Source organism: Mesoplodon densirostris, chromosome 3 (assembly GCF_025265405.1).
Source record: "Mesoplodon densirostris isolate mMesDen1 chromosome 3, mMesDen1 primary haplotype, whole genome shotgun sequence".
Taxonomy (NCBI): Eukaryota; Metazoa; Chordata; class Mammalia; order Artiodactyla; family Ziphiidae; genus Mesoplodon; species Mesoplodon densirostris.
This window is the reverse complement of record NC_082663.1, coordinates 151974283-152039490: the sequence shown is the minus strand read 5'-3', so window position 1 is coordinate 152039490 and position 65208 is coordinate 151974283. Positions and strand designations below refer to the sequence as shown.

The following is a 65208-nucleotide window of genomic DNA, read 5'->3' as shown; positions in this document are numbered from 1 at the left end:
GGCATCTCCGTCGTGAGGTTCAGAGAACCCTGTTCGTGAGGTAGAAAACATAACGCCAGTTCCAGAATATCCTCCCACATTCCAGAAGCTCCCCGTCCCCCGTGCTGGAGTTGGAGGCCGAGGTGCGTGCACTGGATGGGGTGCTGAGAGCGTGCGGGTGCCTGTGGCGAGGGTGGGGGCCGAGTTCTTCTGAGCTGAAAGGCAAGATGGGGCCACCGGCCTGGCACCAGCCCCGCCCCCGAGAGGGGCAGTCCGAAGGGCTCGCACCCCAAGAGGCGACACTACCAGAATTTCAAAAAGTTGTGGCCGTTTATTCAAACATGGAGGAGCTGGAGCACAGGCGATGGAAGGGCCGGGCGCAGGGCTCGGCGCTCACCGCGGGCCCCCAAGGCCGCGGCGGGGTCCAGTCCAAACCCCTGGGGGCCCTGCTGGGCAAAGGCGCCCCTCCACCAGGAGCCAGGGCCCCTCCCTCTCCCGGCCCGGACCCGAAGGGAAGCAGCAGCAGGGTAAGCACCAAACTGGGCGTGTCCACGGCCACCGGCGGAGGTGACAGCTCCGCCCTCCCCGGGGCACCACCGCCGCAGGAAGCGGGGCTCGCGCGGGGTTGGCCTCAGCCGGCCGGGGGCTTGACGGCCACGCGAGCTCGGGGCAGGGCTGGGGTCCGGGGTGTGGCCGGGCTGGAGCAGGACGTGCGCATCGGCCAGACCAGAGCACCAAGTTGAGGGCCGCGTGGGTCCAGTCCCGGGGTGCGGGGGCCGAGTCTGCGCCCTCCCCTAGGCCGAGGGGCCGGAGGCGAGGCCGGCCGGACTCTCGGGCTCCTGGGGGGGCGCGCCGGCCTCGCTCTCCTCGGGCACGGACGGCTCCAGGGGCTGCTCCGCGGGCGGAGGGGACGGGGCCGCTTCTTGGCCGGGAGGCTGCCGGGAGGGGGCGGCGTCGGAGTCCGCCGGGGGCTGCGGGCCGTCGGCGGAGTCCGCCTTGGGCTGCGGGCCGTCGGCGGAGGCGGGCGCCCACGGCGACTGAGGTAGGTCCTTCTTGGGGAGGGAGGAAAGAGGCCCGGGTTGGCGGAGCCGCGTGGGGGCTCCGGGCCCAGGAAGGAGCCGGGCTCGCCAGCCGGCACCAGCACCGCATCAGGGCCCCAGCAGGGCCCTGCCCTGCCTTCTCTGGCTTGCTCTCCCTCCGGAACCTTCCAGAACCAATCCACCCACTCTGCAGCAAAGCCAACGCCTGCCAGGAGGGAGACCTTTGGGGACGGTGGGCACTGAGCCCAAGAAGCCTTCCCGACTCACCAGGTCACAATAGTCACACCACGTGCACAGCGTGTTCACATCTATGCGAACAAGTTACACACACGCCGGAAGTGCTCAGAGCCCCCATCAGGGCAGGACGGGTTTCCTAACAGGGCCCACTAGAGACCCCGCAGGCCCGGAACGCCCTTGAGTTGCGGGGATACAGCGGTCACCCTGCGCTGCACGGGGAGTGGCCTCTTCAGTTTCAGACAAGAACAAGGCCCGGCCCGCCCCCTGCCCGTGACAGAAGTAGCTGGAACCCCAAGTCCAACCAATCCAACCAAATGGGTTAGCAGCGGGGCAGCAGCGTCACCCTGAGCCACGCCACTAGCACGTGTACCCCTCCCCCCCTTGCAGCCACAGGAGCACCACACCCAAAGCAAAACCTTCCACAGACGGGACGCGGGCTGCGGGGTTTAGTTGTAACGCTAGGAGGTCTTACTCAACTTTAACTCTAGTTAGGGCTTATTAGGCTATTATTTCTCGCAGACATTCATAGCAAACTGGTATTCACCGTAAAGCCGCTGCCCGTCCAGAACATGCCCAGCTCCCTGCGCCAGAGCGCCAGGGCGCAGCTGGTGACGAGCGTGCAGGGCACCAGGTAGAGGAGGGCAGGCTGGCCGCGCTGCATGAGGGCCAGCGCCATGAACGTCACCAGGAGACCGATGCCGTAGGCTGCGGAAGGAGACAGGCAGCATGTTACCCTGGCCAGTCCCAGGCTCACCACCCACTGCTCACGGGCAGGAGACGCAGAGCTCGTGCCAGGGCCGTGGCCGTGACCCACGGGCCAGGCCAGCGGGTCCTCCCCACCCACATCTTCCCGGATGCTGGCAGGCGAGAGTGCACGCCGGGGTCAGCAGGGAAAGAGGAGGGAGCGAGGTCCCAGCCGCCAGACTGGGGAGAGGAAGCGGGCAGCCGCTATGGGAAGGCCTGGAGTCCTGGGAGTGGCTGGAGGAGCTGCAGACGTGCCCCAGTGTCTCATTTTTGTAAGCCTCTAGTTAGAAAAGTAATTTGAACTGAAGTAACGTAGGTACAGAATTAGGAAATCACACCTTTCATAACTGAGTTGTGACCGCATGAAAGCACTGAGCGGTGAGAAGCGTCCACACTTCCTGCTCACCATTCAGCATAAAATAGCATGTGTTATTTAGGGATGTGTGAGTCCAACGTATAAAGACCCCCGCGCACGTAGAGCACAGGGACGGACATACAACACAGCACACACGAGGAGGAGTTAGAGGGGTTGGCCTGAGCGCAGCGGCGCGGGGCTCACTGTATTAACCTTGCAGCCGAACACGTGCAATTACTCCCAGGTGAAGAGTTACAAAGAAAGACACCGTTTACTGGCACATCCCCTCCGAGGCAAAGAGCCCCGTCTCCAGCACGTGCGTCTGCTCGGGCTGCCTGCCCTGCTCCTTACCTCCAGGTTTCCAAGCGATAGGCTTGTGCAGGGAGAGTTCCCGCTTATTGGCTGTGGACTAGCCACCGGTCCTAAAGAAGTGATTCAACCGAGCCAACTACAGGGTTTCAGTGACGGGAACTAGAGGACAATTTGACAAACTGTGGTTCACACGGAGAAAAGCTCTGCAGGCGCATCTGGACGAGCTAATCATGGAGTGTGAACCCAGGGGGCAGGGGCAGGGAGCACGTGGCTGGACCTTCAGGAACCCGGTGGGAAGGGGCGAACGGCAACGGCCCAAAGTACGCCGGGAAGGCTGGCCTGCGTCCGCCTGGCACTGCTGGGGGCCATGGCGGGGCCTCCCCTCACCTGTGTCAGCTGGCGGGGCCTGTGCGCTCTGCACCCCTGCTCGTCCTGAAGAGCTGACCCAGCAGGACAAGAGAACTGGTTTGGACATTTTTAGAAATGATTGGACTCAACAGAAAATGAGAAAACATCCCTTTGGTGTAAATGGCTTTAGTAACAAAGGAAACAAACAGAACTCAAAGGAAAAAAGATGAAGACAAAGAAGACCAAAGAAAAGAGAAACAACGACCACCATGGAAAGTGACAAGGAGGCCTGTGACGCGGGCGCAGGCCTGTCCCCTACCACCCCGCGGCGGAGGACGGGGCATGGCCGAGCCCCTGGGGCAGCGGGCTTACCGATGGTGCAGGCCACGAAGTAGACCCTGGAGGACTGCACCTGGATGTCGAAGCGGTGGCAGTAGGCCACGAGCAGCCCTGCGGGGGAGAGGCCGTGGGCAGAGGCCGGGCCGCAGCCCCAGCCAGGCACCGGGGGTTTCTCCCGGCTCAGGAGGGAGCTGGCCCGGCACCACCCTCGACTCCTGGCAGGTAACCAGACCTCCGGCGAGCGCAAACCCCAGCTCAGAGGCTGCCTGGTGTGGGGAGGGGCCCAGAGGGGGACCCTGGGGGCAATGTGGCTGGGACAGCACCTCCGGGGGACCGCCTCCCTACCCCCCAGGCCCCACTGGCTCAGCTCTGCCTCTGCCCACCAGCCCCTGTGGCCTGACACCCCCAAGGGCACCCGGGCCACCCAAGCCCGGCCCCAGTACCTGGGACCAGGATGTCCCCGAAGCCCAGGAGGGAGAAGGGCCGGTCACACAGGGCCAGCGGCGAGGCGTTGAGTCTGGGCACCTTGAGCACCATGGGCAGCTGGGGGGAAAGGACAGCGTGTCCAGGACCCGCCAGCGCGTGCTCGCTCTGCCCGCTCAGCACCTCGGCCGCGGGCACCACGTACCTTCTCGTGTGTGGCCGAGTCCGACGGCCCGGTTGCCACCTCCACCATGATGCTGTTCCCACTCTAAGAGAAGGCGGACTGCGTCAGACAGGGGAACGTGGGGGCCAGGGCGGGGGGGTGGGCGGGGCCCAGAGCCCACCTTGGTCAGGAAGGGTGTGATGAACACGAAGAAGACGTCGTAGATGAACAGCACCAGCAGCAGCAGCGTGCAGGCCTGGGAACGGGGCGTCCTGAGGGCTGTGCTCGGGGACCTCCACCAGCTCTGCCCTCCACCCCGCCCCGCCCAGGGTCCCAGATGCACAGACCCTCCAGGACGTGTCCCTGCCTCTCCCAAGGCTCAGAGTTTCCCTGTGGGGACAGAGCCTTTAGGAGAAAGTCTCAGCACAGCACGGGCAGCCTGACCTTCAGTGCCCTGGAGGTAATGTCAGGCCGGAGGCTCAGGGAGGGCGACTTTCTGATGGGACGCTGAAGAGAGACACAGCTGCGACCGGCCAGCTGCAGGTCTGGGCAGGTGACGCCCGGCTTCACGTTTGCCTGTGTGTTTCTAGGTTCCTCCTGCTAGGGTCGGGCCTTGGCCCAGGGTCCCGAGCACCGTGCTTCTGCCCCCTTGGTTTCATCTGGTTTTCCCTCCTCTGTTCACCTCACCAGCAAGGAGGCAGCCCTGCTGCGCGCGCCCGCCCGGGTGTCCCCTCGGCCAGCGGTCACAGATGCTGCCGCCACGCCGGGAGACAACTCTGCACTGATCCTTAAGCCCTGTCCCCAAGAGGGTGGCCAGAGGGACGGATGAGCCAAGACCACACAGCCCACACAGGGCCAGGCTCAGAGTGGAGGGCCCTGGGCAGGGCTGCGTGGCTGGCGGACACGGGGCTGACCCCAAGAGACCCCGTCCCCTCGTCCGCAGAGCGCCCCCGCCACCACGAGGGGCCCTCACCTTGAACGTGGGGAGGCGGATGGTTTTCAAGGTGTAGAGGCAGAAGGCAATGCCCAGCGCATCCTGAAGGATCCAAGCCCACCTGGAAGGCAACGCAGCCACCCTCAGGCGGGGTGTCCACCAAGAACCTCCGCCTGCCGGGCCCCTCCCCAGCCCTGGAAGCCTCAGCCGCCAAGTTCAAGCTGCCCAGCGCCCAGACGAGCCGCAGAGACCCTTATGCAGACAAAGGCAGCGGCCGACGTCCTGAGGCCCATGGGGGTACAGGAGGGGCAGCAACGGCCAGTAGGAGCAGGAGGTAAACCGACCCCCCAACCCTGACGCCACGGCCAGAGAAAGGCGGGCACGTGCCAGGGTCTCTGTCCCTCTGCAGCAGCGGCTCTCCCACCCAGATCACAGCCCGGGGCAGGGGGTGCAGGGCGAGGGGGGGCCATGCATCCAGCGGATTCAAATTTCTTAAAAAAAAAAAAAAAAAATTTTTTTTTTCTGGCCGTGCCGCAGGGCTTGTGGAATCCGAGCTCCCCTACTAGAAATGGAACCCGGGCCCTCAGCAGTGAGAGCGTGGAGTCCTAACCACTGGACCGCCAGGGAAGTCCCTCAAAAATATCTTTTAAGGGCTTCCCTGGTGGCACAGTGGTTGAGAGTCTGCCTGCCGATGCAGGGGACACGGGTTCATGCCCTGGTCCGGGAAGATCCCACAGGCCGCGGAGCGGCTGGGCCCGTGAGCCATGGCCGCTGAGCCTGCGTGTCTGGAGCCTGTGCTCTGCAATGGGAGAGGCCACAACAGTGAGAGGCCCGCGTACCGCAAAAAATAAAAAAAAATCTTTTAAGCAATTCAGAAAAGCAAAACTTGTACCCACCCAGCCAAATGCCACACAGTCTCTGGGGAAATAGGGGCTTGGGGCCCTGAGGACATCATCTGGAGTCCTGGGAAGCAGGGCGCCACCCTTGCTGGGGCCACTTCCGAATTGGGAAGTCAAAGCTGTGTGATGAAGCCGCATGTGATGAGGCTCCCAGCTGGGAAATGGCCCCACAGCCGGCCCCATCCTCCCTGCCCCTCAAGACTCATCAGAGCTTCATCTGAGCGCAGGATGAGAACCCCTCTGGGCCAGGGTGCTGGTGAGAGCAGGGAAGGTTCACTGAGGCCACGTGGGCACCCAGACATGGCAGAAACCGTGGCCTGTTCTACTTTTATGCAAAGGAGCGAGCCTTCTGGCTTGGATTTAACCGTGAGCGTCCTTATTCTCTTTGTGTACAAAGGACTCAAAATATTTTCACGCTTTCCTTCTGCCAGTTAAATCTGTTGTAGCTCCAAACAGCAGCACGGCCAAGAGCGTTTAACTGCCCCGGGAGAAGCTCAGAGAAAATGCCAGATGGTGTCAGTGACGGCAGGCGGTGGCGCGCTGCCTTGCGGGGGAGGCCCCCCGGGGGGGTGGATGTTGGGAGAAGCAGAGCTAGCTAAGCAGGCAGGCGGGCACCACAACGGAGCGGCGGCCGAGCGGCGCCAGGCCACGTCCAGGCTGCCCCAGAGCACACGGCTCGGCGCCCGGGCAGCAGTGCCGGCGGCATCTCACGCCCAGATTGCAATCGCAGATCCCGGGGCACCGGACAAGCCACAGGGCAGCCAGGGCCAGGCCTGGACGGTGTGCAGCCACTGCGTCCAGAGCACTGACAGGAGAGCCTTTCATAACCGGGAGCTGGCCCGGCTCCAGGCGCCCCGAGCTGAGGGCTCGGGGAGTCGCGGGGAGGTCAGAGCACCCGAGGACAGCCGCACCCACCCCCAGCAGGGCCTCCAAGGCTGCACTCACTGGTCCTCGTTCCGGAAGACGCCCCACACCACACTGACGGCCACGCACAGCAGCGCCAGGAGCAGCGTGCGGACCTGAGGGCGCTTGTGGAAGTAGGGCAGGCTGTTGTCGGGGACCCTGAGGGCGGGGAGGCGGGTGGGGAGGTCAGCGGCCTCTGACCCTCACAGCCCCGCCTCTGCCCAGCACCCGGAGGGTCAGCTCAACTCCTGCCCAAAAGCCCGCGGCCTCCCCGTCTGTCCTCCTGCTGTCCACCGGGCTCTGCTCCCAAGGGCCACCCCTGGCCCTGCCCCTTCCTCTCCTTTACCTTATCTGTTAAACTCACCATCCCTCACCTTTTATTTCTAGAAGGGAGGCTCCCAAGGGCAGGGCAGGGCAGAGCGGGCAGGGGCAGTGCCGTGGGGGAAGCAGACCTCAGCCAGTCGCTAAGCCGACCCCACCGGCAGGAGCCCTCCGTCGGGTGCTGTGACCCCTCTCGCACAGCCCGCCCTGCTCCAGGCCCTCCCCCAACCCCCCTGAACCAAGCTTCCTGACCCCCGTCGGACCTCATCTAAACCCTTCTGTTTCCCACCTGCCCCACAAGAACCAGACCAGACCCCTGACCGCAAGGAATCTTCGGAGCCTGGATCAGCAGCACTGCCCCCTGCTGCCCCCAGCGGTGTACCCCGAGGGGTCCCATGGGCCCTGACCCAGGACGGGAGGCCGGGGGAGGGAGGCCCACCCAGGGGCTGGAGGTGGGGCCGTGAGCCCCCAGCCAGCACGGAGTGGGCGCCTGCTGTAACGCCTGCACCGTGCCAGACTGACCGAGGGTTCTGGAGGGCGAGGGTCCTCGGCCTCAGCAAAGCTGTGGAGCCTCCGGGGGCCGGGTAACGGGAGGTGGGGGCGGACAGGCCACATGGCAGCAGAGGGAGACCCCCGCGAGCAGGTAGGGGTCGCCCGGGGGCTCACCTGCATCTGCAGAACGGCAGCCTCTGGAGGAGCGGTGACAGGCAGCTGTACAGGCCCGTGGAGGAGGCCAGGCAGAAGATGCCAATGATGACGTAGACTGCAGGGCAGGGCGGGCGGTAAGGGGAGCCTGAAGGAGGGCTCTGTGCCTCACTCCCTGGCAGGGTGACCGCCCCATGGGAAGGAAGGGGTAGCCCCAGGCCCCTCCTGGTGAGCCAGCAACAAGGGCCTCCAGCCACCGCCCACCACACGGCCCCTGGACTCCCCTCTCACCCGACGCCCTGAGAGCCGGCGACGGGGACCCACCGAGCTGGTCGTAGAAGTGGTAAAGCAGCACCAGCGTGGAGCAGCACATGACCACAAACACGCAGATCATGACGGGCGTCACGTCCACGGCCTCGTCCTCGTGCTTCTCAGGCCCGTCATCCCGCTTGTGTTTCATGTACCTCCTTAAAAGACGAGAACGGTCTGGGGGACGCCCTACCGGCCGGCACCGCTCCCGGGAGCCAAGGACCACAGAGATGGGGAAGGACAGGCTGAGGGAAGCTTGCCCGGAGGTGACCACCATCACCTGCCCCGTCGGCCAGTCCCCCGTCCCTGCCCACCATGTGTACTTGGGGTCCCCCCCGACGGAGCCAGTCCTGCTGAGGTGGGGCTCCGGTCCCCAGGGCCAAGCTGTGGTGGCCGCATGGGGGCCACCCTGGACCCTGGCCCTGCACCAACCCCACCACCGCCCTTCCCTGGGCGGCCGGGGCGAGCTCTCCCGTGGATGCCCCTGCCGGGCTGGGCCCGGGCCGGGAACCCTGAGGGCAGGACAGAATCATGGGGAGCAGGGCCCTCGGGGCTTTCAACAGGTCTCCCGGGTGTTTATAGCAGCTGTTTTCCAGAAGGCTCTCTGGGCGTGCGGACTCTCGTGGTTACTTGCCCAGCATTAGGGCTGCCCATCCGGGACGCATGCACACACGCAGGCCACTCACTTTCTCACGTCCCGGCTCCCGGCCCAGTAGCCTCCGAGGGCAACGGTGCCCACAGCCATGAGGAAGATGATGACCATGTTGTAGTCCAGCATGGGCTCCTTGGGGGCGAACAGCGCCGCCCGTACCACCCGGCCGAACGTCTGCCTCAGGGAACACAAGAGAGCTAAGGTTGAGGGGGCCCACCCGTGCCCACCCGTGCTCTCACCACCCAGAGGGCCGAGGCTGGCCCGCTCGAGGAGCCAGGGGCCGGGAGATCCCGCCTCACCCCACGCCCTCACCCGCTACTCCTGACCCCAGAGAAGCGGGCTCTGCCGGGACGAGCTTCACACAGGGCGGGGCGACATGGCCGCGCGCGTGCAGGAACACAGACCCTGCCCCCAGACACGCATGAGTGAACGAGGGGGGACGTGGCCTGGGAAGCGGCCCGGAGACGGACAGTGGGTCCCTTGGGGGAGACGCGAAGCCTGCAGGGAGGAACCTGGCCATCCCCGTGTCACTGTGTGCTGCAGCTCGCCTGCTCCAGACCCAGCTCCCCAAATCAACGACGCACCGGTCTCTGGTCAGACAGGGCCGGGCCGGGCGAGGGGCCGGGCAGGCCCGAGCAGTGGGGGGACGCTCAGGGTCTCTGGCATAGGGGAGGGCTGGGGTCTCCATTCCTGACGTTCACAGCACTGCGGGCACACCGTGTCCTCAGGCCCTGGGCCCAGCTGCAGACAGGATTGGGGACGAGCCTACCTCGAAAATGTCCAGCATGTCTTTGTAGCTGAGCAGGGCCACAGGAATGCCGATCTCGTCGTACTGCGTCTTGTTGCCTCCTGGGGGGACCTGGGGGAGGCGGGGAGAGGGCGGCTGGACGGCTTAGCAAGGCCCACCCAGGGCGGGGCAGGCCGCCAAGCGCTCCTGACGGCGCGGCCCGCAGTGCCAGCTCTCCCCGAGGGGGCGGAGGAGTCCTGCGTGTATGTCGGGGTCCTCGGGGGCCAGGTGGGAGGGCCACACCGCCCTGAGGGCAGGCCTGCGGGCTCGGCCCCTCCCTCTGGGGGAGGGCAAGCTCCCCTCCCCTCTCCTCTCAACCCTGGGCTTGGGTGACACCGGTCAGCCCTGAAGGGCCTGAGGGAGAGGGTGGCACACGGCCCACGCCACCCGCTCCTCAGGTGGCAGGCCCAGAGCTCCACCCCAGGCCTTGTCGGACCCCAGCACCACCCTGGGACAGGGCCCCTCCAAGGCCACAGGTAGGAAACCAGACTCTTCGTCTACCCTGGCCCGACCCTGCCCCCCAGGGCCCCCAGCTGCCCAGGAGGGGCCCGGCGGCCGCACCAGCGTCTCCTTGCTGATGATGAGCAGCCCACGCGCCCCGCTGCCCTGGGCCAGCCGCACTTTCTCGTAGAAGGTGCAGTTCCCCCGCGCCACCAGGGGGATCTGGTTACTGAAGCCTTTGGCAGGCAGGTCGGCCGGAGAGCAGAGCACGGAGGTCGTCCAGTCCCGCACCTGCAGAAGAGACTGCAGGAGGGTGGCCTTCACGTGAGCCGCTCCAGGGGAGCCGGGGCACACAGCGTCCTCGGGGAGACAGGTCGGCGGAGGCCACTGCAGCGACCACCGCCCCTACGCAGCCTCACCTCAAGCCCACAGGGTCTCAGCCCCGCACACACGCGCGCACACACACGCACGTGCACAAGCGTGTGCGCACACCCACCCCGAGCACAAGGCAGACGGGAGGGGTACAGGGCGGCGTGTGCTCAGGAACCCTCCCCGCCTCTCTCGAGCCCGTCACAAACAGCACAAGGCGCGGGCGGGAGTGCTGGCCTTCGTTCCACCCGCCAAGCCAGGCACTGGGCACCCTGAGTCCCTCTGGGAGGAGTGAGGCCAGAGCAGGGAGCAGACCGTCCGGGCTACCCCAAAGATGGGGCCGGGCACGGCCCCTCCCATCACTCCTCTCACCAGCCGCCCCAGCCCAGCACGGACGGGTGGTGGGGGGAGCCTGGCCGGCATCCCCGCCAGGGGCTGGCCCTCGGCAGCGCCCTGACATCTTTTATTTATGACTGAGGAAACCCGGGCCCCGAGAGTTTGGGGAGCTCCTCTGGGGACGCATCCCACCTCCGTTTCCCAGCAGAGGCCCTTCCTCCATCCTCAATGGCTCTCTGCAAGACCCGTCCTCCAGAGGCCCTCGGGAGACCCAGGGGAGGAGTGGAGGGAGGGCGGCAAGCAAGACAGACAAGACCCTGCGTCGGGAGGGGGCGCCCGCGCTGGCCGGTACTCACTGCTTTGCTGAGGTCGAGCGGCAGGTGGGCCCACTGCGGGTTGTAGAGGATGCAGTAGTCTTTGCCTTTGGGGCCCCCAGTCTCGGACACCACGTGCACCATGCCGTACTCACAGGCCACCTGGACAGGGGGCATCGGTCAGAGAGCCGACATGAGGCCGGCCCACAGCACGACCTGGCTTGGATGGCCCCTCGCTCCGACAGCAGAGGTGGGGTACAACTGTCACATCTTGGGGGGGGACACGATGAGGAGGGCAGGGCTGAGCCTCCTCAGGGAGACCTGGGCGCTGACAGTGGCCGTGTCAGGTCCCCTCCCTGTGGCTCCAGTGGCAGGAGCGGGGGAGTCCTCCTGGGACTACAGCGAGAACAAGAGCCCCACGCCACTGCCATAAGGCAAGAAGGGGACGGGGAGAGTCAGCGGTGCCCCAGTAGGTTCCAGGCTCCCCGACGGGCTCCCGGGAAAACAGCCAACAGGCCCCCACCCAGCGAGGCCAGCAGGCTCAGGGCAGAAAGGGGGCGGTGGAGCCCGGGTGACGTGACCAGCACCTGCTGGGCCACAGGCCGGTGGGAACCCCTGGGTCAGAACCTTGGCCTTCCCTGCTCGGACGCGCGGCAAGACGTGGACAGTGCGAGAGGCAGGGCTGCTCTGGGCAGGGGGTCTTCATGACAGATGGCGTCACCACGACCCCAGCAGGGCCCAGGCAGCTGACAGAACCTCCTCCCCAGCACGTCCCGAGCAAGTAGAGCAGCGCTCCCGATGGGCACGGGCAGCAGAAGTGCCCGGCTTCCTGGCCCACTACTCCCAGGAGGGCGACAAGGCCTCCAGTTCCTCCTGCCCAGGCCCGCCAGGCAGCAGGCTGCTCGTGGAGGGTCCCACAGAGTCCACATGGACCCCGCCTGCTCTGACATGGAGCAAGGTCGAGGGCAGCTGGCTGACTGCGGAGGACAGGGCGGGCTGGGCACACGGGCCATCGGGGCCTTTGTCCCAGTGTGAATTCAGAGTTGGGTAGAGGGGCAGGCCCAGAGTCCTTGGAACTCCAGCCCCTCCGCTGAGGGCAGCGGGGTGGCCAGGGCCTGGGAGCGGCTTTATCTACATGAGAAACCAGTACCGCACACGAGTGTCCCCCCTGCCTGCTCGTCCCTCTCCCGCCTGGACCGCTGCGGCCCTGACGGGGCTGCTTCCTCCTATAGGCCGGGCTCAGCTACGGAGCCCCTGCGAGGGCCTCGGCCCCAGGGGGTCTCATGCTGTCTGGCCCAGGTCTGGGCTGCTCCCCGGGGCTGTGGGACCTGCGAGGGAGGAGGGGTCCCAGAGAGGGCCTTGAGCAGGGAGCCCAGCCATGCCATGCCCACAGGGGCCCGGGCCCACCCCAGCCCCTTGGCTTCTTGGAGCTGGAGGGGTCCAAGTGGACCCCAACTCTGCACACTCTGGCTCCCAGGGCTGTCCCTCTGTACCACCCGGAGGCCGAGACAGAGACTGCACCCCTCGGTGACAACAGGCAGTAGTAGCCTGTCTGTGCGGGGACAGACCCCCACCCACATCTGGCCTTCCCAAGTTGCAGGCGGCGGTGCTCCGACTCAGCTGGGGTCCCGAGGGGCCGTGGCCCCGACAGCAGGCCTGGGGCACAGACCAGCTCAGAAGGCCAGGCCCTCTATGAATGCGTAACGGGGCCCAGCCGCTCCGGGAGCTTCTCCCCACAGGCCCACATCTGCTGGCGGTGTGGAGAGAAACCAGGGCCCCCATTGCCCCTGCCCAGCGCTTTGGTTTGTCGCCTGGAGTGAGGTGCCGACAGCCAAATGGGCTGCTGGGTATGCTCAGTGAGGCTGTGTTTGCAGGGCACGTGGGCACTGCCACCAGCGCTCAAGGGAGGGAAGCGTGGTATCCTCCCCACCCGCCCCTGCCTGGCCAACCTCGTTCCCTCGACCAGAGGTAGGACATGGAGCCCCCTCTTCCGGGTTCTCCCCACCAGGCTGCCCCCAAGTACAGTGCCCAGCCCTGGGCCCCCACCCCAGGTCAGCCCTGCCCTACCCCCACCTTGGGCCACTGCAGGGGTTCTGTGATCCCTCAAACCCCAGGCCGAATCCGGCCCACCTTCTGTGTTTGTCAGTAAAGTTTTATCGTAACATGTCTGCCTGGTTGCTGAACGTAGGGTAGGGCTTATGCTGTTCTCTGCAGAGCCGGGGAGTTACAACAGAGGCCATGTGGCCTGAAAAGCCACAAATACTGTCTGGCCCTTTGGAAAATGTTTGCTGACCCCTGGTCTATGGGATCTGAGTTGCTGGTGAAAACTGTCAGTTGTATAAAATGGGAACGACTAGAAGCATTTGTTTTTTTTGTTTGTTTGTTTTTTTGCAGTACGCGGGCCTCTCACTGTTGTGGCCTCTCCCGTTGCGGAGCACAGGCTCCGGATGCGCAGGCTCAGCGGCCATGGCTCACGGACCCAGCCGCTCCACGGCATGTGGGATCTTCCCGGACCGGGGCACAAACCCGTGTCCCCTGCATCGGCAGGCGGACTCTCAACCACTGTGCCACCAGGGAAGCCCGAAGCATTTGTTTTTAAAAAGTTGCCGAGAAGCACAAGGGCGCACTTCACAGCTCTCCCCTCACCACGTGCACAACTGGCTTTCTGTTAAGAAATAAGCCTGGGCTTGTATCAAACACCCGAGAACACAGTCTCGCAGTGAACACGGTCTCCTCCCCGGGGAGTTAAAGGGCTAGGAGGAGTTCCTCCAAAGGGCCCAGGGCTGTGAGTGCCACCCGCCTTTCCAGCACAGCCCATCCCAGTTTGGAGGATGAGAAACAGCTGGGGCTACCGAGGACAGGCCATCTCCCGATGCGCCACAATCATATAGAGCTCAGGAACTCCTAGGGAAACTATGCTTCAAGATGACGGTGAAAGCATCCATGTCAGGGGACTCTGAAAGAAGCTAATGGGTCCAGACGGGGAGCAGTCTTCCTAAGACTTGGTGAATTCTAGAAGGGGCTAATTAGGACCTGGGAAGCTTAGGTGGAGGAAAGTGGGAGGGGTGAAGGGGCAGGCGGAGGGGGCAGGCAGGGAGAACACCACCGTGTTCAGATCTGCCGAGTAACAGGCCCCACATGGGCTGTTATGTGCACAACTTACAGCAACTGGGCAGGGTCACAGAATGGTAGGGAATGAGTTTCAAGCTGTGAGCAATCAGCCTCCCACCCCGTGGAGAGCTGGCCTTACCGGGGCGCCACGAAGAACCACACGCAGGGTTCTGTCCTGGGAAGGGCTGGCCCAGGTGCTCTCCTGCTCGCTTCTACACTCTACTTGGCTCCCCACGCTCAGGGTAAAGTTCCAAATCCTCAGCCAGCTGGGAATAAAGTCCAAATGTCCCAGCACCCAGCTCCGACCAGCCCAGTCTGCTCCCCTGGACTCCAGCTCGGAGAAGCCACACGTTCAGCCTGCCCTTTACCCCCCACGCCTGGAGCCACTCCCACTGCTGCTCCCTCCATGGCCTTCCCTGCAAGGGCACCTGAAGGGCCTCCACTGGGATGACACCTTCCTCAGGTGTAACCATTGGATTATCCTACACGCCAGCTGTAGTGGACCCTCACCATCTCCAAGTAAATCATCAGCTCTCGAGGGGTAAGGGGGAGGGATAAATTGAAAGACTGGGATTGACACATACACACTACTATATATAAAATAGATAAGTAATAAGGACCTACTGTATACTCAGGGAATTCTTCTGAATACTCTGTAATGACCTATATGGGAAAATAATCTAAAAAAGAATGAATATATGTATGTATAACAGATTCACTTTGCTGTATGCCTGAAACTAACACAACATTGTAAATCAACTATACCCCAATAAGAATTAAAATAAATAAATCTATTATTAAAAAAAAAATCATCAGCTCTCACACCTCCGGCCCTGCTCCCATCACCTGCAACAACCTTCTCTACCTTCTTGACCTAGCAAATGCCCACTCATCCTTCAGATCGCCCCTCAGGCACCTCTGCTTCTGAAAAGCATTCCTAGAACAACTGCGTCCCATTGCTTGGCCCTCATTTGAAATATCCGGAGAGCTTAAAGTCCCTGCCTCCAAATGCTCAGACTGCTGGGGAAGATGAGTGAACAGGGCTGGGGGAAGTACAGGGGGCTGGCAAAGCAGCTGGGGAGGGGGCGTCCCAGAGAGCTTCTGGGAGGGAGGGACAGCTAAGCTGAGACCAGAAGCATAACCGGGGAATTCAGGGAAACGGAGACCAGCGAGCAGAGTGCCTTCAAGACACTAGAGCTGGAGAGAAACGCGAAGCTTCCTGACAGCCAGATCACAAAGGCCTCCTAAATGTGCCAGGAAGCCACCAGAAGGCTCGCATCTGGACACAAGACACACTTTTTTTTTTTTTTTTTTTGCGGTACGCGGGCCTCTCACTCTTGTGGCCTCTCCCGTTGTGGAGCACAGGCTCCGCGGCCATGGCTCACGGGCCTAGCCGCTCCACGGCATGTGGGATCCTCCCGGACTGGGGCACGAACCCGTGTCCCCTGCATTGGCAGGCGGACTCTCAACAACTGCGCCACCAGGGAAGCCCACAAGACACCCTTTGAAAGGGATCACTCCTGCAGTGTTGAGAATGAACTGGACAAAAGTAGCCACGGGAGAACGCCAACCACCTGGAGCAGAGGTGGGGGCACTGGAGCAGAAGGGTCAAGGTTAACGGCCCAGTTTGTAGGGCTGTTGAGGGGCGGGTATTTCCTGACCTGTGGAACCTGGCGGGGAGAGGGAGGATTTGGAAATAAAAGATGCGCTTATGACAACGTACATCAGCCATTTCCTGGTCGCCCCCCCACCCCGCTAGCACTGGAGACCCTGAAGGTTTAGTGACAAACAAGTAGCATGCTGCGCGCTCGTGTTCCCCTACATCGTTTTGCTGACTCTGCACTGTATACTTATCTTCCTTTTGCAGACGAGTAACGGACGCTCAAAGCGGGAAACTCCCTTGCCAAGGTCACGGGAGCAAAAGATGGGGCGGCGATTCGACCCCACTCCAGGGTTGGGCTCCTGGCCGCTTCCCGACACTACCAGACACTGGGTGCCGCGCTCGACAGTTTACCACAACCACGGGGAAAGGGAGTAGTATGGCACTCAAGGGGAAACTGAGGCTCAGAGAGGGGTAGCCCCCCGGCCAAGGCCACGGAGCCAGAGAGGGGCGTCCCCGGCGGCGGTGGGAGACCCCGAGACGGACCAGCAGGGGCCGAGGCGGGAGCGGGTGACGCTGTGGCTGAGAAGGACTTCCAGGCGGGGAAGGGAGACGGGCCGGGGACAGGCCCGCAAGGTCACGACCGAGCCCCGGGCCAGCGGGCCGCCCGCGCGCGGGGCGCGGATCCCCTAAACTGGCCCCAGGCCGGGCCGGGCGGGATCCTGCGCGGGGCCGGGGTGGGGGGCGAGGGACCGGGGCACCGCGGCCGGCGAGGCCGGCGGGGTCAGCGCCGCCCTCACCTGGGCCGCGAGGAGGAGGAAGGCCGCCGCGAGCCGCGCCAGCGCCGCCGCCGCCGCCGCCGCCGCCATGTCGCCCGGTCCCAGCCTCAGGCGTCGCCAGATGTTTCCCAGCAACGCCCCGGCGCACCGCGCCGCACAGGCGCCTTGCGCCCGCAGCGCATGCGCGCGGGGCAGGGTACAACGGGCGCGGCAGCGGCTCCTGCGCACAGCGACGCGGCCGGGCAAGATGGCGGTGAGCGCGCGGCGCGGCTGGCGGGGTTGGCGCGGCTGTCGGGGTTGGATGGGCTGGCGGGGCTGGCGGGGCGGAGTCCGGCCGCGCTCCCCGCCTCACAGAGCTCTGTTTCCCCTGCAGGACAAAGAGAAGAAAAAGAAGGAGAGCATCTTGGACCTGTCCAAGTACATCGACAAGACGATCCGAGTGAAGTTCCAGGGAGGCCGAGAAGGTGAGGCCCCTCCTCCCGCCCCCTCCACGGTCCACGAGGAGTAACGGGCGGCGGTACCGATAACGGATGCCTGGGCTGCGCTTTAAGCGCTAGGCTTGGACAACTCGTGCTGGCCTGACGGCGCCGGCAGGTAGGAATGGTTATGCCCCTTTTGCAGGTGGGGAAACTGAGGCACGCAAAGGGTCCCCAACCTCACCGGAAGCTACAGTGGCTGGGATTCACGGCTCTGCTTCCTGTGGGTCCTGCCTCACTCAGGCGACTGTCCCAGCTCCTCACGGGTCGTCCTGCACCTGAGGGTTTCTCAGGCTCGGCGCTGCTCACGTTGGGGCCGCATTTTTCTCCGTTGGGGGCCGTCCTGCTCCCACCCACTCAGTGCCAGGAGCCGCCTAGTCGTGACGTCCCAGACATGGCCTAGTGTCCCCTGGGCGGCAGAATTGCCCCAGTTGCGAACCACGGCCCTATGGTCAGTTTCCACCAAGCTGCCTTAAGGGTTTGTTTAAAACAAATCTCGTCTCCTTGTTCACGGTTGTTCCAGGGTAACGGGATGAACGTTTTATACCTGAGTACTGCAGGGAGCTCTCGGCTGCTCTGGGAAGCTTTCCCTGACCCCCACGCCTCCACCCCAGTTCAGGCCCCTGTTGTTATAAGTTCCTGGTAGCACCTGTCACAGTTTGCGGCTTTATGTTGTTATTGTGAGGCTTTAACTCTGAATTTGCTGTTAGAGTCTGATGCAAAGACGGCAGGAATGATGCTGCAGGGTTATGCGGGGAGCGCTGTCCATGGCACAGCCCCAGCTCACTGGTTGTGGGACTTTGGGCAAGTTGCTACCCTCTCTGAGCCTCAGTCTCCTCATTTGTCAGAGGTTATTAACTCCACCTACTTCAGTAGTGGCACTGAGATTAAAGTTTAAAGCAGGTAACGTGTTTTTCTTTTTTTTTTAATTAAATTTATTTATTTGTTTATTTTTTGGCGGCATTGGGTCTTCGTTGCTGCGCACGGGCTTTCTCTAGCTGCAGGGGCTGCTCTTCGTTGCGGTGCGTGGGCTTCTCATCGCGGTGGCTTCTCGTTGTGGAGCACGGGCTCTAGGCACGCTGGCTTCAGTAGTTGTGGCACGAGGGCTCATTAGTTATGGCTCGTGGGCTCTTGAGCACAGGCTCAGTAGCTGTGCCACACAGGCTTAGTTGCTCCGTGGCATGTGGCATCTTCCCAGACCAGGGCTCAAACCCATGTCCCCTGCATTGGCAGGCGGACTCTCAACCACTGCACCACCAGGGAACCCCCGAGGATCGGAATCTTAACAAACACTTGGCACCGTGTTGGCTCTGGGATGTATGAAGAGATGGGGCTCTTGCTTCTCAAGGCGCTAGTGTTCGTTTTCTACGCTTAAACAACATACGTTTTTATCTCACAGCGCCTGTGGTTCCAGACTCTGGGTGCCTCAGGCTCAGGTCTCTGACGAGGTTGCCGTAAAGGAGTGTGTCTGAGAGCCTGTCATCTCAGGCCCAGGGTCCTCTTCCAAGCCTGGGGTCCCCATTTTCTGCCAAGAGTTGGCCAGGGACCCCCTGGGCTCCTAGAGGCTGCTCACCGCCCCTGCCGCAGACTCTGTCCACAGCACTGCACTTCACGTCTTCAAGACCAACAGGAAAATCTCATTTTTGAAATTTCTTTTTTCAGAAAGGGCCCATCCCTTTAACGGCTCACCTATCAGGTCAGGCCTGCCCAGCATAGCCTCTCTTTAGATGCACTGAAAGTCCACCAACTCATGGACGTTAATGAGATCCATGAAGCAGTGTGTCTGTCGCAGCCTGAGTGCAGACTGACGTCCCATCGTGGGTCCCGTCCCACACTGTTGAGGGGGGGAACGCTGGCTCTGAGCATCCTGCCCGCCTGCTGCACCCCCGTCCTGGTGAGGAGGGCAGACCTGCGGGTGCAGGCTCGCTGCCTGGCTGGGGCCAAGTGCCTGGATGTGTTACTGGATTTGTCACTCTCCGTAACCCCGTTAGGTGGGTGCCTTCACAGTCTTTGTTCTGCAGGGGAGGGTGAGCAGGAGAGGAAGAGGGCCAGGGCGTCGCCCTCAGGCAGGGCTGGTGGACCTGTTCTTTAGGACACCACACAGGAAATATTTGCAGCTGTGCCGGCCAGACGGTCTCTTGTCGCGGCTACTCCACTCTGCCATTGCAGCAGGAAAGCAGTCACAGGCGACATTTCACAAATGAGCATGGCCAGGTGCCAGTTAAACTGTTTACAAAACAGGCGCAGGCGGATTTTGCTGACTGTATTGTGGTGGCGATGGTTTTGGGGTCCGCTGTCACTGCTCCCTGTCTGGGAGCCCTTCCCTTGCTTCCCCCATGGTCTCCCATCTGTTCTGTCCCTGGAGAGGCTGCTCCCACACCTGCATCCGGCTGGGGAGACCCCTCACCGGCGGGGGCACCCCAATCTCACGTGCTGACACCCGGGCACAGCTCGCATCTGCCCAGGATGACCGTTGATCTTAATGCCTGTCTGTCTCTCTTCTCTTCTCGGTGGTTCCGACAAGCCAGTGGAATCCTGAAAGGGTTTGACCCGCTGCTCAATCTCGTGCTGGATGGCACCATCGAGTACATGAGAGGTGAGTGCAGCCCGTGGGGCTCGGAGGCGTCCTCGCTGGGCCCTCCTTACTGTTTGTTCCAAAGCTGCTCCGCTGCCACCCAACGGCTGTGTGAACGTGGTGCCTTGTGGATCACGCGGCTGACACATGTGTTGGATCTCCCGCTGTCCCGGTGAGGCTCAGTAGACCATCGTCTCAGGACTTGGTCTGAGGTGGAAGTGGAGTATTTTCCGGATCCACTCCTCACCAGCACTGAGCACCCGCTGGGGCTGAGGCGTGCCCAGAGGGGCTGGAAAGATGCTGCGCCCGCCGTGAGAAAGCCGGCTGCCCTGCGGCCCGTCCTGCCCCCTTATCTCCTGCTGTCCCTGTGTGTTAACCCCCGGCTGCTGACAGAGGGCCCCCTCTCCCTTATTCCCTGTTCCCCCAGGTCCCCAGGCCCTTTGCATGGTGGTCAGGCCAACCCTTGCCCATCAGCCAGGAAGTTCTTTAGCTCAGCCTGACCGTAGCATGAAGGGGACCGCAAGGCCTAGGAGAGAAGGGGTGTCTTTTCTGGGGACTGTCGATGTTGAGACACACGTTAGTCTGGTGAAGAGTTAATGGAGCTGCACAGAAGTGTCAAAGGGCCCCCAGGGAGAGGCCCTCTTTGTGGGGGAGCGACCCCGTGGGGCCTCTTGCTCTGCCCTCGTCTTCCCTCTTCCCACTGAGTCTGCCCAGAGTCTCCCCCGCTGGGATCCTGGCCTGGCCTCCTTGGGCAGATGACTTTCTGGAAAAGGACAGCCTCACCTCGTGGGGCTGTAGGGAAAACCAAGGGAGCTGGGGTGTGCCTTGCGCTTAGACGGGGCCCGGGCGGAGCAGCCCTGGAGGCATGGCTGCTGTTCCTGTGTCAGAGGCCGCTCCCACCTGGGTCCTGGCTCACTCCTTGGCTGAGTCTGTGCCCTGTTCTCACCCCCAGAACAGCCCTGGGACAGACGCCCTGACGCATGCACACGGTTCCGGGAGGGGAGGGGCAGGCTTGGACAGCTGTCATCCTGCGGGGTCTGGGAGTGGGGAGCCGCACCCCAAGTCGGGCCTCCCCAGCCCGCCATCGTGCAGTAACAGTAATGGAGGCCTCGCCGCCGTGACCTCAGGAGAGCTTTCCTCGGCGTGCCGTCACTTCCCCGGGCCCCTCGCCCCACTGTGAACAGCCCGTTGGCACGGGGGTGAATGGTGGCCCCGCAGGGCTTCCAAGATTCTGCAGATGGGGTTTTTCTCTGCCGCCCATCTGAGAACTCGGTCTCCGCTGTCCCCCGGGCTGTGTCCTCATTGTAGAAGGAGGACAGGCTGCACGTGGCTGTTTCCAGAGCTCTTCCTGAGCCTCGTGGTCCGTCTCGGGGAGAGGCTGCCAGCTGGCTTGGGAGTGGGGCCCTTGGCCTGTCCTCCCCACCCCCCTGGGCCTCTGAGCCCGCACCGCCTCACTGCCGCCCTTCTTCTTCCGCAGACCCTGATGACCAGTACAAGCTCACGGAGGACACCCGGCAGCTGGGCCTGGTGGTGTGCAGGGGCACCTCCGTGGTGCTCATCTGCCCGCAGGACGGCATGGAGGCCATCCCCAACCCCTTCATCCAGCAGCAAGACGCCTAGCGGCCGGGGCCGCCCCTCCTCCAGGACTCGGGCCACCCATAGGAACGGAACTTTCCTTTTTGTATAGCTTATGTTTTTGTTTTCTTTATAAAATTGCAAACCTCAAGTGTCCAGGAGCCCTGGACTCTGGCTTTCAGCCTTAGTGTTCTGACAAGACCTGGGCCCCAGGGATGCGGTCCATCCAGCAGAGTTTGTGCGCCGTCTGGGGTCCAGGCCCAGGGCTGGGGGGCTTGGAGGTGACTGAGCGTGCACACTCCAGGTGAGGGCACGGGACGTGGAGGCCGGAGCCTTTGCAGAGCTCCCCCTGGGGCCACAGCCCATGCAGACCCCCCAGCCAGCCTTCTCAGCGGCAGCCTGTCACTTCAGTGCCTCTGTACGCCGGCCCGAGTGGTTCCCCCAAAGCCAGGTCCTTCTTTGTCACATCCCCGCACAGCCGTGACCTCACAAAGAACAAACTTGATGGAGCCTTGCTGTCCGCCCGGTCCCACGACCTCCTAGCCCAACCTGCTTCCCGCCTCAGCTCAGAGGAAGCGCCCACCCCTGCCCATCAGCTGGCGACTCCAGGGGCCATGGTCATGAATGTCCCCATGCCCGTCCTCAGGAAGCAGGGCTTTCTCCTGGCCCCATTTCCTAAACCCAGTGTCCTCATTAGGACCCTACCTCCGTGGCACCCTCTGCCGAGAGCAGGCTCGTGTCTGCTATTTGTCACTCAGGAGCGCTGTGCATGTGAGGACGAGTGGGGCCGGGAGTGAGTGGGAGTTGTCCTGGCGGGAACTGTAGACCAGGGCCCCTCTGCCAACAGCTGGCGACACACAGGAACCCACCGCACAAGGGGACCCGGCTGGATGGCCCCCACGCTATCTGTCCATCGTTGCCACCAGATAAACTGAAAGCAGCTGGCTTATCGCGGGGATCTGAGCTCTGCTGTGGCCCTGCTGCTGGGGATTAGTCGTGGGGCCGCATAGCCAAGCCCCACGCTCATCCCTCCCGCCCCACTTCCCTGCCAGCTGGCGGCCCTGCCTCATCCCGCTCCCTCATCAGAGGCCTCAGCCCCAGCGGCTGGGCAGCGGGGGGGCCTGGGCTAGCTGGGGTCACAGCCCCAGGGAAGGCTGTGACAGAGAACTTGGGCGCACCCAAACTGCCAACATCCAACCCGATGCGTCCTGCTCTTGGGGGCAATTCCCGTGCCCATTCAACAGCCGGGGGACCGCGACTCCGGCAGGGGGGACACACGGTGGAGGGACCGAGAACCTGGGCACCGGCGCCTCTGTTCTCTCCACACACCCAGCCTGCCCTATCTGAGGCTGAGACACAAAGGCTGAGACCCAGATCTCGGGGTCAGAAGGCCCAGGGGTCCGGACCCCGGGGTAGGGTGAGGTGGGGTGAGGGAGCAGTGAGGCCTGGAGGCTAATCAGACCTCGTTAGAGCCCCGGGGCAGCCAGGGGCCAGGACAGAAGGACAAGGACACCTGGCTTTCCAGCTCCCAGCTTAGGTTGCACAGAAAGCAAGGCTTCTCTCGGGAGCCTCTCTGCTCCATCATTACAGCCCTGAAAGGCTTCAGACCACTCTCCACCCACCCCTCACCTCCCAGCCGATGAGCGCAAAAGTCCTCTGTGACCACAAAGTCTGGGGCCCCAATCTCCTTCCACCACTTGCTGTGTGGCTGAGAGTAAGTGTCCCAACCTCTCTGAGGTCCTATTCCTTCTCTCTTAAGCTCAGGAAAAGTCATCCAGTATCCACTCTGTGGCCGGGCACTGGGCTGCTGTTGGACAGGGAGTTGGTTAAGAGCACAGATCTTTGTGTTCAAGTCTGAGGCTGAGAACAAGATGCTCCGGGGGCCCAAGAGAGGGAGACCCTGACCTCCTGGGGGCTCAGGCAGAACTCCCCAGAAAGGGGGATAAGATGAGCTTGTTCCACTGAACCGTATCCACCCTAGAGAGTCACTATGACCTCATTTGTAAAAGACCGTAAATAACCTAGCTGCCCATCACTGGGGGATCTGCTGGAGAAACTCGGGGGTTCCTCCGGCCAAATATCAATACAAAGCAACTTTTCACAGAGAGGTAGATAGATCTCTTTGTGCAGCCACTAATTCCCTGCAGCTTCCCTCACAGGAGGGGGAGTCTGTTTCTCCACCCCTTGGAATCTGGGGACTTGGTTTAATGGTAAGAATACGGCAGGAGTGACGTTGTGGCATTCAGAGCTTAGTTTGCCAAGAAGCCCTGCGGCTCCTACCTTTGTTCTCTTGGAACAAAGGCTTGTGTACAGAAGCGGCCATGTGTACACCTTCTGGTTCACTCAGCCCCCCACCCCAAACCCTTTCCTTATCCCCATTCACAGATGAGGAAGCTAAGGCGCAGAGAGGCTGAGTAATGTGTACTGGGTCCCACAGCCAGGATCCTAACCCAGGGGGTGGGCTGCCCCCACATCCCTCCTGTGCTCTGAAGGCTGTCTCGTGGGTGAGAAACTGAGACCCAAAGCTAGGTGGGTGGGAAGCAAACAGGGGAAGGAACCACCTGCCCACCTGGCCCCAGGAGCTGGGAGGGAATAGTTTGCCCCGTTCTCATGACCAGGTCCGGTCCTGCCACCCACAGACCTGGGGAGCCCTCATCTCCACCCTGGAGCACCAGTGATGCCGCAGAGCCCTGCAGCCCCCCATGGCTGGCCAGTGAGGCAGGAGAGGAATCCAGTTCCGCCTGGACTCAGACGTGGACATGGATGTAAAAGGAAGAATCTTTTGTTGACTTTGCAAATGGGGTGGGGGGGGAGGGGGAGGGGTCTTGGATCCCTGGGACTGTTGGATTGCGACGCCCCGGGGGTCTGACCCTCCTGCTTCTCGCTTCCTCCCCAGCTCCAAGCCCACCTGCAGCCCTCACTGTCTGCAGGAATAGTGCCTGCCCCCCTCCCCTGCCTGGCCCCATCCATTCCATCAGACCGGGAGCTTCTTGGCTCTGATGTGCAATATGTGCAATAAATGTCCTCTGGTGAAAAGCGCATGTCTTTTCATGCTCTCTGCCTGTGTTCAGGGCCCAGGTCAGCTCCTTGACCCACCCCGTCCCTTCCCCAAGCCATGCTGACTGGAGCCTGCAGGGGTCAGGACTCACCCAGGAATGAAGAGCCCAGAGAGAAAACAACATCCCTGGCTGAGGGGGCTGACCAGGAACCTGGGATCCAGGCGGATATGCCTTTGGGCCCCACCCTGTCACTAATTTCTGAGTTCCCTTTCCCCACCTCTGTGCCCCCTCTGTCTCCCCCAAAGCACCAGATCCACACCCACTGCGTGTCTTAGAGGAACCCCAAATTAATGTGCCCCAAGCTGATGCTCCCCCTTCCGCCTGCCGCCTCCCCAGCTTTCCTCATCCCAGGATCCATCCCCACAAGTCCCCCACTTGCCCAGGCCCCAAACCTTGGGGTCACCCTTGACCCTCCCCCCTCATGCATCCCATCCATCAGCAAGTACTGACAACTCTACTTCAGAACCTATCCCGAAGCTTTTAAGGGACAAATAATACGAATCCAACCTCGGACATCAGAGGAGGAAGGAATATTCCCCACCTGTTATATGAGGGCAGTGTAAGCAAAATCTGTCAAAAACGTTGCAGAAAAAGAAAACCACAGACCAATATCCCTCACGAATACAGATGCAAGGACCCCTCACAAAACATCACCAGATTGGATCCAAAGGATTGCACATTGTGACCACCAAGTGGTCATGGCCAGGAATGCAAGGTTGGTTTAACTGGAAAATCCATCTATGTGATTCACCACATTGACAAAATAAAGAGAAAAAAACCCATGACCATGTCGTAGCTGCAGAAGAGGCATCTGACAAAATTAGACACCCATTCAGGTTAAAATCGTGGCAACTAGAAATAGAAGGGAATTTCCTCAACCTGATAAAGGCCATCTGTGAAAAAACTGACAGCTAACGTCACCGTCAATGGTGAAAAAACGCATGCTTTCCCCCTAAGACCAGGAGCAAGGCAAGGACACCCACGGTCACCTTGGGCATTGTACTTGAGAGCCTGAACAGTGAGATAGGACAGGAAAACAAAACCAATGGTAAGTGTTGGGAAAGAAGAACTAAGATGGGCCCTATTTGCAAAATCTGAAGCTGCTTGCTGCTGCAAGGTTTACTTGCTGAATTACAATTACCTGCTGAAAATACTTGCTGTGATTCAGGCCCCAGCACCCCTCAGCTGGATCAAAATGGCACCTGCCCCAAGGGTGGAGCACTGTGGGATCCCCGGGCTGAGGCCAGATTGGTCAATTTGTCAATTTAACCAAAAGAGAGCGGGGTTTTGGTAAGCTCCATGGGGTGCACATAGGGAGGCCCTGAGGGTGCTGCTTCTCACAATCGTACCAGGGACCTACACTTACTTGGGACCCTGGGAGTTGCCGACTAGGGCCTGCCTTGCACAAGAGGCTAGTGTCAGTTCGAGGCCCCCACCTGACCACACAGAATGGCTGCAGAGGCCCCAACACCACATCTGGGCAGCCCTGCGGGCTTTGCCCACACTGGGGCCTCTGCCGGCAGGCCTCTCCCACCCTCTGGGGCCCTCAGAGCTTGTCCTGTGATGTTTGCCTTGCAGTCTGGCTTTGGGTCCCTTTTTGTGGCGGGAGCTGCATTTGGGGACCAGCATCCCCATGCACAGCCCAGGAAAATGCTGACTCAGTAAATAACCTCAGCTAACCAACCACTCAAGGCTGTTTACCGTGGATCGGGCAGACAGACTTGTGAATCATACAGGCCTGTGTCATCCTCCCAACAACCTCGAGGGACTGGTTGCTATGATTCCCACATTACAGATGAGGTTCCTGGGGCTCAGAGAGGTTAGGTCATTAGTCAAGGTCACCCTGAGGGGACCCGGCACAGCCCCAGGGGCCTGGAGCCCAAGGCCTCAATCCCTCTGCTCTCTGGCCTGCCAGAAATCCAGGACTCTGCTCCCGTTACAGAAGGAAAGCCACTTGTCCGAAGCCACACCTGAGGCTCCCAGGCCCTGTGACCCCTCCCTCCCCTGGCCCCGACCGCCAGGCCTGCACATCTCGCCAGAGAAGGAAGGAGAGAAGAGCTTTTAATTTTAGAAATAATTACTGCCGCCTAAGGGTTCCTGCTGGCTTTCCCAGGCATGAGGACGCAGGACGGGGAGAGCCATGGCCCCGCGACACTCCCACCCAGAGGGACACACGGGGGTTAGGGAAGTACCCTGGGCTGGCAGCCACCTCCAGGCCCCCTGCCCCTGCCACAGCTCCCCCATCTGGAGCCACCCTCTCCTCCCAGGGGTCTGTCTCCACGGCAACATCCCCATCACAGGTGGTCGTAACCTTGGCGACCAGGTACCGCTGCCCCACCACCTGGGAGGCTGCAACCCCTGGCCTCATCCCCTTCCCACGTCCCCCTCGGCCCCCACGGCAGCATCCCACTGAGGATGCTGGGCCGGGAGAGGCTGCCCAGCCGCTGAGCCCACCTCCCTCCCCTTGCTAAATGCAACAGAACAGCAATGACAAGGTGTACATTCTAGCCGGTTGCTGAGGACCTACTATGTGCTCCTGGGCTCCCTCTTGGCACAGACAGCAGGTTGATGCTGACCATGGACAGAGAGAAGACAAGACAGTGGTTTCAGGCAGCGGTACATGCTTCCCTACTCAGACCCCCAGAACCTCCACCTCTGGGGGCAAAACCTACAGCCCTCAATGTCACTGGACTTTTGGTTCATTCAACCAGTACTTACTGGACGCCTACTGTGTCTGCTGGAGCTGCGGCCGAGAAGAAGGCAGGGCCCACGATAAACAGGATAAATCAGTAAATTACAGTGTCTTAACTGGAGAGAGTGCCTAGGAGGCAGAGAGGGGACAGAAGGAGGCAAAGGGTGGAGCCATGAATCAGGAAGGGGTGAGCCAGGCTGATGGCTGGGGGAAGGCGCTGCAGGCAGAGGGGACAGCTGTTCAAAGGTCCTGAGGCGGGCAGTGTCCGAGACCTCATCCTGCCCTTCAGCCAGGCTTCCTTCCGGAGCAATGAATGCAAGCTGGGCAGAGCCACTGAGCACCCTGGTGTCCCCCTGTGGACACTGAGGACAATGATGTCCCCCTCCATCATTGAGTGGGGTCTCTGCAGCCCTAGAAAATGGTACTGTTTGGGTCCCCATTTTACAGATGTGGAAACTGAGGCTGCAGGGGAGTCTCCCACAGTTCCACAGGCAGGAAGTAGGTTCGAACCCTGACCACCATATTGGTTACCCCCTTCTCCCTGCAGGACTCATCTCAAGCACCCCCTTCTTGGAAAAGTGTCTCTGACCCCCAGCCTAGGTTGGGTACCGGGTATCATCTGCTGAGTTTTCCGCTACCCCCTTTTGTGATAATCTCACAAGTCTGCTCCCCCAGGCCCATGGCGAGCCCTCTCCCACCTGCCACGTCTCCTCCCTCCGGCCCAGCACTTGACCTGGTACACAGACCTACTGGCACACAGTAGGAAAGTGCTTGCTTTCCTAGAGCCCTGGGTGGCAGGTATCAGAGCCTCATTTTACAGAGGGAGACAGAAGCTCAGAACTGGGAAGCAACTGCCCTGAGGTCACACAGCCTCTGCAGCAGTGACTCCTCTATGCGGGCGCTGGGCTGTCCGTGGGGATGGGGAACCACGAGGGAGGGGAGCCCACATCCTCCTCCTGGAACTCTGCTGGCCAGGAAAGGGATCTGCTCCCTTGTCCCATGGGGACCTGGACTACGGCCTCCTGGGATGCGGTTTCCGGGCCTCGGGCCAACACGACAGTCTGGGAACGGAGCCTGCTCGAATCACAGGTGGCTGAGCTGATGCCAGACCACCATGGAGGCAGCTGGGAGGGCGCAGCGGGCAGGGAAGGCTGGTGGGGGTGGGATCATGCGAGGTTACACGCCTAGCCCCCTGGGCAGCCAGGCCCACCTTGAGCCCCTCTCTTGGACAAATGGTATCTATGAGCCTCGACTTGCTGATCTGTAAAATGGGAGTAATAAGTGTCCGCCTGTAACCATGACCCTGCAGCAAGCACAAGAGGGCCCGTGGTGTTTAGGATGGAGCCCAGCATATAGTAAGTGCTCAGTAATCTCGCTAATTAATCCTGTATTAGCATGACGGTGGGGGGGGAGGGTGCCCCCACACCGTCCTCTGCCCCTGCACCTCCCACACTGCAGTAATGTCCTGCCTCTCACACTGGACTCCACAGTGTGAGCTCCCTAAACAGGGCCGATGCTGGGCAGGCTCTGTCCTGGGGGGACAGGACACTCCACTCTTGATTCCATTTCTGCCCTGGCTTGCACAATATCCCAACCTGGGAGTCAGGGTAGGGACACTTCACCCCAACTTTTAGTGATTCTAGGACATCTGCTCCAACAAGACGCCTTTCATCAGATGAGGCAGGCCTCCCTCCTAACTTGAGGTTGCCAAGCTTGGGGGTGCCCACGGCTCCCCACACCACCACAGTAAAAGTAAAAGGGTCATTCTTTCCACAAACATCCATTGAGCACAGCATTGAGCTGCAGCATAAATAAGCGATTACAAACTGGCCAACAAAGGATGCAGGGGAAGGCATTCCAGGCAGAGGGAACAGCGAAGGCCAAGGCCCTGAGACTGGCAGGAGCCTGGCATGTTTGAAAAGGGGCAAGGGGGCCTCACTGGGAAGGAGTGAGGCAGCCGGCGGGAGGAAGGCATGGGTAGGGAAGATCCAGAAACACACACCGAGTTTAGACATGAATCTGAGGGCAACAGGGAGCCGTAGTTGTTTCTAGAGGCCAGTGGTTAAGCATCCTCTGGGGCCCACGTGAGGAATGGGCCTGAAGCGCTGGCCGGATCGGAAGAGGCTGGGGCAGGTATCCAGGTGCCAGGTGGCGGAGGCCTGGAGTGGGGTCAGCGAGGAGAGGCCAGATCCCAGAGGGTCACAGATGGGGAGCCCTGCGTTCCCTGCACCGCAGCCTCTGCAGGCCCACCAAAGCCATGGCCACAGGGGTGGCCTTCACTCGCGCCACCGTCTCGGGTGCGCACCGAGCCGCAGGCGCTCCCGGGTCCTGGACGCCCTGCCCTTCCCCCGCCCGCCGCCCTGGCGCCAAGTCCCGGCACCTGCGCGCACGTGTCCTCGCGTCCCGCAGCCCCGCACACCTGCCTGCGGTCGGGTCACCGCGCACCCCAGCCGACGGGCCGCGCGCACGTCCGAGCGCAGTCCCACGCGCCCCCGCACCGCGCGCCGTGGAGGACGACGGCGGGCACGCGCCGGCGGCGGCGCGCACGGTGCACCCGGGAGGTGGCGGCTGCTCTTGTCGGCTCCGGGCGGCCCCCGCGCCGCAGCCCGCGCCCTGTCCGCGGCGGAGCCGCCCAGGTGAGTGGCCGCGCCGCACCCCGAGACCCCGCTGCGCCTGCGCTCCGCAGCCCGCCCCCCCAAGCCCCCACCTTCGCCCGGGGACCACTCTCACTGAGCGCCCCTCCCGGGCTCATTGCTCCTCGCCAGGCCCCCAGCGCTCCCCTGGAAACTTTGGGGGGCCACTCCCCATGCTGGGGTCCCCCTGTTCCTCCCCTGGGGCGCCGAGGAGCAGGGAGGCAGGTGGGCTTCTCTCTGGGGCAGTGGGTACGCCTGGGGGGATGCACCCCCTTCCATGAGGGGAAGGAAGGGGGACTGGCTGGGTCTGGGGGTGGACGACGGTCAGGATGGTAGCGTCAGCCCCAAGCCTTCCTGCCCTCCCCTCCAGCGGGGTCTGGTCCAGCCTAGGGGGTGCTGAGCTGCCAGGAAGGAGAAGGAAGCATTTGGGGTCCACACCAGGACCTGCTGCATCCCTGGGGCTGGGGACAGCTCAGCCCGGTGGGAGGGATTTGGGAGCACAGAGCCGAGCCCCCTGCACTGAGGGCCTGTGTCCAAGCAGCAGCAAGGATGGGGTCTGGGGAGCTTCTCTCCATCCCGTGAGGTTGGGCATGGGTGCCCCCAGGGCCTCTGGGGCCAAGCCTGGGAGGCCACTGAGCCCCATTCAACAAGTTGGAGGGGTGGGGGACAGTACCTTATGCCTTGCTTGATCTGGGTGCAGGAAAGGACCCGGTCCTTATTTTTGAGACCGTATTATGACTGGTTTTTTCAACATGCGCCCCAGGCACCGACAACACAGGCCCCCCGGCCCCCCAGCTGAGGAATCAGAACTTCTGGGGTTTGTGCCCCAGAACCTGCATTTTTAACAAGCAGTGCCTGGTGAATCCATGTTCGTACAGAGATGGTTGCTGGTGGGGGCATGGGAAGGGGGTGTCTGCTGCAGTATGGCAGCAGCAGAGGGACCATCTGGGGCTCGATGGGGGAACTTTCAGGGACAGCAGGGCTCTGAAACCTGGAGCAACCCAGGAGGGCTCCCTGGAGGAGGTGTGGAGGCTGGGAAGGCTATGGCGTGTGAGTGCCCAGAGGTGGAGGACACAGGGTCTCTGTGGATGAGACTGGTGGAAACCAGGTGCAGACAAGCAGGGAGAGGTCTGGGTCCGTCGGGCTGCGGGCATACTGCCTTGCTCCATTCCCCACTGAGCTGGAGTGGCAGCCATCTGAGACAGGATCTGAGCTGGAAGACCCCGTGGGCCCACCCCATAGGCTTCCCCCTCAGATGCAGCTCCTCCGCTCTACCTGGATGGTGTGGGGAGATGGGAAGGGGATGCCCAACCATGGGACGAGGGCTCAGTAGGGCTAAAGCCAGCTGTCCTCAGCCTGCTTCTCTGTTTCCCGTCCCAGCTGGTGACTTCCGGCAAAGGACAGCCCCTCTCTAAGCGCCAGTTTTGAGATGGACATCAACATGGGATGTAATAAATGGAGGTGCATTGCACCCCCAGCATGGGGCTGCCATGAGACAGATGCTCTGTGACCGTGGGGCAGCCATGATCATCCTCACTGGTACCCCAGCAGCTCTGCCTTGCACCTGCTCGGCCTCAGTGTGCTCATCTGTAGAATGGAGGTGGCTGCTCCTAGCCACCCCCGCATGATGCCTGGGATCCGAAGGTGCCTTGCTGAGTGGGAATTACAAAGCAGATCTTAGGCATCAACTTGATTTCTCTTCCCACAATGCTGTCATTCTTGGGCTCCCCTGAGTCACCACCTAGTCACCAGGTAGGGAGCCTCTTGGAGAACTCTCCAAGCAAAGCTTGTCCTGGGTGGGCCCGGGCGAGCTGCCCACCACCCCATGTCAATCCTGGGCCTCTTAAGAGGGCCGTCCATCCACCCTCCATGAGGGCTCTGGGATTCAGTGGAAGGGAGCTGGCATCAAACCCGGGTTCAAATGTTGACTCTCAGGCTGAGTGCTGCCAGGCGAGCTGGGGACCACCCTGACCCTCAGTCTCCTTTTCTCCAAGTGGGTTTCGTTATTCTCCCCCTCGGGGCTCGGCTGGGCTACTGGCTGAGCGGCCGTGCTATACAGTGGGCATTCGAAACGTGGTTCCAGATCTAGAGGCCTCACCTGCAGAGGGCGGTCCACAGCCCCCCTGCACAGGCTGGCAAGGAAAGTGGGTCGGGAGGCCCCCAGGCCCCCGAAGGTTTAACAGGGACTAACGGCAGCTGGAGGCTAATTAGGACTTAATGAATTGTCATGGATCAAAGTCCCTGGAGGGCCCGGATCTAGGACGAAGGATGCACCAGTCCTGAGGGGGTCGGCAGCACGTCCCCAAAAGCAGGCCTCAGAGGGCCGGGCGCTGCTTGTGGCTGGGCCCCACCTCCCAAGTAGGTCTAGCCGCTTGAATAGGGAACGCTTTGAGGACCTGCCAGCCGCACTGCCCTTGCTCCCTCTGGCCCCAGTTGTGGCCCCGGGGACAGAGGGGCTGGCTGCAACCATCTATCCCCCCCGCCCCCGCCCTCCTGGTGGGTTCAGCTGCTGCCTGCAGGAGGGGACTGGCTCAGCCTTGCTCAAGGGAGTGTTCAGCATCCCCCAGCCTGAGAGGGGTCGGGAGGATGAGTCCCAGGTGGCCTGTCGGGGGCAAAAGCTGGCTCAAGATAGAAGGGATGGGAGGGGGAGGGGCCCTGGCCAGGAGGGAAGGAGGGAGCTAGCTACCTGGCCAGGACCCCTGGGGCTGGGCTGCCTCTGCTCCAGGGGAGGGGCCCCGGCAACCCCAGCCCCGTCGGCTTAAGAACTTCCTGGTAAATTTGGGTAAAGGACAGCTTGGGGCGAAGGGGAGGAGGGGTCTCCATTTCCCAGGTCCTGCCTGGACGGACAGATTTCAGGCTCCTCCCCCGGGGTAGGTCCCTGCACTGCAGATGAGGCTGATGGCAGACCCTGCAGGGAGCTCGGCCCCCTCCACCTTCCAGCCCGCAGAGCAAGCGCACAGCTCTGGGGAGGCCTCCACCCACCTCCTCTTCAAATCTACAAAGACCCTGCGTGAGTCTTCTGAGGTTGCTGCCACAAATCACTACAAACCTAGTGCTGAAACCACACACATTGATTCTCTGACAGTCCTGGGGGTCAGGAGTCCGACTGGGGTCTCATGGGGCTGAATCCAGGCGTGGGCAGCGCTGGTCCTTCCGGAGGCTCCAGGGGAGCAGCGGTTCCTGCCTTTTCCAGCTTCTAGAGACGCCGCATCCCTGGCTCACGCCCCGTCCTGCATCCTCACAGCCAGCAGCGCAGCATCTCCCGTCTCTCTCTGCCTCTGACCCTCCCGCCTCCCTCTTATAAGGACCCGGGGATGACAGTGGGCTCCCCGGGGAATCCAGGGTCATCCCCGTCTCAGGGTGAACTGTTCAGCGTCCTTAATTTCATCCCCCTTTGCCACATAAAGTAACACTCGCAGGTTCCAGGGATCAGGTCGCGCGCAGGCAGCTTTGGATGGGGGCGTTGTTCTGCTGACCACAGACCCCCACCTTCCCCATCCTTTCTCTCCGTAGCCCTGTCCACACGTGGCCTCTGTTTTACTCCTTCTGTATCACCCGTGGATGAGTGGCAGGGATTCCGTCCATATTGCTCAAAGCTGCTTCCCTCAAAGAGCAGTGCCTGGCACACAGAAGGTGCCCATTCAGTGCTTGTTGAATGAATGAATAAATGAATGAACAGATGAGGTGAGGACTTGGCCGAGAGCAGAACAAGGCCTAGGACTCGGGGCGCCCGACCCCAGCCGGCACCCAGTGGAGACTTTTCTGAAGGCGCCCAGGTTATAAAGTATCTTCTCTCTGACTTCTCACCTGCCACTCCGTCAGCCCCGGGAGGCGGCTGTTAGTCACATGAGTCCCTTTTGCAGAAGAGAAAGCTGAGGCTGAGGGCCTTAAAAGTCTCTTCCAAGGCGGTCGGGGGCGGGCTCCGACGGGGACCCCGAAGAGCTCGTCCTGGCGTGGGATTTCGCTGATTCTCTGCTTCATTCGTTGGATATTCTTGGGCCCTCTGAGCACCCAGCTCTGTGCATGTTGGTGATGGCGGGTAGAAAGAGGACTAACGTGGTCCCCGCCCTTGGGACAGTGCTGTTCAGGCAGGAGACACAAGTTTCCAGCCTCAGATGATGTGGGGTGACAGGGCCAGAACACACACAGCCAGATGCATCTTCAGACTCCAGCTCAGATACATCCTGCTCCTGCCCCAAATCCCCCCATGACTCCCCTGCACTCTAAGAATCAAGTCACAGCACCTCACTGTGGGTTCAGAGCCCTGCGTGGTTCCACCCTTGCCAACCCCGACCCCCCAGATCCAAACTCAGAAGCACCCTGAGCCTCCAGCCGCAGCCCCCCTTTCTGTCCTCCGAGCACCAGCCTATTCCCACCCCAGGGCCTTTGCCCCGGCGGATCCCTTCCCGGAACACCATTTCCCGGCCTTCCACATGCTCACTCCTGCCCGCCGTTCATGACTCAGCTCAGACAGGCCTTCCCGGCCATGCCGGACAAAGCATCAGACCAGATAACAGACCCCCACTTTTCCCAAACGATCTACTTCACGGATGTGTTTGCATGTCTTGCCTGTTTGCCCACTCGACACGATGCTCAGTGAGAGAAGCTAGATGCCGAAGGCCACACAGTGTGTGATTCCATGGATGGGAAACATCCAGAACAGGCAGATCCACAGACACAGAGAGTAGGTTTTCAGAGGCTGGAGCAGGGGGTAGGGGGTGAGTGCTCATGGGGGCAGGGCTTCTTCTGCAGGTGATGGAATGTTCTGGAATTAGAGGTGATGGCTGCACATATATGCGAAAGTACTAAAAAAAAAACACTGGACACTTGAAATGAGAAAAAAATGCCCCGAGGAAGGACCTGGTGCTGCTGAGCCCCCAGCACCCACGCTTGGCCCACTGGGGTTCAGAGAGAGAGAGGGAGTCCTGGAGTGTGGCCAGGGCAGCCCTGCCCCGGTGGGATTTGCCCCTCGCTGGGGAGAAGAGATGGGAAGGTTCTCGGCCACCAGCCCCGAGGCTCTGGCTCCCCGGTGTGGAAAATGAGGGGGGGTGACCCTGGGTGTTCAGGGGGTCTCGTCTGCACCACGCTCGGCGTGAACAGCACTCAGTCCACATGGCAAGGGGTTTTTCCCACATCAACAGTCACATGGGGACTCAGTCTCCGCAGCCCAGGAAGGGCCAGGCTGGCCCCCAGGGCCTCCTCCACCCGTGGCCACAAGCCGCGTGCTCGCTGACCATGGCATGGGGGCAGGGAGCCTCCCTCTGCCAAGGGCAGCCCCGGGGCCTCACAGTTCTGCCCGGCTGGCACAGGGCAGGCTCCTGGGTCTGCAGAGCTGGCGGAAGTCAGGGTCCCATGAGGATGGGCTCCCACCCATCTTCCCGACCCTGGGAGAACCCTGGGAAGACAGGGTGTGGAGTCCTGGATTCAAGTCTTACATCTGCTTTTCACCTGCTGTGTGGCCCTGGGCAAGTCACTTCCCCTCTCTGGGCCTCTGCTTCCCCATCTATAACACAGGCTGATAAATCAGCCTGTTCCCTCCTGGGGCAGCCACTGGATGCCTGCTCTGTGCCCAGCATTCTGTACGACAGTGTGTCTCACCGGGCGATCCCCCCCCTCCAGGGGACGTGGACGATGTCTGGGAACGTCTGTGGTTGTCACGACTGGGGGGCTCCTGGCGTCGATGGGGTGGGGGTCAGGGATGCTGCTCCACAGCCCATAGTGCCCAGGATGGCCTCCCACAGAGAATGATCCAGCCCCGGAAGTCAGCAATGCTGAGGGACCTCACACAACCCCAGTGCATTCTGAAGGTAGAGACACTGAGTCCTGAAGAAGGCAGGGTGTCTGTTGAATGGTGGGGGGGTGAGCTGGAGCCCATGCTGACAGGAGGAGGGTTTGGAGTGGGTTGGTGGTAGCCTGGCGGTGGCAGAGATGCAGAGCAAGGTGGATCTGGGATATATTTGGAGGTGGAGCTGACAGCACCTGGTGATGGATTGGCCGGGGGTGTGAATGAGGAGCTGCCAGGGGACGGGTGACGTCGGGACACTGTGGGGCCTCCAGGCGATGTCAGGGATGTGGCTGGTCCCCAGGGCTGGAGCTCAGGAGAGACACAGGGTCAGGAGTCATCAGTGAACAGATGGTATTTAGTCCTGGGTGGACAGGGTGGCAGGTCCCTGGGGGGAAAAGGAGTGTCTGGAGGGCAGGTGGTGACCTTGACGGCCCTGTGGGTGTCACCTCCCCCAAGGCCCCTGCCTCAAGGAGGAGGGAAGGGGCAGAGAAGGTGTAGAATCAACATGGACCTGTCCACATGGTCTCATTTTACCACCCAGCATGGCCCCACTGAGTGGCCTTTGCCAGCCCTGTGCCTCCCACCCCTCGCCTGCCCTTCCCACCACCATTCACAGCTGGCTGGCCTTCTCGCCATCTTTCAGGAAATGGACCCGATGCCCTAAAAACTTAGCAGCAAAAGCAGGACTGGAATCCAGACCCCCACCCTAATCGGGACCTGGGATCCTGGCCTTCTAACCCCACCTCAAGGCCCAGGCCTCCACGCGAGGAAACAGGCCCAGAGAGGGTGACTCACTTGCTCAGGGCACCCAGCCCTCCACTGAGACCACCCTCCCGCGAGCTCTCCCGCTTCCCAGTCCAGCCAACGTCGAGGTAAGTGAATGAACAGGGTTGCTAGAGACAGAGTCAAGTCCCTGCTGCTCCCTCGCCCAGACCAGACCTTCCCACGGTGGAGGGGCCAGAACCCTGGGGTGGAGGGGGAGGCATCACAAGCTCCAGCCCAGCTGCGAGTCCGCCCACCCCGCACAGAGATAACAGGCCCATGCTGGGGGGAGAGGTTATAGCTCACAAATTGGGTCACAGCTGGAGCAGCCCCCGCTGGGCACCAAGAACCAGCTGTCCTCTCATTCCAGGAGCAGTTACAGTGCGAGTGCTCCGAGGGCACCCCGGGACTTGCTCCCTTTGACAGGCGAGGTTCAGAGAGGGCGCACTTTTCATTAGAGGTCACACAGCGTGTCAGAACCGAGGTCTCTGCCGGCCTTTCTGCGACTGTACCACAGTGGCTGTGCCCTGGCCGTGCTGGCCTCTCGCCACTTAAGTACTTCCTTCCTGATACTGTTCTGTGACAACTATTTTTTTTTAATTCTTTCCAACTTAAAAAAAAAATTCTAAGTTTGTAAAAAGTCCACCTTCCTCTCTCTGCAGCGCCTGACACTGGACTCCGCACCCCCCACCCACCCCCGCCCTGCCCTTCTAGGCTCCCTTTCTCCTTCCCTAAGTCTTTGTATGAATGTCCCTTTCTTGGCAAATTAGATCATTGCAATCCCCTCAACACCCCCTTCGCCCTTTTCCTGGATTTATTTCTCTCCACTTATGGCCACCTAAGGTGGGAGAGAGTGTATTTACTTACCTCTTTTATTATCTGTGGGCTCCAAGAAAGCTGACCCCATTTGTCTCACGCACTGTGTGTGCTCAGCACGTGGAAAATGCCTGGCACAGTAGATGTTTGTTGACTGACTGATGGACAGAATCAACGAATGAGAGACCAGTGTTACAGGATCTCCGCAGGTGACGATGAAAACAGGTCCAGCAAAAACAGAGCCATATTTTGAATTCTAGCTGGATGAACTGCCAGGACCCTCTCCTGCCTCTGTTAAAAAAGAAAAAAAAAAAAAAAAGATGAACGAGTGTTACAGGGTGTAGCACCACCCCACCTCACTCCGAGACTGTCCCCTGCCACCTCTGACATGCAGTGTGAACCTGAGCGGGTGACTTATGTTGCTTTGAGCCTCAGTGTTCCCATCTGTAAAGTGGGCGTGACAGTGGGCACCCACCCCTGTGAGGTTGTTGTGGGAATTAAATGGGCCGATCCATGTAGAGCCTTAGCCCAGGGTGGCCCAGAGCAGGGGCTATAGCAGAGTTTGCCATTTTGATGATGATGATGATAATGATGAAGATGATGTTTCCAGTCCAGGAAGAGAGACCAGCTTTGAACAGGGGTTTAAGGTGCATTTCAGAGAGCCTGGGGGGAGGGGAGGGGTAGTTTAGTGCAGAGAGTCACCAGGGAAGTGACACTGGGGGCGAGACCCAAATAAAGTCAGGGAGAGAGCCATGAAGGGACAGAGTGGTCTGGGTCTTGCACAGCTCGTGCAAAGGCCCTGGGGCAGGACCATAGCAGGCATGTTGGAGAAACAGCGAGGAGGCCTGTGGGGCTGGAGCAGAGAGAATGAGGGGGAGAGAGGGAGGAGGAGAAGGCAAGGAGGGGCTGGGCGCGTGAAATTCTCTCCTGCAGAAGGAACAACACAGGCAGCTCTGCCCCCACAAGGAGTCTGTTTGGGGGGCTGAACAATACCAGCCATTTCCTTCTTGGGGCAGAGCCAGGGAGGGCCTTGCTCCTCCAAAGCGGACTGCTGAGGAGCTGTGCCCCATCCCCAGCTGGGGGACAGTTATCCCTTGACCACAGGGAGCGGCCTGGGCTGGGATGGCGACCTGGGAGTGACCTCAGAGCCCCTTTAACGTAGAAAGAGACGGCTGAACAGGGAACCATCAATTCTGACTGTCATGTCCCCTCCTGGGACACGGCCTCTCCACATGCTGTCCAGGGCAACTACACGGGAGAGAATGACCTAGAAAAAGAGCCTGGGAAAGGAGTTTGCCTCAGGGAAGGATTATGTTCCCTGCAATGCCCAGGTCGGGATTAAGGACAGTTGCAGTGGGAAGGCACAACCAGATGCCTCTCACTCCCTCCCTCTGCCTCCCTGCTAGGTTCCCCAGCCGGGGACAGGGAGCTAAGACCTGTGACCTCCTGGAGGCCAAGGGCGCCTCAGTTTCCTCATGATGTGACCACACTCTCCACTACAGCAACTCCCTTCCTGCCACTCAACAGTGCTGTCCCGAACGGTGTGTGAATTCCCAGGCGTTTCAGGGGCACCTGCGCTTGTGTTTATGTGCCCATCCAAATCAAGAACTGAGTTTGGTATTTGATTTTATTTTGCCATGAATAGGATTGTGCTGTCCGTGATTGTTTGGCAACCTTGATTCCCCCTGGCCTCCTGTGGAACTACACCTCAGCCAGCTTTCCTTGTGGGTACACTTGAATCTCCCAGCATTCCACAATAACCATAGATTATGGCTTATTTGATCCCCTATTGATGGGTGCTTAGGTTAGTTCCATTTTTCCTCCATATAACTAGATCTCAGCTCTCTTTTTCTACTGAGTAAATGCAGATCTCCTTGATTCCACAGCAGGCACAGACCACAGTTTATTTAACTAATCCCCTATTGATGGACACTTAGGTTAGTTTGGGGATTTTTATTCACGCCCCCATACAACTACATCTCCACTGTCTTTCTTCATTGGTACATACAAGTCTCCCTGTGTTCCACAGCAGGCACGGACCACAATTTATCTACCTGATCCCCTATTGATGGATATCTAGGTTAGTCCCAGTTTTTGCTGTTCCAAACGACTCTGCAGCAAACCTCCTTGTTCACTCTGCTCCCATGTGTGAGTTTTTCTTATGGATCCAGGGATATTCCTTTAGGTCTTGTAGCTGCCATAATGAAATACCACAAACATGGTGGCTTAAAACAACAGAAAGTTATTCTCTCTGTTCTGGAGGCCAGACATTCAAAATCAAGGTATCAGCAGGGCTGTGCTTCCTCCAGAGATTCTAGGCGTGGATCCTTCCCTGCTTTTTCCAGGTTCTGGTGGTTACTGGCAATATTTGGTGTCCCTTGGCTTATAGATGCATCACTCCAGTTTCTGCCTTTGTTGTCACGTGGCCATCTTCCCTGAGTGCATCCAAATTTCCCCTTTTATAAGGACACCAGTCATTGGATCAGGGCCCACCCTGCTCCAGTGTGACCTCATCTTAAATTGATGACACCTGGGCTTCCCTGGTGGCGCAGTGGTTGAGAGTCTGCCTGCCGATGCAGGGGACACGGATTTGTGCCCCAGTCTGGGAAGATCCCACATGCCGCGGAGCAGCTGGGCCCGTGAGCCATGACCGCTAAGCCTGCACGTCCGGAGCCTGTGTTCCGCAATGGGAGAGGCCACAAGAGTGAGAGGCCCACGTACTCAAAAAAAAAAAAAAAAAAAAAAAATTGATGACACCTGCAAAATACAAACTCTCCCCCCAGTGACATATGGTTCACCTCTGGCATTAAGTTACTTGGGGCTCTGTGTGTGTTAATCCTCACCTAAAATTCCCAAAAGGGCCCAGGAAGGCCGGAGCTGGCCTCACTGCTGTTTAGCAGATGAGAATCTATAGCCTGGGTCCTTGCTGAACCGGGCCTGTGGGAACAGTGAGGAAACAGGCAGCAAGCATGTGTCAGGGGGAGTCAGGGGATGCCTGGGGGCTTCAGCTGCTAAGATGCTGAAAATAGCTGCCTGGCCAATGGAGTAGCACCCTCAGGCTGCCATCTGTCTATGCCCTCCCCACCCCCACCCACCTTGGCCCCAGGATCTGGGCTGCAGCCCAGCAGAGTGCAGGGACAGGGGATGTAGGACCAGCTGGCTGCCAGGAGAGATGGAGCAACTCGGAAGGCGCAGGTGCAAAGGCACAGGCGTGTTGGCATCTGTCCTTCTGGGCCTCCCCAGCCACATCATCCAGCCTCCGTGAACCCTCCAGTGCATCTCCCACTCCCCACCCCCAGTCATTGTACTCCTAGCCTCACCAGCCACTCCTTCAGCCTCAGGCCCTTTGCACTGGCTCTTCCCCCAGCCTGGAACCCTCTTTCTGCAACACCCATGGGCCCTTTCCTGGTCATTCTTTGGGTCTGTATTAGCTTCCTGTTGCCAAACACAAAGTAACACGGACTGAGTGGCTGAAAACAACAGAAATCTATGCTCTCCCAGTTCTGGAGGCCAGAAGTCTGAAATCCAGGGGTCTCAGGCCATGCTCCCTCTGAAGTTTCCAAGGGAGGGTCCTTCCTGCCTCTCCCAACTTCTGGGGGCCCCCACCATCCTTGGCTTGTAGACGCATCCCTCCAACCTCTGCCTCTATCTTCACGCAGCCTTTTCCCCTCTGTGTGCATCTATGTGTGAGTCCAAACTTCCCTCTTATTATAAGGACATCAGTCATTGGATTCAGAGCCACCCTAATCCAATATAACCTCGTCTCAACTCACCACATCTGCAAAGACCCTATTTCCAAACGAGGCCCCCTTCCCACGTACCAGGGTTAGGACTTGAACGTTTCTTTTGGGGGAACACAGTTCAACCCAGCACAGGGTCTCAGCTCAAATGTCACCTGTCCTGGTCTGAAGTCATCCCCTCCATGGGCCCTGATCACCTTGATCATCCGTCCACACTGCTTCCCTACCCAGCCCTTGGGCAGACACCCCAGAGGGGGATCCCGGGTCCCACGGTAGATAATCGCTTCCTGAGCTAGCTACTAGGATGGGATGGGACGGGCCGGGGTGGCGGGATGGCGGGATGCGGGTGCTAACGCTGCCCCCGCCCTCAGGTGCCCACGAGGATGGTGGCGCGGCCCTAGGCCCAGGCTCCGCACCATGACCTGCTGGCTGTGTGTCCTGAGCCTGCAGTTCCTGCTCCTGCCCGCGGCCCCGCCCCCCGCTGGGGGCTGCCCGGCCCGCTGCGAGTGTACAGCGCAGATGCGCGCGGTAACCTGTCCCCGGCGCCGGCTGACCGCGGTGCCCGACGGCATCCCGGCCGAGACGCGCCTGCTAGAGCTCAGCCGCAACCGCATCCGCTGCCTGAACCCGGGCGACCTGGCCGCCCTGCCGCTGCTGGAGGAGCTGGACCTGAGCGAGAACGTGATCGCGCACGTGGAGCCCGGCGCCTTCGCCAACCTGCCGCGCTTGCGGGTGCTGCGCCTCCGCGGCAACCTGCTGAAGCTCATCCCGCCCGGCGTCTTCACGCACCTGGACAACCTCACGCTGCTGGACCTGAGCGAGAACAAGCTGGTCATCCTCCTGGACTACACTTTCCAGGACCTGCGCAGCCTCCGCCGGCTGGAGATGGGCGACAACGACCTGGTGTTCATCTCGCGCCGGGCCTTCGCGGGGCTGCTGGCGCTTGAGGAGCTGACCCTGGAGCGCTGCAACCTGACAGCGCTGTCGGGCGAGTCCCTGGGCCACCTGCGGGGCCTGGGCGCCCTGCGGCTGCGGCACCTGGCCATCGCCGCCCTGGAGGACCAGAACTTCCAGCGGCTCCCGGGCCTGCTGCACCTGGAGATCGACAACTGGCCGCTGCTGGAGGAGGTGGCCGCCGGCAGCCTGAGGGGGCTCAACCTGACCTCGCTGTCCGTCACGCACACCAACATCACCGCCGTGCCGGCCGCCGCCCTGCGCCACCAGGCCCACCTCACCTGCCTCAATCTCTCTCACAACCCCATCAGCACGGTGCCGCGAGGGTCCTTCCGCGACCTGGTGCGCCTGCGCGAGCTGCACCTGGCCGGGGCCCTGCTGGCCGTAGTGGAGCCTCAGGCCTTCCTGGGCCTGCGGCAGATCCGCCTGCTCAACCTCTCTAACAACCTGCTGTCCACGCTGGAGGAGAGCACCTTCCACTCGGTCAACACGCTGGAGACGCTGCGCGTGGACGGGAACCCGCTGGCCTGCGACTGTCGCCTGCTCTGGATCGTGCAGCGCCGCAAGACCCTCAACTTCGACGGCCGCCTGCCGGCCTGCGCCACCCCAGCCGAGGTCCGCGGCGACGCGCTGCGCAACCTGCCGGACTCGGTGCTCTTCGAGTACTTTGTGTGCCGCAAGCCCAAGATCCGCGAGCGGCGGCTGCAGCATGTCACGGCGGCCGCGGGCGACGACGTGCGCTTCCAGTGCCGCGCCGAGGGCGAGCCGGCGCCCACCGTGGCCTGGGTGACGCCGCGCCACCGCGCGGTGACCGCCGCCAGCGCCGGCCGCGCGCGCGTGCTGCCGGGCGGCACGCTTCAGATCCGGGACGCGCGGCCAGGGGACAGCGGCACCTACACGTGCGTGGCCAGCAACGCGGGCGGCAACGACACCTACTTCGCCACGCTGAGCGTGCAGCCCGAGCCAGCCGCCAACCGGACCCCGGGCGAGGGCCGCAACGACACGCAGGCGGCCCTGCGCTTCCCTCTGGACCTCACCACCATCCTGGTGTCTACCGCCATGGGCTGCATCACCTTCCTGGGCGTCGTCCTCTTCTGCTTCCTGCTGCTCTTCGTGTGGAGCCGCGGCCGCGGGCAGCACAAGAACAACTTCTCGGTGGAGTACTCTTTCCGCAAGGTGGACGGGCCCGCTGCGGCTGCCGGCCAGGGCGGGGCCCGCAAGTTCAACATGAAGATGATCTGAGAGGCCCCGGCCCACCTCCCGCGGCGCCCGCCGCTGCGCCTGCGACGGAGGCCGCGTCTCCGTCTCCACCCAATTCCACGCCAGCCCGTGGCTGGCCCATCTGACGACCACCTATGCATTTCCCGTAGGGGGCGGCCGCAAGCCGGCCCCTGGCAGAACTTCCCCTTGTTTTGTAGAGACCCAACCACAGGACTGTTTTTTCATCAGGATGCATCTTTTGCAGAGTTTCTCAAGCGTTTTCTTAGTGTTTCACCCTGTCTTCCTGCCCCTCGTGCGGTCGCTGAGCTGGGCAGGGGGCGGGGGGTGCTCAGAGGCCCAGGATCCTGGGCGTAAACAGCTCACACCTGGTGGAGATGGTCTACACCTGGTGGAGATGGTCTACACCTGGAACCCCACGGAGGTCATCAGGGGCATGTGAAAGCCCTCACTGTTCACACCTGCACACACACACACACACACACACACACACACACACACACACCGCCCCCGTCCCTACACCAGAGCACACACTCACACCCGGAACATACAACCAGATGCACGGCTCCAGAGTGGAACACACACACCTCACACCCAGCTGACACTGAGCAGGTGCCCCAAGCTCCAGAGCTCACCAAGGGCACGCAGGGCTCTGGGGAGAGACCAGCGCACACCTGGGCCAGGCAGCTCACACTTGGGACACATTTCAGCTCACACCCAGACATTCAGCTCACACCCAACTCCCGCTCAGCTGGCCATCTTGGGGCAGATCTCAGGGGCTGTGCTACGGTCTCGCTGAGGAGGTCAGGCTCACCCTGAGGCGGTCCAGCACGCGGGATGGTCCCTGACCCGCTGGCCCAGATGCCCCTGCACCCAGACTCCCGCCCGCCAGGACCTGCTGGCCAAGCAGGGTGGGCTGCCCGCTAGGAGAAGCCATTTCCCTGGTTCCTCCCACCATCCCTCACAGCTGCCATCTGTTTCCTTGCCCTCACCACCCAGGAGGGACAGCCGTCCTGGCCCCTGGCCCAGGAGCATGGCTTCCAGGTGTCCCTCTGCAGCAGGCCAGTTGGAGTGACCTTCAATCCCGAGTCTGCACCACCCCTGCACAGCCCCACGGCCCATTGCTCACCTCGGGAAGGAGACCAGAGCGTGGACGGTTCTCAGGGTCCCTGTTATGGGCATGGAAGGGGCAGCGACAGGGAGAAAGGCCAGAACAGAGGTTCAAGCTACAGGGAGGCTTGGACCTGGGTCGTTGGGAGAAGGTGACAGAGGCACCTTGGTCTCTGCAACGTTGGGGCAGATCTTGGGCCAAAGAGTAGAGAGGGTCACAGGAAGACTGTAGCTCAGGTGAAAGAAAAGCTTCCCCAAGGTCACTGCCCTGTTGCTCTACAGAGAGTGAGTTCCCAGTCACTGGGGGTATGCAAGCAGGAGCTGAGGTTTTGAAGTATTCAGATACCAGACAGGGACCATACATGACCCTGCCTTGCCCAGCCTGGTCCTTGCCCCGACTGTCTACCTCGGCCAGACAACAGGGCATCACTTGGGGGAAGGGGCACAGGAAATTTTGTGTGGCCAGGCCCTGGCCAGAAGGGAGGTTAGACAGTATTCTCAAGGACTTTGTAAGAAGGTTCAAAGCCAGATCTGTGCCCTCGCAGCTGTGTAATCTTTGTTGGCAACCGAGGACCACCTGGACCATTGGTGTCCACGTCTATAAAATGGGTCTGATGGTCAAACCTATTGCTACATACGTAGAGGCCAGGCCCGTGGACAAGCTTGATGATTGACTTGGATTCTGGATCCCTCAAGATCTTTCTTGAGGGATGAGCCAGAGAGAAAGCTGTCCCTCCTGGAAGTTTTGCACAAAGGATTCAGCCAGAAGGTGGAAGGGGACACTGGCCATGCTCCCTGGGCTGGAAACATCGGGAGGCCCTGATCCTGCTTCCACAGTGTGCACATGGGCCAACAGGGCTGTGTGGCAGGCTGCTGACCACAGCCAGCCAGGGTGGGGACTCCACCCAACCCCATTCATGGCAGGAAGTGAGTGAGGGCCGAATGGGGTGTCCAGCAGCCCTACACAGAGTCGAACAGAATGGACTAGTTTTGTTCCCTTAGCATCTTCCTCACCTTGGTTGCCACAACAACACCGAGGGCCCCTCAAAATGACATCCAAGTGCCTTTAACATCATCAAGACAGGAGGGAGTATGTTCTCAGCAGTGTTAGGACTTATAGAACGTCAGCATATTGAGATCTCCCAGCCCCCTCTGCTCACCCCCTGTCCCAACATCAACCAAGACCCCCTAGCCCCTGACCCCCACCCCTACCCAGCTGTATTTGGTTGGAATCCAATAAAAGTGAAAGCAATTTAATAACAAACTTCAGGGTTTTTTTTAAATTCTCATGGGAAGCATGGGGGCAGAAAGTAGGGGCTGCTGGGTGTCCCTGAGGGAGATGCCTGGCTTCAGTACCAAAGCTGACCATGAGTCATAGGGTATTTGTGGAGAATGACCCATGTGATAAGGTTAGAGGTCACACTTCAGGAGTGCCCATGCTGTTCCCTGTGCTACCTGTATTCACTCCCCCGTGAGCTGGGTCCTGTTATGACCCATTTTATAGGTGGGCAAAGGGAGATTCAAGTCCCCAGCTAGGGAGAAGCAGGGTGCTGAGAGGGACCAGTGGCACTGGGCTGTCCAGGGGAACTCTTGCCCTGAGCTTGGTCCAGGGGCAGAGCCAGCGGCAGGGAGGAAAGGAGAAATGAGGTGAAGACCCACTCCCTCCCTGCTGCGCCTCTGGAGCTGGCAGCTTCTTCCCATGGGGCTTCTCCTGGCCAAGGGCAGCTGAAGGGGGACCCGCACCATTGGTAGCTAGAAACCCAAGGCGGGGCCTCTCAGAGCGGTGTCTGTGGCCTCAGTGCTGTGTGGCCTGGGGGAAGTCGCTGCCCCTCTCTGTGCAGTGTGCTCATCTATAAACTGGAGGATTATGGTCCTCTTTTATGCAAGGAACTCTTTGAGCTTCCTATGGCTGCTGTAACAAAACTTAGTGGCTTACAACAACTGAGATTTGTTATTTGACAGCTCTGGGGCTCAGAAGTCTAAAATGGATTGGCAGCTGGTCCTTCCGGAGGCTCCAGGGGAGCATCGGTTTCCGCCTTTTCCAGCTTCTAGAGGTGCCGCATCCCTGGCTCACAACCCCTCCTGCATCCTCACAGCCAGCAGCGCATCATCTCCCGTCTCTCTCTGCCTCTGACCCTCCCGCCTCCCTCTTATAAGGACCCTGTGATGACGCTGGGCCCCCTGGGAATCCAGGGTCATCCCCATCCTCATCTAATCAGTAACCTTCACTTCCCCCTGCCGTGCCACATAGCACATTCACAGGTTCTGGAGATGGACATCTTTGGGGACTGTAACCCTGCGTGCCACAAAAAACTGAGGCATTTTTCTCAGAAATGCGAAGTCATGAGAAATTCGGGAGGATCTGGCATCCCGAGCCCTTGCTCAGGGCGATGCCAGGGATGCAGAGAGCCCGGCCCCAGCTCCCGCAGCGCTCCAAAAACACTTCTCGAATAAAAGAACAGCTTTACTATCTGCAGAGGGTTTGACCCTGATGTGGGGTGGCCGGCCAGGGCTGACACACAAGGGCCACTTTTCAGGGTGAGCTGAGGCAGTCGGTCCCCATCTCTAGGCCTCAAGGGAGGACTGTCCATTGGGGCTCAGTGGGGGTGGTGGGCACATTGGGGTGCTGAGCAGATGTCAGCTGGCATCTGCTCTCCTCCCCCACAAAGGGCCCCCGACCACTCCAAGGAGGGGTCATCTTGAGGCAGGCAGGGGCGTCCCTGGGCACCAGCTGCCCCCACCCTGCCTGTCCTGGGTGGAGAAGTCCCCAGGGATGTCATTGCTTGTCCCAGCCTGTCCCTTCTGCCCACCCCCAAACCCCACCTCTGGGTCAGGCAAGTGAGGCACTGACCTGGCACCCAGAACTCAGTCATCAAGATCAATATTCTACAAACAAAATGAATTCATGCCCTGAGTCCACAATGGACACAATATCAACCCTTTAGATAAAGACAGGATCCACTCTGCCTTGGCATGACCCTGCCTCACCCCCCACACCCTAATCCTGGCCCTGGTGCCAATAAAACTTTATTTACAAAAACCGCCGGCCAGCCCGAGGGCCATAGTTTGCAAATAAGATTTTTTTTAATATTACATTATTATATTACAATGTTATTTATCTTGATTACTGGGTTGTTGTTTTTTCAATCACGTTTTTAATGAAAAGATCATAAAATAACAGTTTCTCATCACTGTACATTAAGACTGCACACTTCTAAATGGAGAGATCGGTGAACTGCTTTACTATGACACTTGAGGGTTGCATACCTGCAACTCTGACCTGAATTCATCCAAACTCTCGAGGGAAGTGAACTCCGTGTGATGACTGACCGTAGCGGTGGCCAGTACAGGAGTGCGATCATGGTCCCCCCTTCCTGGGAAGGGCGCGTAGCAGGACATGATTCCCTCTTCCAATTCCCGGTAAACAAAACAGCTATAATCCCATCCCTCCCCCTCGCCCTCAAGGTATTTGTGAATGGGCCAGTGCCCAACCTGGGGTCTCCCAACAGGGGAGGGGGAAAGCAAGTGATGGGTGGGGGACAGAGAGGTTCCCCTCAGCACCTGGCCCCCCCGGGGCCCCGCCAAGTGGAGGCGGGGAGCCCTGGGGATCCTCCCTGCCCTGAGTGAGGTCTGTTATGCAACATATTTGAGGTCAATAAATTACAGCAATAAATAGCAAGGTGAGGTAAGGGGAGGGGTTCCTGGTAGAAAATTAAAGTGGCGTGACAAGCCTGGGGCAGGGTGGGTCGTCCTAGGCAAGGGGTCCCAGGCAGCCTCAGTCCCCACAGCACACACCCACCCCGATTTAGAACGTCAGACTGAGGTCAGGCCCTGCTCCACCACCCGCTCCTGGCATCGGGTTCACAGGTTCAGTGATGCCCACCCTGGCTCTGGGGAAGAGTGAGGGCCTTGGTCCCTGCAGGGGGCCGGCAAGGCTGGGATCCCTGGTCTGTTCTGAGGCCTGGTGCCTCTGCTTTTGTCCCCTACCCCCCACCCCACCAAGCCAAGGGGACGGGACGGATGCGGCCGCCTCTGCCCTGAACCCTGCCCTCCCGGCTGCCCAGGCCTCACCCCGACTCCGAACAGCCGTGGGCAGGGCGGCTGGGGTCCTTGGTGGATCGCACTCCTGCACACGGCCAGTCCAGTGCATTCTGACGGGTGGGAGTCGGGGTAGCCCATGGCTGTGTGAGGTTCTGAAAGTCCATCTGGGTCAAGATTGTTCGTTTCACAGGCTAAGGTGTGTGGCTATGCTGCGAGTCTCTGAGATTCGTATTTGCTTAAAGGTTCCTCTTTCCTTCTTCACCTTTTCTGCAATCCTGGAGGAGCCCCGGCGGCGGTGGGCTGGGTCTGGTGGGAGCGTGCGGTGGCGGAGCCCGGTCTGCCGCTCGCTCGCCCCAAGTCTGAGAAATACATTCGTCACTGCACATTGATACAAAAACAACACTGTTCAGAGCGTTTGCACCGTCCGTGCAGTGTTTGCCCAGTGAGCCCCTCCCACGGCCGGGGTGGAGGTGGGGGTCCCCAGGGGGCAGAGACCCGCTGGAGCCCACGGAGCTGTGCAAAGTTCCTGGCTTTTTGGCGTGAGAGGGACCCTCACTTCAACCCCCCTGAGGGTCGCAGGCAGAGCAGCGGGATGGGGGCGCACCTCCATCCCAAGGGCCCAAGCCCAGGCTCAGGTCCTGCGGCCACAAGTGACAGCCACCCCTGCTGTGCCAGCTGGCAGGACCGCCAGGGTCTGGCCAGGAGGCCTGGGGCGGGCCAGCACGGGCCCAGGCTCTTTGGTGCCAGCTGGGCTGGGAGAGGCCGGGCTGGGAGGAGGGCTCAGGGGCCTCCACGCCCACCCCAGGGCCTACTCAGAGGGGCTCTGGCGGAAGCTGGGATTCACTGGGACTGGCCTTTTATCTGCTGAGGTCTGAAACTGTAAAAGTTTATGTAAACAAACAATGAGATAAATACATTAATACTTTCTTCTGAGCCCATTGAGGTTCCATACGCATTCAAAATGTGCTTTGGTTTAAAAAATAGGTTTTGTGAATTTGGGTGTGAGCTATTTTTTTTCCTTTTTTTTTTTTTTTTGGTCGTTGTTTATCCTCTTTCCTACATGACATCTGCAATTTTCTGTTTCCTGTTTCTCCAAAACATTCAGGAGTTCAGCGACTAAAGCAGAGAACTGTAAGCCGCCCTCTGGCCTCCAACAGCCTAATCTCCTGGTGAGGCTCTAACACACGTCCATGCACACACTCACGAGCACGCACTCCACGTGAAACCAAAGGAAAAGGAAAACAAAACCAAGTGTCGTGTTAACCCCGGCCGTCCCACAAACCCTTAAAGTCTTAACTAGGAAACTAGTGTTTTGCTTTCTTGTTCAAATACAGAGAAGGCTCGATATATGATATAATACTCAGGTGGGTACAATACTACATTGCACGAAGGTTGTCGAGTGAGGGCCTCTGCACCCAGTCCCTGAAGCTCTGCCTTGAACCACCTGCTTCACCGGGGTCCACGCCCAGGGGCGTGTGTGCAGCTCCCGCTACAGACTTCTGTCGTGTGGCTTAAGTGCCAACGGAGCAGGGGGGTCGGAAGAGCAGAGGCGCTGGAGGGGCCCCGCCCGACTTGCTGGAACACGAGTCCCCAGAGGGGAGAGGAGCAGCCCGAGGCTGGGGGCACCCCAAGGGCTCAGCAGGGCCCCGCGTGGCCCTCGTGCCCTCACTCCCGACACCTACCACTCGGGTCCCTGAACTCAGTTTCTGGTTTCAGCTGGAGGGTCTCTGGAGGGGTGGAGGGTAGGGGTAGGGGATGACTCCGGAATTTTTTGGTCTGAACTTAAAGTAGAAATAAAAACCTGAAGCAAAATGAAGAAGATAAAGCCGCTGGTCCAGCCCTGTGGCTGCAGCAGGCTGAGGACAGTGGGACCGACCTCTCGACCTCGGCCTGGCCTTGTGAGCGGGGCTCTGGGCCCATGGAGGTGTCTGAGGCTGGCAGGGAGCCCAAGGCGAGAGGTGAGGGTAGGGTGGGATTCAGGGCTGAGCCCATGGGTGGCAGCCAGCCTCTCCCCATACCGCCCAGAGATGCCAAAGCAGAGCAGCTCCCCACCCTGCCGGTGGGTGGGAGAAGATGTACACACCCCTGTGGTCAGCCCCTCCGCACTGGTCAGGTAGGGGCTGCGGCTCTCCCGAGGTGAGGCTCTTACAGGCCCAGGGGACAGGACGGGGAGGCCTCACTTCTGCCCCATCCTGGCCTGGCCAGGAGCCACCAGGAACTTGTCCCACCGTGTGGCTCCCGTCTCCCGGCACCTGCTCCTGTGCCGGGGGCCCCCCAGGGGCTGGAGCACCCATACCCCAACTCCGGCCCAGATGAGAGGCAGCTCGGGGTCCCTGACAGCAGCACTCTCAGAACACCTTCAGGGTGGCCAGCTGGCCACACGCGCACGGAGGCAGTACAGGTGCCCCTTCTGAGAGGGGGCCCAGGCGGGGGGCCCAGGCGGGGGGCCCAGGAGGGCGACAGGAGGAAAACACAAGTGTCACGGCCACAACTGCCACCACCAGCCAACGTCCTGCTCTCGCTAATTCAGGAGGTAGCAAAAGGTCAGAAGTCTCTCCACCTTGATGGGTTTTTTGTTTTGTTCTGTTGGCATCACCTTAAATTCTGTGCCTGGGGTGAGTGCCTTGCTTGCCTCACCCTAATTAGTCCTGGATGGGAGGCGTGGCCCAGCTGGGTGACCCCACAGGGTCTCATGAAGGAAAGAATAAGCACTCATGGTCAGCAGGGGTTTGGGCAGTAAGCAGGCCACTTCCTTGGCACCTCTGGTCCCTTCTGTTCCACCTGGAGCAGCCCAGGATTTGCAGAATCCTTGTCCCATATAATTGGCAAATCCTTCCTCGAGCCTGCCATTCTCCGACTGCATGATTCTGAAATCTGCCCAAATCATGAGCTGCCCCATGGATTAAGACAAAGAGTATAAATTCTATGAAATACAGAAGCTGAGTGCTGGGAAAGACAAAATATTGAATCAAGTTACAGACCCTCATGCTTGAAAAGCTGGCTATTAGCAGGTCAGTGGGGCCCAAACTGTGGGCCCACTGGAGACCCACTTGGAGGACTCCGTGAGATGGATCTTCTTTCCCACACCCAGGGGGCACCCAGCGATGGCCTGTGGACCCCTCTGCCCAGCCTGGACCTGCTATGTGACCATGCATGGACTCCAGCCCTCTCTGGGCTCACTGCCCCTAAGGGAAATGAGATGGGGCGGAGGGAGAAACTCAGAATGAAAGACACTCAAGCTAGGAAGCAAGAACATCTTTGCATCTTCGCATCTGCAGTGATTTCTTGGTTCTTCCGTTACTGAGGGGAAGAGGCTGGGTTTCAGCTGAGACACCTCTCATGCCTCCGGGCAGGTAGGGCAAGCCTCAGGCCCCCAGACAGCTTCGACAGTGTGTGCTGAAGCTAGAATTTCACACTGTCTGGCTTTCCCTGGATTTTCACCCTTCTTGATTTTCTGTGTATGGTAATTCTATATCAAATGCCTTTTTCTAAATCAATGCATTAAGGTGGTGGGGGGAAGGGAAGTGAGTTGATTAAATTTTTAAAGAAAAATCCAGCTTCTGTGGCTGTCAGGAGGCAGCAAGCAGGTGCCACTTTTCTTTATTTGCTGGAACAGAGAGGGTTGGTGACTGGCCCAACATCACATAGCAAGTCAGAGCGGAGCTGGGGCCCAAATGGAGCGGTACCTGTCAAGGGTCCTGGGATGGGTGGGAGGTGGGGGCACGCGCAGTGGAGGCTTCTCAGATGATCCTGCAGAAGGGGAAGCGGCTCTGGAGGAAGTGAAAGCCACAGATGAAAGGGTCACCTGGTCAAATCTCTCCCTAAACAGTCACTGCTGGGGTTCCCTGCCCTCCCCAAAGGCAGGGGAGTCTAAAAAGTCTCGATTCTCCCCGTCTCTCAGGGCTCCCCTCTGCCACCCACCTCGTGTAAACTTTGGGACCTCCGCCCGTCTTCCCATCTCCTGCCACCCGCTTTCAGCCCTGGAACCGGGTGGCCTTCATGGGGAAGTAATGCAGAAAGCTCCCCCTCCTGACGGGGCCTGCGGTCTGACAGTTGCCTGGGCGTTTCCGGTTCACTGCCAGCAACCGGTCAGACAGTCCGGGAGGCCAGGGGCTGCAGCTATTGGGAGTTTGTCCTCAAGATCCCCCTGCCCCGAGGTCACTCCAGTCCTGAAGGTAGGGCGCTCCTGGAGGGGGGCTGGGGCAGGAAGTGGGCAGAAGCAGCTGCTTTCCAAGGTTGGGCAACCTGGAATCTGGGTGGGGCAGAGCTGGGGCCCAGGCTGCTGCTGGCAACCACACAGCTTGAGGGGGCTGAGCTCTGGGGACAAGGCCTAAGCATGGGTTCCCTGGGTATTGTCACAGGCCCCCAGCTTCTTCCCCCACCCCCTTGAGGTCTTGTCCACACAGCTGGACATTCTGTCCATGTCACAAAAGTACAGGTCTCGCCGCCCTGAAAGGTTGATGGGCGACATTTGCCCAGAGAGGTCAAGCAACCCTCCCAGGGCCACACAGCAGGTGCTGGGCCCCTCCCACACATGCCCTACACTCTGACCTTCCCCCAGCAGCATGAGCAACGCAGAGCCACCCACCGAGACACCCCGGGGCCAACGCCCCGACCTGGCTGACCCAGCCCACGTACAGCAACCTTGGTGAGAGCCTGGGAGGGGCCCCGGGTGGGGGTGGGACAGGTGGTCGGTGAGGCAGCCAGAGCAGAAAGGTTGAGTGTTTCATTATCATGTAAGGAATGCTCTGCCCCATGACGGTTTAACTAGATTACAGCAGGGATTTGTTGTTGTTGTTTCATTTTTGCTGTGCCGCTCGGCATGTGGGATCTTAGTTCCCCCACCAGGGATCAAACCTGTGCTCCCTGCATTGGAAGCGCCGAGTCTGGACCACCAGGGAAGTCCTATAGCAGCTTTTTAACTACCTTTAATAAAACTCTTTGTTTAAAAAAAAAAAAAAAGCTGGATAACCAGCTTCTAAAAATGAGGAAACTGGAGTTCAGAGAGGCTCAGTCACCTCCCCAAAGCCACACAGGGAAGTGGGGGTCACCTGTGCTGGGCCAGATGTTTCTCTGCCACTGACTTGTCACTCCTCTGAACCTTTGTTTCCTCATCTGTAAATTGGAGATGGCATCCTTACCCCACAGGGCATAGGGTAGTTGGAGTTGGTATTTTTTCCTTTTTTTTTTTTTTTCGGCCGTGCTGCGTGGCTTGTGGAATCTCAGTTTCCTGACCAGGCATTGAACCTGGGCCACGGCAGTGAAAGCTCCAAGTCCTAACTACTAGACCACCAGGGAGCTCCCCATTGTTTCCATGCTAGAGATGAAGGAATTATGGCTGAGGGTGGAGCCATGCGCACAGGACCCCACTCTGCGTGTCCTCACGCCCTTCCCCCACTCCCTCCCCCAACAGGTGAGGTCCGTGCTGCCTGCTGCCCTCCAAGGCCTGCTGCTCACAGACATCTGAGCGCCCCGCTACTGACCCGCAGCCCCTGCCCAAGAAGACCCTGACCAGGGCCAGTCGCTGCCCACCCACAAGTGCCCCAGCCCCGGCCCCACTCGAGCAGGGCAGCCTCAGAAGCCCCTTCTGGGATCCCGCAGTGTGGACGAGAGCCAGGCAGGCGACGACAGGGCGGGGACAGCCTGTCCCCCTGCAGAGCTGCCCTTCTGCTCGCTGGACACGGAGCTGGGCCTCTCCCTCCGCCACGCTGGAGGCCCGGCAGCTGGAGGGCCTCCGCGCCGTGTACACCCCAGCTGCAGGCGCGGCTCCTGGGGGGCCTCCCGGGCCCTTGCCACCCCGGCCACCACTTCCGCCTCCTGGACAGCTCGCCCTGCGTGGAGAGCTGGGACGCCCTCTACCACCGCCTGGTGCAGACAGACAAGGAGGCGTGGCACCTCCTGGCTGCCAAGGTGACCCCGCCTTCGCCCCCCTCCTCGGAGGTTTCCCCAGTGTCCCATCCAAGGCATAACCCAGGGCTGTTTAGACTCAGGCCCGATTGCTTATTTTGCAACTAACATACGAACTAACACCCTCAGTCCTTGGAACCGCGTTTCTCAGGTGTGGGGTGACCTACATTCAAATCACCTGGGAGTCTTGTTAAACTCTCCCCCACGACTCTCAGGGGCCCAGTAGTCTGCATTTTAACTCACTCACCTGTGAATTCTGGCGCTAGAAACCCACAGCCGGCTTGATAGCTCCCACTTTCCATCATCATCTTCAACAAAATATACTGAGCACTGTTCCTTCATGTCTTGTGCTGTTCTAAGGACTTTTAGACACTTTCATTCAGCTAATCCTCATGCAAGCATCACCACGTTTCGTTATAAGATGCTTCTGTTTTATGCACCACCAAGAAAAAGAAAAGAAAGATTCCCATCAAATAAACCAGACTACCAAGTGTCAGACACATCACCATTTTGGAGGAACGTCACCCATTGGGCAGAATGTGTTATTATGGACCCATTTTACAGACCGGAGCATGTAGGGAGTAAGTTGTTGCTGGCTGTGAGTTCTTCAGTTGACACCTCCGTCCTGGTTCCATCCATCTCAGAGACCCCTGAGGAGTTTATTTTTAAATTTTAAAATTTAAATTACACACTCCCAGAGCCCCACCTCAGCATCTGTCCTTTTTAACCCCTGCCCCAAGGTGATTCAAATGTAATCCCCAGGGCTGATACTCTCCTACTTTCTAGAAAGAGCTTTACTGTTCAGTACTGCAACTGCTGGCCATGGGTGACTTCTGAGCGCTTGAAGTGGGGCTGGTGCCAATTGAAATATGCTTTGAGTACCAAATACATACCAGGTCTCCAAGACTCAGTATCAATAATAATAACAATAGGGGCTTCCCTGGTGGCTCAGTGGTTGAGAGTCCGCCTGCCAATGCAGGGGACGCAGGTTCGTGCCCCGGTCCGGGAGGATCCCACATGCCGTGGAGCGGCTGGGCCCGTGAGCCATGGCCGCTGAGCCTGTGCGTCCGGAGCCTGTGCTCCACAACGGGAGAGGCCACAACAGTGAGAGGCCCGCGTACCGCAAAAAAAAAAAAAAAAAAAAAAAATAATAATAACAATAATGTAAAACATCTCACTAATACTTTTTTCATTTGGTGACCTGTTGAATGATAACATTTTGGATAAATTGGATTACATAAAATAGATTATGACAGTTACTTTCAAGGTCATAAAACTCAGCATCAAAGAAAACAAGCCTAATTAAAAACTGGGCGGGGGGACTTCCCTGGTGGCGCAGCAGTTAAGAATCCGCCTGCCAATGCAGGGGAAACGGGTTCGAGCCCCGGTCCACGAAGATCCCACATGCTGCGGAGCAACTAAGCCCGTGTGCCACAACTACTGAGCCCACGTGCTGTAACTACTGAAGTCCGTGCCCCTAGAGCCCGTGCCCTGCAACGAGAAGCCACCGCGATGAGAAGCCCGTGCACCACAACAAAGAGTAGCCCCCACTCACCGCAACTAGAGAAAGCCCGCACGCAGCAACGAAGACCCAACACAACCAAAAATAAAATAAAAATAAATTTATATTTTAAAAACTGGGCAGAACACCTGAAGAGACATTTTTCCAAAGAAGACAAACAGATGGCCAACAGGCACATGAAAGGATGCTCAACATCGCTAATCAGAGAAATGCAAATCAAAACCACCATGAGGTATCACCTCACACCTGTCAGAATGGCCATCATCAAAAAGATCACAAATAACAAATGCTGTCGAGGGTGTGGAGAAAAGGGAACCCTGTACACTGTTGTTGGGGATGTAAAATGGTGCATCCACTGCGGAAAACAGTCTAGAAGTTCCTCAGAAAACTAAAAATAGAACTACCATGTGATCCAGCAATTCCACTCCTGGGTATATATCCAGAAAAAACTGAAAACGCTAATTAGAAAATATATATGCGCCCCAATATTCATAGCAGCATTATTTACAATAGCCAAGATATGGAAGCAACCTAAGCGTCCCTCAATAGAAGATGTGAAATATATCTACAATGGACTACTACTCAGCCATAAAAAAGAACAAAATAATGCCATTTGCAGCAACATGGATGGACTTGGAGGGTATTATGCTTAGTGAAATAAGACAGAGAAAGACAAATCCTGTAAGTTTTCAATTGTATGTGGAATCTAAAAAATAAAACAAACTAGTGAATTTTTTTTTTTAGAAGAAAGAAAGAAAGTTACGTTCACCTCCTTTTCACTTTTTAAAATGTGGCTACTGGAAAATTTGAATTACACCATGGCCCGAGTTGCAGTTCTACTGGACGGCCCAGCTCTGGCACCTTAGCTGTCATCTCCCTTGCTACCAAGTGGCACGCATCCGCCCCTTTGGCAGAGTGGGAAGTCCGATGCCCTAAACACTATCCTCCCTGGTGTAGCTTTCCTTAAAATCATACTGGCGACCAACATCCGAATTAACAAGAACCCCCCGCTTCTGGAGGGATACAGCGACGGTGGGCAGGTTGGGTTGGGTGGGAAGTCTTCAGAACAGGTAGAGGCACTGGGCGAGCTGTGCTGGTTTGGTGGCGGGGAGCTCTGAAGCGTCCCTCTGTCCCGCAGGTGCCCAATCCAGGAGCTGACGAGCCCCACCCGTGTGGCCTAGGGCCGCAGGCCTCGCTGGCCCTGCATTTCAAACTCCAGGAGCTGTGTGGTCTGGTGCCCGAGGGCGCACTTCCCGAGACGCCCTGGAGCAGCCCCGTGGCGCTGGCGGCGGAGGTGCCGGAGCTCACGGTGGTCCAGTGGCTTGTGGAGACAGGCACGCAGCCGCCCGAGGAGTTCACGAGGCCGTGGCCCTGCTGCTCCTGCAGCCCTGGAGTGCCCGGAGGCGCGGGCTGCGGCCCTGGCCGAGCTGCGGCTCGAGAACCTGCTGCTGGCGGCACCGTGGGGCTGCTCAGCCGCCAGGCCCCAGCGCCTGCTGCTGGCAGACTTCGGCCGCGTCCCCCCGCGGCACCCCCGGCCGCCCACGCGCGGCAGCTGGGCAGCCCACTCCGAGAGCTTCTTGGCCCGGGCGTACCCTTGGCCACGTCCTTGGCCGTGGGCCTGGAGCACCTGGCGTCCCAGCTGGCCCGCGCGGCCCTCGGCGGCCCGGACGCGTGGCGCGTTGCAAGTGCTGCTCTGGGGGCCCGGGCCCGAGCTGCGCGGCCGCGGAGCCCCGCTGGGGTCCTGGCTGCGGATGCGCCGCGCGCTGTTGGTCCTGCACCTAGCCGAGCGGGCCGTGGGTGGGGGGTGCCCAGCCTGGAAGACTGGCTGTGCTGTGCTGTGAATACCTGGCCAAGGTCACTGAGGACTCCTCGTACCTCGCCCTGGAGCTGCTGTGTAACTGATCCTTCTGGTGAGCAATGCACCTGTTCCAGGGCCTCTCTAGGAGGCACTTCCCCCTTCCCAGGGCTGGGGCTGGTGATAGGGTGGATGCCCCCTTCCAGAAGGGACCAGAAGGCCAGCAGAGGATGCAGCTGGGAACTTGGGCCCAAGGCCCCCTAAGAATTCAGGTGCCCCCCTTCCAGGGCTGGGGGCTAATGACCAGTGCCTGCTGAGGCCTTCTGATGCCAGAGGTGCCCACCCCTCTTCCAGGTGTGGAACCCCCCGACAATTAATGTCTCTCCCAGTGTGTAGAACCGCTCCCACCACCTTCCAGCAGAAGCCAGGATGCCCTTTTAATGCTGGGGTCTGATGGCCACTGTCTCCATGACCGTGTGGACACTCCTCCGAATGGTGGCATCAGAGGTATTCCTGGCCCTGGAACACCCCCTTGTGCTGTGAACGACCTTGTCAAGAACTGCTTGGGGTCTCCAGGGGGAGGGAGGCTCCCTGGAACCTGAGACAGCCAGCCCACCCCAGTGGGGTCTGGGCTCACCTGCCCAAACATGCCCATGCCCTGCACCCCCTACTCCCTCCACCCACCGTGGCCTCCTTGCTGTTCCTCTGTGACACTAAATTCCGTCCAGCCACCAAGTCTTTGCATGGCCTGTTCCCTCTGCCAGACTGTCCAAATCTCACCTCTTCTAAGCAAATAAAGTTGCCCCTCCTGGGCCCTCTCTAGCTCCGCGCCCTGCCTTCCCTGAGCACTTGTCACCACCTGAAAGTATTTATTCATCTCTACCTGTCACCTGTTCACCTCACCTATCAGGCTGTGAGTTCCCTGAGGGCAGGGGCCAGGCTAGGCGTTTAATTGATGGAATAAACAAAGTGGTATACATCAAGGGACCTGAGGGAGAGAATGAGGTCTCAGTTTATACCTCTGAAAAATGGACATAAGAGGCCATGAGGGGTCCCAATGCCGTAGCCTGGGGTCTCCAGTCATGCCCCTTCACTCACCCCAACCCTACCATGGCGATCCTGGGGGGAACTTTCTGACCCCCAGGTATGACCAGGGCCCTCTCCTGCTCAGACCTCTCCCATGGCGCCCTAGCACCCTCACAGTACAATGGGGCTCTTCTAAAGGCTCTGCATGCTCTCTGGCCAGCCCCTGCAGCCACATCGCCATCTGTGAAGGTGCTTCTGGCCTCCAGGCCTTGCCCGTTGGTCCCTCCACTGCAGACACCCTCCCCCCACCTCTGCTTCAGACTCCTGTACCTCCTCCAACACGACTCCAAACCCCTTTCTTGACCCTTGCCCTGCCAACGTGGACTGGAGTGTGTCCAGCCGTCTCCCCAGACTTTTGAAAGCCAACTCCATTATCACTCAGGTAGCTGAATAGCCCACCCAACCCCCAAATATACTTGAATCCCCCTGAACTCCATCCTCCTCAGTAAAAGATACCCGCTTGGCAGCCTGTTTGTCAATCGCCGGGCCACGCTCGCAGATGCAGCCAGCCCTGCAGCTCTTCCGCCTTCCACCTCCACCTCACCCCAGCCCACCGCCACTGCAGTGTCTTTGCCTTCTGGCTGCCTCAGACCTCCCCACCTCTGCCCCAGCCAGGACACCCACCAGCAGCGCTCCTGCCCCAGAACGACACTGTACAAAGGCTAAAGGGTGGGGTGCCCACGGATAGACACCACCCCGCCCCTAAGCTGGAAAGGTCCCAAGCAGCCCCTGCCCCACCCCATGCCACTTCCCAGGACCCAGTAGTAAACAGCTTCAGACTGGAACCAAGCCGCTCCAGCCAGCCTCAGGCCTCAGCCACGGCAGGGAATGGCACTGGGGAAAGGCGAGTGATGTGACGGCCCAAGGCGTCGGGTGGGGTAGGCTGCCATCTGCCCTGGAGGCGGCGGGAAGGCGAGGTATGGAGCAGCCAGGGTGGAGCCCCAGGGCCGGGCTGCCCACAGGAGGCCAAGGCTGGCTGTGGCCAGAGGTGAGACCGGGCCCTTGGCTTCCCCACCCCTCTGTAGAAAGAAGGAAGTGTGTGTAGGGGGGGTCACTCAGCTCAGGACGCTCGCACAGCTCCCTGAACCCCAGGCAACCCCGAGGCCCCTCTCCCCTTGGCCCCGGGCCACCCCTCCACCTGCCCTGCATTAAGACAGTGCCCCTGTCAACACCACTGAGCCAACACAGGTCTTGGAAGGGCAATCATTTTATTTGGATTTTTGAGAGCAATAGAAGGGTAGATTAATACCTATCTTTCCAAGTTAAGAGACCTAAGACTGTTTCCAAAAGACTTCAAATAAGAAACTCCTCCTCAAGGTACAAGGATAACCTGAATCATCTTAAACCAGCAATAAAAAAGTAAAATATAAATTTTTATTTAGAATTAAAGCAAATACTTCAGTATCACAAACACAATATTAAACTTCAAGAAATACACGGCTAATTTGGAGTGAGCATTTATTTGCACAATTACGACATGCGGACAAACCCAGCAGGTGAGCAGGCTGACGCAGGTCAGCGCGCAGTTGATCACACCACCCGCCCGAAGCACAGCAGCAAGTGCACATGGAACGGTCTGCAATCGAGCCCCAGGGGCATCATGCTACTCCTCCTCACCGGAGGACTCCCTCTCAAACGTGTAGGCCATGAAGCAAGCGTCGGGTCTCTTGGGGACAAGGGGATGCCCCGGTCTCACAATCTCAAAGCCCAGAAAGCTGAAGGTACGGAGCAAGGCGGCTGCGGAGGAGACACCATCAGGTCAGAACCCCCCGTCCACCTGCAGGGCCCAGAGTCCTGCCGGCCCGGGGACCGCCTGAGACAGAAGGCCCGAGTCTAGGGCAAGGAGGCTGCTCAGCAGGGTGTGGTGCGGCCCCTGGACCGCATGGACCCCACCCTGGGGCCTGGCCTCCAGGGCAGTGGGCAGCCTCTCCCATCCCCTCTCCCCCGCGTGGAGATCACCCACCTCGGTCATCGCGGTTCTTATGGAGGCAAACGAAGACGTGGTCAGCGCGGAGCTGCTCCTCAGCAAACTCGAGAAGAACTGCGAAGCTGAGGTTCCAGCGTCAGGGCCCATGCCCCGACCGCCCCACAGGGGCCCTAGCCCAGCTCTCCCACTTCTGTCTGTGGCCTCATCTGCATACTGGGAGCACCAGCCCCTCCCGGGTCTAATCCAGGGTCAGCCTTGCCACTGCTGACATTGGAGCCAGGTCATTCTGGGGGACCGTCCTGGGCACTGTGGGGTGTCCCTGGCCCCACCCACTTGACACCAGGCACAACACCCACAATGTGAAAACCACAGATGGTCCCTGGTGCCCCCTGGGTGATACAGCTGGTCCACTGCTTAAAAGGGGAACCCTCACCCCGGAAACAATAACCACTGCCTGGCTCCTGACTCAGGCTTCCCTCCTCTGGAGTCCAACTTTGAGGTGCAAACACGGTTTGCCTTGCTCTGCCCCCAAGGCGCACACAGGCCCGCCCTCACCTGTCCTTGCTCCCCTCGGGCAGAGCGCCGCCTGGGATCTCAACGTAGAGGCAGCTGTTGCTCAGCACCGCTCTCCAGTTAATGTGTTTGGCATCTGTGAGCCTGGACTGGACGTTAAAAATTCTCGTCTTGTTATTAGACGTTAGTTCTTCTGTTACATTCAGCCGATTATCCTGTGGAAGAAGACCAAATCCAACCTTGGACGCCAGCCTTCACAGCCTGGGGATCTTCCCTCTTGCCACCCTGACAGTTTGGAAAACCCAGAAAAGCACCCATATGACTGTTCACCCCACACCCTGCAGCGCTGTTGGGGTGCGGGGCCTCCCGGGCCTCTGAGGAACGGTGGTTCCGCCCAAGGCCAGAGCAGGAGCCCCAGGCTGAGGCGCAAACAGGAGGTGCCAACAGCTACTAGAGGCTCAGGCAAAGCCTGCGCTGCAGTCTGCACCTTTGTTCCTTCAATCTTGGATTCAGGAAGACCATGTGGAGAGTTCCTGGCACACGACAGGTGCATAAAACATTTTGTGGGTCTGGCTACTCTCTCCCCCACCACCTCAGGTACCCAGAAGTCCGAGGAAGAAGAATACTTACAGAGTAAAATAAATTAGCTGAAAGATTGTGATCCCTCTGACTATTCCCTCGCCCACCTGGGATCTTCAGGGGTGGGTGAGGGACATCAGGAGCACCACCGAGGCCCTGGACCCAGGTTACTACAGCAGTTGATGGACGCCCTGGAACTGGAGAAAAGGCGCTGGTGAACAGCACTGGGGGAGACGCCCCGCCTCCGCTGACAGGGCCCCGAGCCCCAGCAAGGCCAAGCAGAAGACCAAGGCCTACCAGAGCCCAGGTCCCTGGGACGCGCCTCCCTCTTTCAAGCGCAATGTTTACACCCGGTGCAGTGTCAACATCTGCCTCCGTCGGGTCAGCAACCACAGGAACAAGAGGCCTCTCAAATTCACCTCCTCGGGTGGTGACGCTGGTTAAAGGTCCAACCGGTCCCCTGAGTGCCTCTTCTGTCCTTTAACTATCTTCTCACCAGCACTAAGTGTCGCCCTACCCAGCCCTGCGCCAGGTTCTACTTCCCACTTCTAAGTTCAGCGCTTCAGCTTCCCCTTTTCCACTTTGCAGTCTCCAGCAGACCTGAAGCTCTAACAGCCTTTTCTTAGGAGTCCAGCAAAACCGTCCTTCCACTGAAGCAGCCCCTGCTGCGGCTCTTTCGTTGGCGGCACCCGCCGGGAGGCGCGGGACCCGTTCGGTGTCCCCGCCGGCGCAGCGGAGACGGGCCCGCGCAGACGCCCTCCCGCGCGCACCCCGAGGCCTCCGCTTGCGTCATCTCGACAGAGCGGCCCTCGGCCCCGGGGGAGGTTTTCACAATCGCGCAGCCGGCAGCGCCAGCAGCCATTTGCTGCGCAGTGTCAACAGGCCCCGCGGTCGCCTCCATTTTGCTCGGCTCCTATCCGGGGCGCCCGACCCGCGGGCGTCGGCATCTTGGCTCAGGGCCCGCGCGAGGGCACCCCCGGGGCCGTGGTCTAAGAGCTCACGATCCGTGGCGAGAGCGGCTCACCTGGACCCCCGGCCCCGGCCACCCTCGACCCAGCCGTCCTACGGGGGAGAGGCGGGCCGGCCGCCACGCCGAGAAGGGCCCCGGGCCCCGTCTACGTGGCGCGGCCCGGCTCCGCGCATCCTCGGGGCTGAAAAGTGACCGCGAGGGCGGTCGCGTCCCGGGGCCACGTCGGGCGCGGGATAGGGGGAAGGGCCCCTCCACTGAGCGCTCACAACCTCCGCGCCCGCAAAGCGCAGATTCCCGCGACCCGCCGGCCCGACCGCCCCCCAAACCCGACCCCGGAACCTCGCACCCCCAGACAGGACCGTGGACTCCCGTGCCCCCCAAACCCAACCAGATTCCCTGGCGACCCCCAATCCAACCGGAAATCCTCGTGTCCCCCACCAATCCGACCAAGTAGCCTGCGGGCCCCTCAATCCAAACAGAGACCCCCCCTTTGCCCCCATCCCGCCCCGCCGAGAACCCGCCCCCGGCGCGACTGTGGCCTCGACAAAGGGGCGGACCTCGAGCTCCCGGGACTTCCGGGGCGCCCCGCGGCCAGACCCCTACGGGCCTGCGCGGCGGCGCTTCTGGAAGCTTCGGGCGGGGGCGGGGCGCTCACCTCTCGCTGCTGCGGCCTCCGCGGCTGTGCAGGCTGAGAAGCGGCATGGTGCGGGTGGCGTGGACGGTGGCGCTGGGTTTATCCCCCTCCTTCTCTCTGGCGAAGCAGTGGCTGTTCAGGATCCGCTGCAGGGAGGATTTCACCATCCGGCCGCTGGGGTCCGAAACCAGGAAAACCTCCGCTGCGCTTCTCCGCGCCCCCGCCGCTGCTCGCCGTTCGCAAAATGGCGCCTCCGCCTCCGCCCGCCTTTATACGCACCTCGCCCAGGCCACGCCCCCCCACGCCGCGGGAACGCGGCCGCACGAGGGAGTGGGGCCACCAGGAAGCCCAGGCGCGCCCGCCCCTTTCGGCGTCTGATTGGCAGACGGCGAGGGACATGGGGTGGGGCCGCGCCTCGGACTGAGCAGGACGCGTGAGGTCCCGCCCCCACCCTCTCCCCGTCGTAGCTCTGCGGGCGCGCGGAGGGGGCGGGGCCGGCGGGGCGTCGGGAACGCGCGGCGCGCCCCGCCCCGCCCCGTCCCGCCCCGCCGCCGGGCCTGGGGGCCGGGGCGTGTCGCTGTTCCCGATTTTGGGGGACTCGCGGTTGCTACGTCTCCGCGGTGTTCCCTGTCGCCCTCGCTAGGGTCCCCTCCCTCTAAAGGACTCCCTCCCCTGGGCGGCTCTGGGCGACAAAGACCCCGGGTATTTGGAGAGAAGGGTCCAAGTTCCCACACCGCCCCATAGAACACAACTATTTTCAGTAATAACGTCATAATGATGGATCCTAATAATGGTTTTTCTGGATTCGGTCTTTCACGTGTTGAAACAATTTGCAGTTTACTTTCGATGTCAAAGATATTATTCAAATTCAGTAAAATATTTCGCATTACATTTGGACTTAAGCAAAAATGCTTTTCCTTGCAGATAAACTCACAAAGATATTTCACGTGTGAACTAAAATTTGCCCCAAGCAAAAATATTGTTCTTGCAGGTCCCTCTTTGTTTCATGTTTTTACGTTTTAAGCACAGAGTCTCTGAAGAGTTACATGGAATGAAGTAACTCCTACTTGTTTCTTTGTCTTTACAATCCCTGCCTGTCCTTTTTATCTCATTTTTATTTCCAAGCTACTGTGTCCATTGGGGTTAGAGGTACAAACTTTCTGCAAAAGGACCTTGAATTATTACAAAACTGATAGAAATTTACTCTCCAAAGCATGTGGCGAAGTCCCTGTGTGTCTCCAAATACCCTTCCATGTGGAATGCAGAACTTATTGTTTATGTATACAGCATTTATAAGTAATACAAACGTCTAATTTACAGCTTCTGTATGTACATTATTAAAACTCAACAGAGACTGTAATAATTGCAAATGTTAGGCCAACCAAAGAAATTTCCCAGAGAAAGAATATTTAATGAATGACATTGCTTAGAATTGCCGCTCATGGTGAAAACCAAAAGCAGATGAATTTGTAGTTAACTTTCTAATTGTTTTCAATGTTTCTTTTATTGCCAGGGCTCACTCCCACCGACCCACTTAGGGTGCCACTTAAGTGTCCTCACTATTTGTGGGGCTAGTATGCTTTTTTTTTTTTAACTTTTTGGCCACACCGCATGGCATGTGGGGTCTTAGTTCCCCGACCAGGGATGGAAACTGCACCCCCTGCAGTGGAAGCGCGGAGTCTTAACCACTGGACCTCCAGGGAAGTCCCTGGTGTACCATTATTTAGGCTGTGTTTTCTTGAGGCTGGAAGAGCCTATGGGTTTCGAAATCTGGGTCTTTGCCTCATGGCAACTCTCCGGTGTGTTACACAGACGGGCGATTCTGGGCTAAGAGTCCAGGATCTGGAACTGCCCATGGTTGGCCACTGGTCACTGGGTCGAGCCATGTTTACCTAACCCCATGACTGAGGCCAGGGAGTGACAGGGCTCTCAGCTGACTGCCAGCACAGTGGGCTCAAGCAGCCACGCAGACCCTGGTCCAGGGAGATGTCTCCAAGAATGCCTCGCATGCCAGGCCAGTCTCTGGGGGATGACACTTAGGCCACGTCCAGGTCTCTGCAGTCCAGGAGAACCAGCAGGAAACTCCAGACCCAGGACTTGGGGTGGGAGGTTCCTTCTTCATCAGCAGGCCCTGTGCCCTTGCTGGCCAAAGCACGCTTTAATTTGGAATCACTGTGGGTGGAAAGGGGAAAAATATGTAACCTCTTAGAAAAAAAACAAACTGCAGCAGCTTGGGGAAAAAAAACGGGTGGAGAAGAAAATGGGTGCACATGAGGTCGGGGTGAGACGTGTCTGGAAAAGTCACCGTGGGGTCTCCGGGTGTTGGAGGGGCCCCAGCTCTGGGCGGAGATATGGGGAGCAGTGTCATGGCTTCCTTGTGGGGAGGGTGGGCTCCGGTTCAGGGACAGCTCCCTCTGCCTGCTGTCGGGGAGGTGAGAGTGACCTGGTACAGGATGACACAGGATGGGGACCGTGTTCCTCTGCTCTATCCCTGTGTGT

General features: G+C 59.8%; 4 protein-coding genes across 7 annotated transcripts; 2 read left to right on the top strand and 2 right to left on the bottom strand.

The window, feature by feature from the left end:
- Nucleotides 1–685: 685 nt before the first annotated feature.
- SPPL2B (signal peptide peptidase like 2B) lies at nt 686–17129 on the bottom strand. Of its 2 annotated transcripts, none has more exons than XM_060094706.1 (15): nt 17001–17129; nt 10893–11012; nt 9952–10134; nt 9373–9462; nt 8638–8777; nt 7934–8109; nt 7664–7760; nt 6719–6835; nt 4914–4995; nt 4122–4196; nt 3983–4045; nt 3798–3897; nt 3388–3465; nt 1801–1961; nt 686–1031 (listed from the first exon to the last, which is right to left on the bottom strand). In XM_060094706.1, exons 2-15 carry the CDS (start codon nt 10992–10994, stop codon nt 774–776), a joined length of 1722 nt encoding a protein of 573 aa, XP_059950689.1. In that variant the 5' UTR covers nt 10995–11012; nt 17001–17129; the 3' UTR covers nt 686–773. The 2 variants fall into 2 exon arrangements, with proteins under 2 accessions (XP_059950689.1, XP_059950688.1); XM_060094705.1 differs by lacking the exon at nt 17001–17129 and adding an exon at nt 16362–16469 and having other exon boundaries at nt 7967–8109.
- On the top strand, nt 16433–21117 carry LSM7 (LSM7 homolog, U6 small nuclear RNA and mRNA degradation associated). 3 transcript variants are annotated; one of them, XM_060094708.1, is made up of 4 exons: nt 16433–16593; nt 16714–16804; nt 19341–19412; nt 20869–21117. In XM_060094708.1, exons 1-4 carry the CDS (start codon nt 16462–16464, stop codon nt 21009–21011), a joined length of 438 nt encoding a protein of 145 aa, XP_059950691.1. In that variant the 5' UTR covers nt 16433–16461; the 3' UTR covers nt 21012–21117. The 3 variants fall into 3 exon arrangements, with proteins under 3 accessions (XP_059950691.1, XP_059950692.1, XP_059950693.1); XM_060094709.1 differs by having other exon boundaries at nt 16506–16593; nt 19345–19412; XM_060094710.1 differs by having other exon boundaries at nt 16506–16593; nt 16697–16804.
- A 19753-nt stretch (nt 21118–40870) lies between these two features.
- LINGO3 (leucine rich repeat and Ig domain containing 3) lies at nt 40871–42649 on the top strand. The gene has a single exon (XM_060092412.1). The coding sequence runs from the start codon at nt 40871–40873 to the stop codon at nt 42647–42649; it is 1779 nt and encodes a 592-aa protein (XP_059948395.1).
- Nucleotides 42650–59277: 16628 nt separating this feature from the next.
- On the bottom strand, nt 59278–62963 carry OAZ1 (ornithine decarboxylase antizyme 1). The gene is given in 6 exon segments (XM_060094704.1): nt 59278–59823; nt 60050–60135; nt 60569–60741; nt 61157–61243; nt 61245–61302; nt 62731–62963. Coding segments are annotated over 6 exon segments (684 nt in total). The 5' UTR covers nt 62877–62963; the 3' UTR covers nt 59278–59689.
- Between the last annotated feature and the right edge of the window lie 2245 nt (nt 62964–65208).

Coding starts and splice junctions, on each gene's coding strand:
- SPPL2B (XM_060094705.1), bottom strand. CDS start 16,430: ATGGCGGCGGCGGCGGCGGCGGCGGCGCTGGCGCGGCTCGCGGCGGCC. Junction 10,135..10,892: donor CGCTCGACCTCAGCAAAGCA/GTGAGTACCGGC, acceptor ACCCTCCTGCAG/TCTCTTCTGCAGGTGCGGGA. Junction 7,761..7,966: donor CCACTTCTACGACCAGCTCG/GTGGGTCCCCGT, acceptor CCTGCCCTGCAG/TCTACGTCATCATTGGCATC.
- LSM7 (XM_060094708.1), top strand. CDS start 16,462: ATGTTTCCCAGCAACGCCCCGGCGCACCGCGCCGCACAGGCGCCTTGC. Junction 16,594..16,713: donor CGCGGCCGGGCAAGATGGCG/GTGAGCGCGCGG, acceptor TTTCCCCTGCAG/GACAAAGAGAAGAAAAAGAA. Junction 16,805..19,340: donor GTTCCAGGGAGGCCGAGAAG/GTGAGGCCCCTC, acceptor GGTTCCGACAAG/CCAGTGGAATCCTGAAAGGG.
- LINGO3 (XM_060092412.1), top strand. CDS start 40,871: ATGACCTGCTGGCTGTGTGTCCTGAGCCTGCAGTTCCTGCTCCTGCCC.